General features: G+C 47.9%; 1 protein-coding gene across 2 annotated transcripts; it reads left to right on the forward strand.

The window, feature by feature from the left end:
• Positions 1–6,831: 6,831 nt before the first annotated feature.
• LOC143962147 (C-reactive protein-like) lies at positions 6,832–49,970 on the forward strand. Of its 2 annotated transcripts, none has more exons than XM_077471478.1 (4): positions 6,832–6,944; positions 17,385–17,455; positions 39,744–40,343; positions 49,045–49,970. In XM_077471478.1, the coding sequence occupies exons 1-4, from the start codon at positions 6,901–6,903 to the stop codon at positions 49,644–49,646; spliced, it is 1,317 nt and encodes a 438-aa protein (XP_077327604.1). In that variant the 5' UTR covers positions 6,832–6,900; the 3' UTR covers positions 49,647–49,970. The 2 variants fall into 2 exon arrangements, with proteins under 2 accessions (XP_077327604.1, XP_077327605.1); XM_077471479.1 differs by lacking the exon at positions 6,832–6,944 and adding an exon at positions 7,258–7,307.
• The last annotated feature ends 22,119 nt before the right edge of the window (positions 49,971–72,089 follow it).

The raw sequence follows: 72,089 nt of genomic DNA on the forward strand, positions 1-72,089 counted from the left end.
CCAGATTTCCAGGCCTGGTGTGGTGAGAGGACGGACGCCCAGAAGTTATTTAACGCACTTAAACACACTTAGACTCATACCACGGTGTTGCTGAAACCTGCAGTTCCGCAGAGGGGTCTCATTCAAACAGACCATTTTCAAGCAGGCCTCAAGCCTATACTTTCTTAAGAGCTGACACTGTGGCATTTCAGAGATAACTATACCGGAGGCAGTTATAAGTGCGTGTGCACCGTAGGAACTGTTCTTAACCATCAGCTTATGTTACTTCTTTGCTTGTTAAACCCTTGGATTACAAACACTGCAGTATAATAGCTAGCATAAGACAGAAGACCAGAGACTACAACTTTCACTGAGAGGCCTTGTGTTCAGTTACAGTAACAAAGGACCACATCATACCTCGGGGGGAGCTCTTGAGCGAATGTACTGTGTTGTGTTTGCTAACCTTGCATTAGTGTGCTTAGTGCAGCATGCTGGAAGTGGGAAGGTGCCCAGTGTCAAGGAATTGTCACTCTGAGCACTAGTCCCACTTGGAGACGCGCCTGCACGGGGTCATCCAAGAGGTCTTTACATATTAATAATTTGTGAATACTGATTGCATTGTGTTATATTCTTAAAGCGGAGGTCCACCCTAAAGTGGACCTTCCGCTCATTGGAATCCTCCCCCCCTCCGGCGCCACAATTGGCACCTTTCAGGGGGGAGGGGGGTGCAGATACCTGTACAGTACAGGTATCTGCACCCACTTCCGGGATGGCTCTCTGCGGAAAGGGGCGTAGATTACGCCCCTTTCTGAAAGTCCCCCGCTGCCTGCTGGGAAACACAAAGATCCCAGAGGCAGCGGGTCCATCCTTTTTGCGCAGCGCGACTCGCGCATGCGCAGTAGGGAACCGGGAAATGAAGCCAAAAGGCTCCACTTCCTGATTCCCACACCCAAGATGGCGGCGGCAGCACCCGAATGACGATCGAGAGATCTGCTTCGGGTGCCGACATCGCGGGCGCGCTGGACAGGTAAGTGTCACTATTTTAAAAGTCAGCAGCTGCAGTATTTGTAGCTGCTGGCTTTAAAAAAAAAAAAAAAAATGCGGACTCCCGGCGGACTCCCGCTTTATTATCTAAAATTTTATTTGGCTTTATTATAATTTATTCAGAGTATGAATTCCCTGTAATTAATTGTATGAATGGCAGACTTTGAGTTAATAACCTCCAGATGGTGAACTGGGTTCACAACTATCTAGAAACTGTCGGGATTTTGACGGATATTGTAAATCTTAAATATGTTTTTAAAGACATTTTTCTATGTAACTGATATTTTGTTTGAAAGAAGATCTAGTTGCTTCTCATTAATTTCCTGTCAGATGAATAGGCAGTCTATGTTTTAAGATAAACCAGATGTGGAAAGCTCAAGTATCCACTCCTTAGCCCCCACCCTTGTGGGGAGTAAAGGGGAGGTTCTGGTAAGAGGAAGAGAAGTGTGTGTATCTTTTGGCGCAATATTTAGGAAATTTTAGTTTATATACCGTATATTTCTCGTGTATAAGCCAACCCGAATATAAGCCGAGGCACCTAATTTTACCACAAAAAAACGGGAAAACGTATTGACTCGAGTATAAGCCTAGGGTGAGAAATACTCAGCTACTGTAAGCCCTTGTATACATGGTTGGACATTCTGATATCCAACGGATTTTGTCAGAAACTGTTGCATACACACTGTCGGACAAAATTGTCAGAAAATCCGATTGTACATAACGTGATGATGTTGTTTTGTTACGACGGGACTACGTTCAGGCTAGTAGCCAATAGCTTTGGTCTAGGAATTTGATCTGAGCATGCGTGGCACTTTGTCCGTCGGAGTAGGCTACACATAATCGGGGTATGTCCGATCGGAGCAGTTTGTCAGAAAATATTTCCAGTAAGTTGGAAAATTTGGTCCAATGGATATTCAGACGGAAACAGTCTGATGCAGACCACACACAGTCGGAATATCCGACAAAACGCTCCGATCAGACACATTCCGATGGAATCTCCGACCATGTGTACAAGGGCTATGTGGAAAAGAGGGTCAACAATGCCCATTTGCATGCCTCATTTTACCCATTTGCATGCCTCACTGTGCCCATTTGCAGCCAAAGGACCCCGAACTTCAAACTCTGTAGTTAAGGGTTCCTAGATGCTCCCTAGCTGCAGCCAAAATTTGGGGTCTCTCAACCCACAGGGTTCCCGAAATGACATTGCTGCAGATGGACACAAGTGACCGACTTTGGGGCCTGGTATATATCGGGACCACTTGGTGCTAGGAACCCACAATTTGGTGTGCAAACCCAGTGGAACCAGCACAACATATCCATACAACATATGACATTCTAAAAATGTCAAGCACTTTTCTGCAGCAGAGACTGCCTCAGGTGACCTGCACATGACAGCAGCGGCAATGCAAGTTGCCTCAAATAGCCCCCAAAGCTGCAAGTCGTTTTTCCTCAGTCCGAACCGGCTCTGATTGTCAATAACAGTAAGACACTCATCTTGTTTACACTATTGGAACAACTGTGATTGCCCTTATATATTTGGGCTATATAGAACTGACAGGCAGCACTGATGGGCACTTATAGACAGCACTGATAGGTACTAATAGATGGCACTGATAGACAGCACTGATTACTGAGTACTATTCATTCGCTATTGTCACAAAACTGGATGGGCTTCAGACACAATGTTCTGCTCCCCAAGACCACCCTTTTTTGAAGCCTATTAGAGCCTCTGGCTCTAATCATGTGCTTAAAAAAAACCCAAAAAAATGCAATCCATGCATCCGGCGCCCTGCATGTAGATTAGGGAGCCGGACGCATTGATAGGGGAGGTGGCGCCCATGTGCCCCTAATGAATGGGCCGCCACTGCTAGGATTAGTTTTCCTTTTAGGGAAAATCTGTTATAGAAAAAAAAAATACTCAATTTGGGAAAAATATTATTTAAACAAAAAACCAACCCCTGAAATTGGAAGCAATAATAGAACAGACCTGATTATGGATGTGGAAATACGGAGCAATTTTGGAAACAGTGATCACAGGTCAATTGGCTTCAGTATAAATCACACAAATAGGAAACATAAGGGGAATACAAAGACACTGAATTTCAAAAGAGCCAACTTCCCGAAACTGCGAACCTTGCTAGAAGATGATATTAATTGGGATAAAATCTTAGGAATAAAGAACGCAGAGGAGAGATGGGTTTGCTTTAAGAGTATATTAAATAAGGGCATTAGCCAGTGCATCACTTTGGGAAATAAATTTAAAATAGCGAATAAAAGTCCTGGATGGTTTAACTCCAATGAAAAAATACATATAAAAGCAAAGGAGAAGGCCTTCAAAAAATACAAGGCTGAGGGATCATCATCAGTATTCAAACTTTACAAAGAATGCAACAAAAAATGTAAGGGTAAAATTATGGCGGCTAAGATAGAACACGAAAGACACATAACGGAGGAGAGCAAAAATAAAATCCCAAGAGGGTAGTGATAAATGGGAAGTACTCAGAATGGCCAGGGATGGAAAGTGGGGTCCTTGTGACCAATCCTATTTCATTTGTTAATAAAGGACCTGGAGGATGGGGATGGGGTAAACAGTTCAATCTCTGTATTTGCGGACAATACTAAGCTAAGCATGACAATAACTTTTCCGCAGGATGTGGAAACCTTGCAAGTAGATCTGAACAAACGAATGGGGTGGGCAACAACATGGCAAATGAGGATTCATGTGGAAAAATGTAAAATAATGCATTTGGGTGGCAAAAATCTGAATGCAATCTATAGACTGGGGAGAGAACCTCTGGGGGGATCTAGGATGGAAAAGGACCTGGGGGTCCTAGTAGATGATGGGCTCAGCAATGCCAAGCTGCTGCTAACAAAGCAAACAGAATATTGCCATTAAAAAGGGGATCAACTCCAGAGATAAAATGATAATTCTCCCGCTCTACAAGACTCTGGTCCGGCCGCACCTGGAGTATACTGTCACCAGTTCTGGGCACCAGTCCTCAGGAAGGATGTACTGGAAATGGAGTGAGTATAAAGAAGGGCAACAAAGCTAATAAAGGGTCTGGAGGATATTAGTTATGAGGAAAGGTTGTGAGCTCTGAACTTATTCTCTGGAGAAGAGACGCTTGAGAGGGGATATGATTTCAATATACAAATACCGTACTGGTGACCCCACAATAGGGATAAAACTTTTTCACTGAAGGGAGTTTAATAAGACTTGTGGCCACTCATTAAAATTAGAAGAAAAGAGGTTAAACCTTAAACTACGTAGAGGGTTCTTTACTGTAAGAGTGGCAAGGATGTGGAATTCCCTTCCACAGGCGGTGGTCTCAGCGGGGGGGGGGGGGCATCAATAGTTTCAAAAAACTATTAGATAAGCACCTGAACGACCACAACATACAGAGATATACAATGTAATACTGACATGTAATCACACACATAGGTTGGACTTGATGGACTTGTGTCTTTTTTCAACCTCACCTACTATATAACATTAGGGATTGACAGTGGGTTGCGGAACAAGTCTCTTGCCCCAGGAGGACGTAAGGTATTTACGAAACATGTCGGGCTGTTTATTCTGATACCACCACGTTTAGAGTATCCCCCAGCACGGGTGTATATTTGTTCTTAATATAACCGTTTTTTTTATTTATTCATTTTTTCTTGTCTTACTTATAGTATTTGTTGTAATTTGGCCACAATGGTTCATACCTCTGGTCTGCTGTATTTTTAACTAAATAAATTTGCTGATTGTTTAACGGTACGTTCACGATCGGAGCCCGTCTTTTTTCCCCCTTTCCCTTTCGCTCGTGGCCGGGCAGCCCGAGCGCCTTATGTTTTACCACAGGTTTGCATATTGAGGAACCTCCGCACATGTCTGCCCATAGGAGAGCTCTCCAAACTCCGGAAATTAGTAGCCATTGGACGGCCATCCTGTCCATCTTCCTAGTGTAAACTGAGAGGGAGGAAGGCTAATCGGCTGGTTCCGGAAACCATCGGCCCGCGTCAGAAATCCTCGGAAGGTATACACGTGTTGACGCCCCCCGCGGTGTGTGAGAGCGGAGTGTGCACCTGGAATCCCTGCAGAGGGTTGGTTTCTGCCAGCGCTAACGACTCCCTCTGTTTGGAGTCCATCCATTGCGGCAAGAGTCCAACTTTTTTCCGTTCAAGAAGCGATATTGGCAACATTTGGAAGTTTCATCAAGCTTCTAAGAAAGACTGATTTCCTTGTTTTCTGCATTTTTTGGGGACTAGAATTACAACTATAGTCTCTTACTTGTGAGGACTTTGCCCTTGTACACACGGTCGGAGATTCCGACAACCAAAGCCGTCGGATTTTGTCCGACGGATTTTGTCCGAAACTGTTGCATACACACGGTTGGACGAAGTTGTCGGAAAATTCGATTGTTCAGAACGTGATGACGTTATTTAGTTACGATGGGACTACGTTCAGGCTAGTCCCCCCCGCCGGTGCTCCTGGCTTCTCCTCTCTTGCTGGTGCCACCAACAGGAAATTTCCATGCGGGCTTCCTCCCAAGCCCCGCTGCTGCGTCCATTGACACAGGCGATGGAGCTTGTCACAGCCCCCCCCCCGCGCGTGATCCCTCATCACCTGAGTTGATTGACAGGAGCGGAAGCTAATGGATCCTCTTCTCGAGTCTCCTGCCAATGCTCCTGGCTCCTCCTCTTTTGCTGGTGCCCCCCAGGAGGAGATTAATTCCCATGCGGGCACACATGTGGGCTTGCTCCTGAGCCCCCCTGCTGCATCCACTGACACAGACAGCGGGGCTGGGCTCCGCCCCACCAACCCCTCGTTACTGGAGTTGAGTGAGAGACAGAAGCCAATGGCTCCTCTTCTTTGGTCCCCCGCCAGAACTCCTGGCTCCTCCTCTCTTGCTGTGCCCCAATAGGAAACCGATTCCCATAGGGGCACTCAGGCAGGCTCACTCCCAAGCCCTGCTGCTGCATCGATTGACACAGACAGTGGGACTTGCTCCCTGACCCCCCTTCCCCAGCCTGCCTGCCTGCCCTATCCCTCCTGCCAGCACTCTCCCTCCCTGCCTCCCTCATCACTGGAGTTAATTGATTGGAGCCGGAGCCCATGGCTGCTATCAATCTTCTCAATGAGGAAGATGGACATGCTGGATAGAATAGGGATCAGGTAATAATAAGAGGGGGCTAGGGGTATCCTGCAGCAGAGAAGGTGCTTGAGGCTTTAGAAACACTTTAAGGCAGGGGTCTAAATCTGGCAGCGCTCCAGCTGTTGCAAAACTACAAGTCCCATCAGGCATTGCATGGTTGACAGTTACAAGCATGACTCCCACAGGCAGAGGGATGATAGATTCTCAACAGCTGGAGGGCCACCAGTTGGAGACCCCTGCTTTAAGGCATTTTGATATTTGCATAACTCAACTCAAGAGCCAACTCACTGCCTCCATCAGGGCTGAGGGCTCTTGAGAAGAGTACTGTGGCAGCTCTGTATAGCACCCTGCCGGCCCCTCCTGCCAGCATTGCATAGAGAAGCACAGAGAGCCCATACACTCCCAAATAAGCAACACGAAAATAATTTTGGTTTGCAAAAAAAAGCCATTGTTGAAAAAAACGGAATGTTCCACATCTGTTCTGGTAAGGAAGGCTTGGGTTTCACATTGACACGGGTCAATGCTTTCCTATATGACATTGCCTGTATTGGTCTTGGAGGCTCCTGATGTTTAGTGTCTTGTATTGTGCAATGGTGATCCCTGGGGGGGTGTAATGTGGGGGGTTCGGGGAGGAGGAGGTGTTGTTGACAAGGAACAGATGTTATAATACCCCCACCGTCTTCTCATCCCACCATTACTAGGAGGATCTGAGCGCTGAGAGGGGCTGAGGCTGGAAATGCAGAGAAAGATTCAACCAGACGGACAACTCAGAGATCGAAGGTAACGCACAAATGATGGAGGGGGGGGTTACACTGGATGTGTATGGGGTGATTGAAGAGGAGTGAGAATGCAGATCAGAGAAGTCAGAAATCAGGAGGGGTCAACATATACAGAAATATCTCTCTGTCCGGACCCCCTCCTAACTCCGTCTTGCCGTCCTGCTGCAGTTGTTGACCTTTCTTAATGGCCACGGCTGGATACACCTTAAAAAAATGATAAATTCACATATTTGTTGTGGGGAAAAAAATGTGCATTCATTATTTTTTAAGTATAATATTTTAAATTATTATTATTATTTTTTTTTTTTACATAGAACAGTTCCAGCAATAGGAAACATCAGAGTATATACAGTATCTCACAAAAGTGAGTACATCCCTCACATTGGTGTAAATATTTTCTTCTATCTTTTCATGTGAAAAGTGAGTGTACAGCTTGTATTACAGTGTAAATTTGCTGTCCCCTCAAAATAACTCAATACACAGCCATTAATGTCTAAACCGCTGGCAACAAAAGTGTCCAAATTGGGCCCAAAGTGTCAATATATTGTGTGGCCACCATTATTTTTCAGCACTGCCTGTACCTTCTTGGGCATGGAGGTCACCAGAGCTTCACAGGTCACCACTGTAGTCCTCTTCCACTCCTCCATGACGACATCACAGAGCTGGTGGGTATTAGAGACCTTGCGCTCCTCCACCTTCCGTTTGAGGATGTCCCACAGATGATCAATAGGGTTTAGGTCTGGAGACATGCTTGGCCAGTCCATCACCTTTACCCTCAGCTTCTCTAGCAAGGCAGTGGTCATCTTGCCGGTGTGTTTGGGGTCTATTGTTGAGGGGGGTGAATTTTGTTGTGGGCGGTTCATTGTTGCTATGGGGAACTATTGTCCAGGGGAGCTGGACAAGGAGTTTCCAGAGCTCTCTAAGGTAAGCTGGGTTCCACAAGCCCCGCGCCCAAGGGGGTCTATTGTTACTGACTGTTGGAGGGTCTTTTGTTGCTGGCTGCAGGGGATCAATTTTACTGCTTTCCTTGTTATCATTAACAAATTCCATATGAATTACTTAGCTCCAGGGCTTTTTTCTCAGAGATTAGGTGCAGCCAGGAATTGCCCCTTTCTGAGTCACCCCTGTTCTCCACCCCTACCAACTTCTGAGCACCGTTCCTTGGTCCCACCTTCTACCCACCTCCCAGTACCACCCTTTTAGAGAATAGTGATGGACGAACTTCCGACGGGACGTTTCGCGAACGCGAAACGCGAACGGACACAAACGTTCGCGAAAACGACCGTTCGCCGCGGGCTCCATTGACTTCAATGGGAGGCGAATTTCGCAAACCTTTAGGTCGAATTTGCGGCCACGGGGTAATTATTAGGGGGTAGCACGTAGTCCCACCACCTGGACAATAGCATAATACATGTATGAGGTGAATTTGGGATCGATAACTACAAGCATTTTTTTTTTATTTGGGAAATTGTTCTGACAATTCAGGACTATGGAGCTAATGAAGGCAATGGAGGAGAGGGAAGGTCAGGGACCAGGGTAGGCAAACAAGAGGGTGCAGGAGATACAGAGCACTGACAGCAGCACCGTAATACAGAGCACTGACATCAGCACCGTGACATACAGCGCTGACAGCAGCTCCGTGACATACAGCGCTGACAGCAGCTCCGTGACATACAGCGCTGACAGCAGCTCCGTGACATACAGCGCTGACAGCAGCTCCGTGACATACAGCGCTGACAGCAGCTCCGTGACATACAGCGCTGACAGCAGCACCGTGACATACAGCGCTGACAGCAGCTCCGTGACATACAGCGCTGACAGCAGCTCCGTGACATACAGCGCTGACAGCAGCTCCGTGACATACAGCACTGACAGCAGCTCCGTGACATACAGCGCTGACAGCAGCTCCGTGACATACAGCGCTGACAGCAGCACCGTGACATACAGCGCTGACAGCAGCTCCGTGACATACAGCGCTGACAGCAGCTCCGTGACATACAGCGCTGACAGCAGCTCCGTGACATACAGCGCTGACAGCAGCTCCGTGACATACAGCGCTGACAGCAGCTCCGTGACATACAGCGCTGACAGCAGCTCCGTGACATACAGCGCTGACAGCAGCTCCGTGACATACAGCGCTGACAGCAGCTCCGTGACATACAGCGCTGACAGCAGCTCCGTGACATACAGCGCTGACAGCAGCTCCGTGACATACAGCGCTGACAGCAGCACCGTAAGCAGCCCCAGGAGGAAGTCAGCACAGCACAGGGATGGTGTGATCCCCTCATAATAAGAACCCCCAGGAGGAAGTCAGCACAGCACAGGGATGGTGGGAGCCCCTCATAATAAGAACACCCAGGAGGAAGTCAGCACAGCACAGGGATGGTGGGAACCCCTCATAATAAGCAGCCCCAGTAGAAATATGACACCGCTCAACCTCTTCAAAGAGGAGGGTAGGGGCATATAGTACGGTGTGCTTTTTTGGGTCAGGGAAGTGAGCCAAATGAATTAAGAAGGTCTGTGTGCTTGATTCCAAAAATTGTTTATAGACATATACATGGTCTACTGATCACATGTGTTGAATTCCTCCGAGATCCATGCCTCATTCATTTTTAGAAATGTGAGGTAGTTAACACTGTGGTGAGCTAGGCGAGTACGCTTATCGGTCACAATCCCCCCTGCTGCGCTGAACGTCCTTTCGGACAGGACACTGGATGAGGGGCAAGCCAACAGTTCGATTGCAAATTGGGCAAGCTCTGGCCAGAGGTCAAGCCTGCCCACCCAGTAGTCTAGGGGTTCATCACTCCTCAGAGCGTCCACATCGGCCGTTAACCCAATGTAGTCGGACACCTGACGGTCTAGGCGTTCCCTGATGCTGGATCCGGATGACACCTGTCGATGGGTCGGCTGAAAGAATGACCTCATATCCGAAGTCACCAACACATCTTCAAACCGGCCTCTTCTTGCAGGCGCTGTTGGATTGGTACCCGCAAATCCTTCTCTGGGAGTGGGAATTGCTCCTCTGCCAGCGCACGCAAAAGCAGAATGCAGCATTTCTCGAAGCAAGGCCTGGAAGTGCTGCATTCTGACAGCCCTCTGCGACGGCGGTAACATTTCCGCCATTTTGTGTTTGTACCGGGGGTCTAAGTACGTTGCCACCCAGTACTGGTCCTTGACCCTCATGCTTTTTATACGGGGGTCCCTATTAAAACACTGGAGCATGAAGGCCCCCATTTGCACTAAAGTGGAAGCGGTGTGGTGGCCTGGCTCCTGCTCATCATCCAGGATAATGTCGTCCTCTTCATTCTCCTCTCCCCATCCTCGCACAACAGGGATCCCAGAAAGGTTTAAAGCATGCTCTTCTTGCTCCTGCTCATCCGCCCCGGCACCATCCTCCTCTGACTCCTCATCAGACTCCTGTTGTTGACTTGTCTCAGATAGAGTAGCCCCCCCTGGGAATTCATCCAGCATTGCGACTTCCTCATCTTCCCGCTCCTGCTCCTCCACAGCCTGATCAATGACACGACGCAATGCACGCTCCAGAAAGAAGGCATAAGGTACCATGTCACTGATGGCGCCATGGCTGCGACTGACCAGTTTGGTGATCTCCTCAAATGGCCGCAGAAGTCTGCATGTGTCGCGCATGAGCAGCCACTGGCGCGGTGAAAAAAAACCCAGCTCCCCAGAACCGTTTCTTTCGCAGAGTTCATACAGGTAGACGTTAACTGCACGTTTCTGCTGGAGCAGCCTATCAAGCATATAGAAGGTTGAGTTCCATCGCGTCGGGCAATCGCAAATAAGACGTCTGACCGGCAGATGGTGTCGCCGCTGAATGTCAGCAAGGCGAGCCATGGCCGTGTAAGATCTTCTGAAATGGGCCGAGATTTTCCTTGCCTGCCGCAAGATGTCCTGGACCCCAGGGTATTTGACAAGGAATCGCTGCACGACCAAGTTTAAGACGTGTGCCATGCACGGCACGTGCGTGATTTTGCCCTGTTTCAATGCGCTAAGCAGATTGGCACCGTTGTCACACACCACTTTACCAACTGTCAAATTGAGCGGTGTTAGCCACTCATCTGCCTGTGAACGCAAAGCTGAAAGGAGTGCCGGGCCAGTGTGGCTCTTTGCTTCCAGGCACAACAGACGCAGCACGGCATGGCAACGTCTCACCTGGCATGTGGAATAGGTTCTGGGGAGCTTGGGCGGTGCAGTGGAAGAGACGCTAGCAGCGGAAAAGGAGGAGGCAGCTGAGGAGGAGAGGGAGGAGGATGGAGTAGGAGGAGGAGAAGAAGAGTCAGGCCTGCATGCAATCCGTGGCGGTAAAACCAAATCTACACGGGTGCCACGGGTTACATGCTTGACGGCCGTCAGAAGGTTCACCCAGTGGGCAGTAAAACTGATATACCTTCCCTGCCCGTGTTTGCTAGACCACGTGTCTGTGGTCAGATGTATCTTGGCACCGACACTGTGTGCCAGAGATACATTCACTTGCCGCTGAACATGGCCATATAGCTCTGGGATGCCCTTCTCTGAGAAATACTTCCTTCCTGGGACCTTCCATTGTGGTGTTCCAATGGCCACAAATTTGCGAAAGGCCTCCGAGTCCACCAGTTTATATGGCAGTAGTTGGCGGGCTATGAGTTCTGACAAGCCAGCCGCCAACCGTTGGGCAAGAGGGTTATCCGGCGTCATCATTTTTTTACGCTCAAACATTAGGCCCACGGAAGCCTGCCTTTTTGCAGAAAAATGTGAGCTTGGCGTGATGGAAGGTGGAGTGGAGGACAATTGTGAGGAGAGAGGAGAAGGAGAAGTAGAAGACGAGGCTGGACGGTGAGAGCCTGCAGTGTGGCTTTGTGTGTTCCGTTGCTCCCACTGGGCTCGGTGATGGCTGCTCATGTGCCTTCTTAAGGCGGTCGTCCCTAGGTGAGTATTGGGCTTACCGCGACTAACGCGTTGACTGCAAAGATTGCAGATGGCAACGCTATTGTCAGCAGCGGACACGTTAAAAAAAGCCCACACTGCGGAGCCATGTGCCGGTGTCCTGGGAGCGCCAGATGTGACCGTACATGGTCGATGACTCGCTCCTGATACATTTGCAGTCTGCTTTGTCCCTGCTGTGCAATGTAAGTCATTGCTGCTTCTCCTCCCTATCTGCTGGTCCATATCTCCCTCTGAACTCCCCTCCTCTTCCTCTCTTGTGGGCACCCACGTGACATCACTAGACACGTCATCATCAACGTCACCTTCCCCACCGCTATAAGTAGAGTAGGCAGCAACACCGGGGACCAACCTCCTCCTTGGGCTGATCTGGGTACTGGCGTCAGACTGCTGAGTAGCGCTTGTTGCTACCTCCTCTTCCTGATCCAATACCAAGAGTGGCTGCGCATCAGAAATGTCCTCTTGATATGGATCGGAAAATAATTCCAGTGACTCAAGCGGAAGGTATGTGGTGGTGGTGGTGGTGGTCGTGTTGTTGGTGGTAGTGTCTTTGGGGGTGCACATAGCAGAGAGTGAAGAAGAGGGTGCAGATCGAGAGGATGAGGAGGGTGCAGAAGAGTAAGGCTGAGCGAGCCACTCAACCAAGTCTGGTGCATCCTTTAAAGTAATTGAACGCACCTTCTGCAACTTCCCACTTTGGCTCAAGCCTGTTGCTCCTGCCCTACCCCTACCACCCCTGCGGAAGGGCCTGCCTCTTCCTCTGCATGTCATTTTTTAAATGACCCTGTGACAAAACTCTTAGTCCCTATACCGCTGAAGGACTGCTGCAGTATAGGTGAGCGGTCAGCAGTGGTGCACGTCAACCCTATCTATTGTGGACCTATAGCGGTCCTTACAGAACAGCAGACTGTACCGCACTCAAGCCTATGTACCGTAGCACCCTATACCAAGTTACCAGTCCTTATAAGAACTTTTGTGGACCAAGCAGGTTGTGTATTAGTGTTTAGCAGACTGTACGTCAGTCCCTATACCGCTGAAGGACTGCTGCAGTATAGGGCAGCGGTCAGCAGTGGTGCACGTCAACCCTATCTATTGTGGACCGATAGCGGTCCTTACAGAACAGCAGACTGTACCGCACTCAAGCCTATGTACCGTAGCACCCTATACCAAGTTACCAGTCCTTATAAGAACTTTTGTGGACCAAGCAGGTTGTGTGTTAGTGTTTAGCAGACTGTGCGTCAGTCCCTATACCGCTGAAGGACTGCTGCAGTATAGGGCAGCGGTCAGCAGTAGTGCACGGCAACCCTATGTATTGTGGACCGATAGCGGTCCTTACAGAACAGCAGACTGTAACGCACTCAGGCCTATGTACCGTAGCACCCTATACCAAGTTACCAGTCCTTATAAGAACTTTTGTGGACCAAGCAGGTTGTGTGTTAGTGATTAGCAGACTGTACGTCAGTCCCTATACCAATGAAGGACTGCTGCAGTATAGGGCAGCGGTCAGCAGTAGTGCACGGCAACCCTATGTATTGTGGACCGATAGCGGTCCTTACAGAACAGCAGACTGTAACGCACTCAGGCCTATGTACCGTAGCACCCTATACCAAGTTACCAGTCCTTATAAAAACTTTTGTGGACCAAGCAGGTTGTGTGTTAGTGTTTAGCAGACTGTGCGTCAGTCCCTATACCGCTGAAGGACTGCTGCAGTATAGGGCAGCGGTCAGCAGTGGTGCACGTCAACCCTATCTATTGTGGACCGATAGCGGTCCTTACAGAACAGCAGACTGTACCGCACTCAAGCCTATGTACCGTAGCACCCTATACCAAGTTACCAGTCCTTATAAGAACTTTTGTGGACCAAGCAGGTTGTGTATTAGTGTTTAGCAGACTGTACGTCAGTCCCTATACCGCTGAAGGACTGCTGCAGTATAGGGCAGCGGTCAGCAGTGGTGCACGTCAACCCTATCTATTGTGGACCGATAGCGGTCCTTACAGAACAGCAGACTGTACCGCACTCAAGCCTATGTACCGTAGCACCCTATACCAAGTTACCAGTCCTTATAAGAACTTTTGTGGAACAAGCAGGTTGTGTGTTAGTGATTAGCAGACTGTACGTCAGTCCCTATACCAATGAAGGACTGCTGCAGTATAGGGCAGCGGTCAGCAGTAGTGCACGGCAACCCTATGTATTGTGGACCGATAGCGGTCCTTACAGAACAGCAGACTGTACTGCACTCAGGCCTATGTACCGTAGCACCCTATACCAAGTTACCAGTCCTTATAAGAACTTTTGTGGACCAAGCAGGTTGTGTGTTAGTGTTTAGCAGACTGTGCGTCAGTCCCTATACCGCTGAAGGACTGCTGCAGTATAGGGCAGCGGTCAGCAGTAGTGCACGGCAACCCTATGTATTGTGGACCGATAGCGGTCCTTACAGAACAGCAGACTGTAACGCACTCAGGCCTATGTACCGTAGCACCCTATACCAAGTTACCAGTCCTTATAAGAACTTTTGTGGACCAAGCAGGTTGTGTGTTAGTGATTAGCAGACTGTACGTCAGTCCCTATACCAATGAAGGACTGCTGCAGTATAGGGCAGCGGTCAGCAGTAGTGCACGGCAACCCTATGTATTGTGGACCGATAGCGGTCCTTACAGAACAGCAGACTGTAACGCACTCAGGCCTATGTACCGTAGCACCCTATACCAAGTTACCAGTCCTTATAAAAACTTTTGTGGACCAAGCAGGTTGTGTGTTAGTGTTTAGCAGACTGTGCGTCAGTCCCTATACCGCTGAAGGACTGCTGCAGTATAGGGCAGCGGTCAGCAGTGGTGCACGTCAACCCTATCTATTGTGGACCGATAGCGGTCCTTACAGAACAGCAGACTGTACCGCACTCAAGCCTATGTACCGTAGCACCCTATACCAAGTTACCAGTCCTTATAAAAACTTTTGTGGACCAAGCAGGTTGTGTGTTAGTGTTTAGCAGACTGTGCGTCAGTCCCTATACCGCTGAAGGACTGCTGCAGTATAGGGCAGCGGTCAGCAGTGGTGCACGTCAACCCTATCTATTGTGGACCGATAGCGGTCCTTACAGAACAGCAGACTGTACCGCACTCAAGCCTATGTACCGTAGCACCCTATACCAAGTTACCAGTCCTTATAAGAACTTTTGTGGACCAAGCAGGTTGTGTATTAGTGTTTAGCAGACTGTACGTCAGTCCCTATACCGCTGAAGGACTGCTGCAGTATAGGGCAGCGGTCAGCAGTGGTGCACGTCAACCCTATCTATTGTGGACCGATAGCGGTCCTTACAGAACAGCAGACTGTACCGCACTCAAGCCTATGTACCGTAGCACCCTATACCAAGTTACCAGTCCTTATAAGAACTTTTGTGGAACAAGCAGGTTGTGTGTTAGTGATTAGCAGACTGTACGTCAGTCCCTATACCAATGAAGGACTGCTGCAGTATAGGGCAGCGGTCAGCAGTAGTGCACGGCAACCCTATGTATTGTGGACCGATAGCGGTCCTTACAGAACAGCAGACTGTAACGCACTCAGGCCTATGTACCGTAGCACCCTATACCAAGTTACCAGTCCTTATAAGAACTTTTGTGGACCAAGCAGGTTGTGTGTTAGTGATTAGCAGACTGTACGTCAGTCCCTATACCAATGAAGGACTGCTGCAGTATAGGGCAGCGGTCAGCAGTAGTGCACGGCAACCCTATGTATTGTGGACCGATAGCGGTCCTTACAGAACAGCAGACTGTACTGCACTCAGGCCTATGTACCGTAGCACCCTATACCAAGTTACCAGTCCTTATAAAAACTTTTGTGGACCAAGCAGGTTGTGTGTTAGTGTTTAGCAGACTGTGCGTCAGTCCCTATACCGCTGAAGGACTGCTGCAGTATAGGGCAGCGGTCAGCAGTAGTGCACGGCAACCCTATGTATTGTGGACCGATAGCGGTCCTTACAGAACAGCAGACTGTAACGCACTCAGGCCTATGTACCGTAGCACCCTATACCAAGTTACCAGTCCTTATAAGAACTTTTGTGGACCAAGCAGGTTGTGTGTTAGTGATTAGCAGACTGTACGTCAGTCCCTATACCAATGAAGGACTGCTGCAGTATAGGGCAGCGGTCAGCAGTAGTGCACGGCAACCCTATGTATTGTGGACCGATAGCGGTCCTTACAGAACAGCAGACTGTACCGCACCCAAGCCTATGTACCGTAGCACCCTAGACAGACCAAGTTACCAGTCCTGATAAAGAGCTTTGTGGAACAAGTGAGTTGTGAATGATTAGCAGACTGCAGCAGAAGGGCAGCAGTCAAGTATAATATTCTTTCTATATTTGGAAGAAAGAATATTATACGTGTACAAGCCTATTACCGTACCACTGATACCAGTCCTGAAAAGAACCTTTGTGGAACTAATAGTAACAGCAAGTCTTTAAAATTATCCTCACTGCCTGACACACTGCTTCCTGCCTGTCCCTATACAAATTGGCAAAAAAGAGTAGGCTGGAACGATTAGCTGGAACAGCTCTTTTGTGGACCTGATAGTAACAGCTAATGATGATGATGATGATGATGATGAAGAAAGACTAATCTGGCTGAGCTGTCCCTAAAATAGCAGCATACAGCGCTCTGTCCCTTTATCTAAACTGACAAAAGAAACTCAGGCTGCTGACCTAACACCTATACCAGTCCTGAAAAGAACTTTTGTGTACCAAATAGCTAGCGTTTTCTCTGTCCCTACTCCACACAGGATCCTTTCCCTACAGTGACAGAAGAAAGAATGTAAAATGGCCACCGGATCGGGTGTATTTATAGGTTAGGGGGAATGTCCAAGTGTCCATGAGCTGTCATGTCTCAATTGGTTGTCCTGTAACACATGATAAACGTGTCACGAAAGGTTAAAGTTCTTGTATACATTAAACACGTAAGTCCGCCGGGGCGAACGACGGAAAAAGGCGTTCGAACCCGCGGACGGCGAAAGTCGGAAATTCGCCGCGAAACGACCGCCGGGCGAACCGTTCGGCCATCACTATTAGAGAATACAGAACTAAGTATCGTTTTGTGGTGCTAAGAAATTTGTATTGAATTTAACAACAAGCAGTACAATAGATCATCTTCAGTCAGCAACAATAGATCCCACTAGCAACAGTGGACTACCTGCAGCAAAATATCAACACCCCCCCACCCCACAATAGACTCCAAGCAGCAACAACAGATCTCCCCACAGCCAGCTTCATAGAACCCTCCAGCGGTCAGTAACAATAGACCCCCCTCTACATTATCATTGGGCAAGAGGGAAGCGATGGAACAAGACGTGTTCAGACGTGTTCCGTTTGGACTGAACATTCAGCTCATACCTAGTGGTGACTTGTTTGGCCGCTTATTGAAACCCAGATACCTTTGGCCATAAAATTTTTGTCTGTTTCTACTAACAAATGCTGACTATTGCTTAGCAGAGACTGATTTTTTATTTTATTTTTAGGCTATTCAGAGAGATGGAGCTGAGTGCGGTGGCGTTGTTGATGGTGGTCTCTGTGTCTCTTGCACAGGAAGGTAAGTGATAGAGCCTGCGTACACTTACTGCTAGAGGAAATAAGGGATGTATGATATTTCCATTCTTCTCCGCTTTTCTATTTCTCTTTACATAAAGAGGTTCCACAAGGAAGAGCTTGGCTCTTCCCCCTTCCCTATTGGAAGCTCTGCTTACTGAATTACAGCCATTAGATCATCACTGGGGAAGAGCCGAACACCCCCCTCGGTTTGGTTCGCACCAGAACATACCGAACAGGCAAAACATTTGGAAGGACGCACGAACACAGTTAAAGTCTATGGGACACGAACATGAAAAATCAAAAGTGCTCATTTTAAAGGCTAATATGCAAGTTATTGTCATAAAAAGTGTTTGGGGACCCGGGTCCTGCCCCAGGGGACATGGATCAATGTAAAAAAAAGGTTTTGAAAACGTTATTTTTTTCGGGAGCACTGGTTTTTTAATACTTAAAGTGATACAATATAAAAGAAATATTCCTTTAAATATCGTGCCTTGGGGAGTGTCTATATTATGCCTGTAAAGTGGCACGTGTTTCCCGTGTTTAGAACAATACCACAGCAAAATTATATTTCTAAAGGAAAAAATGTCATTTAAAACTGTTTGCGGCTATAATGAATTGTCGGGTCTCGGCAATATAGATAAAACTCATTGAAAAAAAAAGAGCATGAGTTCCCCATGTTTTTTTTTTACCATTTTTGACACTTTTTATTACCCTGTTACTAATTCACATGGGGGAGGAGGCTGGGATCTGGGGGTCCTGGGACAAGGTGCTTTGGGGTCAGACCCCAAAGCACCCTCCCCATATTGAGGGCAGGTGGCCTGGTACAGTTCAGGAGGGGGGGCGCTCTCTCGTCTCCCCCTCTTTTCCTGCGGCCTGCCAGGTTGCGTGCTCGGATAAGGGTCTGCTATGGATTTGGGGGGGACCTCTACACCATTTTTTTTTTATTTTGGCGCAGGGTTCCCCCTTTAATTTCCATATCAGACCTGAAGGGCCTGGTATGGATTTTAGGGGGACCCCCACACAACCTTTTTTTTTTTAAATTTTGGTTCGGGGTTCTTCTTAATATTCATACCAGACCCAAAGGTCCTGGTAACGGACTGGGGGGGAACCCATGCTATTTTTTTCCAATGAGTTTTATCTATATTGCCGAGACCCGACAATTCTTTATAGCCGCAATCAGTTTTAAATGACAATTTTTCCTTTAGAATTTTCATTTTGCTGTGGTATTGTTCTAAATACGGGAAACACACGCTACTTTACAGACATACTATAGACACCCCCCAGGAACGATATTTAAAGGAATATTTCATTTTTATTTTTTCACTTTAATCATTATTATAATCACTGCTCCCGAAAAAACGGACGTCTTTAAAACTTTTTTTTTTGCATTGATACATGTCCCCTGGGGCAGGACCCGGGTCCCCAAACACTTTATAGGACAATAACTTGCGTATAAGCCTTTAAAATTAGCACTTTTGATTTTTCATGTTGGTGTCCCACAGACTTTACGAACATTGGGATCAACCCTAATCACCACCCAGTGGCGGCCGGTGCTTAATATTTTCATGTCACACAACTGGGTGGGCTCAGGGTGCAGTGTCACCCTTTTTTGAAGTCAAAGTGAAGTCATGTGCTTAAAAAAAAAAAAAACATTGGAATCCATGCATCTGGCACCCTGCATGTAGATTAGGGGTCGGGCGCATGGATTGAGGAGGGGGGGCGGCCCCCCAGCGCCCTTAATGGATGGACCTTCACTGGGATAGCCATGGGCTATGTGATGTCTGAGTCATGACCTGAGTTCATCCACATGGAGACAGACAACTCTTCTAAGAAATGATCTGACATAGACACCTATTTGTGGCATGTAGTCTGACTGGAGTATTGGCCTGGTATTGGATGGGGTCTTGCGAATTGCAATTGAAGCACCACACCACTGGTAAAAGGACCAAATCAGATGCAACTTTATTCCACTGAAAGTTAGGGATATAATCTGAAAAATATCCAACACGTTTCTTGTCCAAGTGCCCCCCCCCCCCCCCCCCTTCATCAGGGTTTGACTGGCAACAATGTGAACAAACCAAAAGTGAACTATACCTACAATTGTATTTTTTTCTCAGTGTGAATTCAGCCGCTTGTCAGCTGGCAGACCTGAGCTCGGTCATCCAGTGCAGCAGTTCTCTGCATAGACCTTTTGGAACCACAAACAAGGGAAAGTCACAAAGTTAACCAACGTCAACTACTTGCCACCCACCAACAACATATTTACTGCTGGCAGGCAGCAGCCACAGGCCCCCTCGACGTACATTGCAGTGAACTTAACTTTCTGGTTTTCAGGTGCGTGCGCATGCGTGTACGCCCCTTGCTGATTTGTGCTGTGATTGGCCACAGCACAAGTTTGTCAGCAGGTTTCAGCCAATGATTTTGGCTGAATACGTGCTGATCGATCGTGGCCAATCACAGCACAGGGCTCTGTGTTTACAACTCTGTGTACACAGAACAGCGATCTGGCTCCTTCTTCTCCCTGAATTCATCTCTGAGTTGGGCGGTGGGGGGCATCTAACAAAGCAAAAAAATAATATAGTGTACAGTGGGAAAATAGTAATTTTAATGTAGCTTAAAAAAAACAAACAAGCTTTTAACCACTGCAGCTCCGGAAAGGTTTTACCCCCTTCCTGGCCAAGCAGGCAGCTCCCGGTTTACAGACTTGGAGCCAGTCTCCCCTGTCCCTTCACCCTTCAAGCTTCCATGCGTTTGTGTATTCAGACGTCCACCCCGAACATTGCAGAGATAAACACAGACTCTTTCAAGCCTTACTGTACATGGCGGGAGACATGTGTGGTTTGTCCCATGGTTGACATGTTTCGCCCACTGTGGGCTTCTTCAGAACCTCAAGGGGATGCAGCAATATATGTTGCAATCCCAGTATCATAACCACTTCACCTCCAAAAGGTTTACCCCCACTTAATGGCCAGGCCATTTATTTGCAATAAAACACTTAAATTGTTACTTTGACAAGTGCGTGGTCGTGCAAAACTGTACCCAAAAGGATGTTCTTTGTTCCTACAAATAGAGCTTTCTTTTGGTGGTATTTGATCACCTCTGAGGTTTTTATTTTTTTTATAAACAAAAGAAGACCGACAATTTTGAAAAAAAAAACTAATATTTTTTACTTTCTGCTATAAAACGTCTACAGCTACGCCATTCTTTTTTAATGTTGGTGCAGGGTTCCCCTTAATTTCAATATCAGACCTGAAATGCAATTTTTTTTAAAATTTTGGTTCGGGGGTTCCCCTTAATATTCATACCAGACCCAAAGGGCCTTTATTGCCGAGACCCGACAATTCATTAAAGCTGTGATCACTTTTAAATGACATTTTTTCCTTTAGAAATGTAATTTTGCTAGGGTGGTATTGTTCTAAACGTGGGAAAAATGTGCCACTTTACAGTCATTCTATAGATACCCCCCCCTCCCCCCCCCGGCACAATATTTAAAGGATTATTTAATTTTTATTGTTTCACTTTAAGCATTAAAAAAATCACATCTCCCGAAAAAACAACAGTTTAAAAAGAAATGCATTGATAGATGTCCCCTGGGGCAGGACCCGGGTCCCCAAACACTTTTTATGACAATAACTTGCATATGAGCACTTTTTATTTTTCATGTTCGTGCCATTTTTTTCAATGATTTTTATCTATATTGCCAGGATCTGGCAATTCATTACAGCCACGATCAGTTTTAAATTACTTTTTTTTCCTTTAGAAATTACCCGGGTCCCCAAACACTTTTTATAAAATAACTTGCATATGAGCACTTTTGATTTTTCATGTTTGTGTCCAATAGACTTTAACAGTTTTCGCTTGGTGCGAACTGAACTGGGGGGGGGGGGTGTTCGGCTCATCCTTAAAAATGAAATATTCCTTTAAATATCCTGCCTGGGGGGTGTCTATAGTATGCCTGTAAAGTGGCACAGTTTTCCCGTGTTTAGAACAATACCACAGCAAAATGAAATTTCTAAAGGAAAAAAAGTCATTTAAAACTACTTAAGGGTCTGGTATGGATTTGGGGGGGCCCTATGCCATTTTTTTTATTTGGTGCAGGGTTCCCCTTAATATGCATACCAGCCCTGAAGGGCCTGATATGGATTTTGGGGGGACCCCTGTGCAATAAATTTTTTTTTGGTTTGGGGTTCCCCTTAATATTCAAACCAGACCCAAAGGGCCTGGTAATGGACTGGGGGGAATCCATGCCATTTTTTTCAATGATTTTTATCTATAGTGCCAGGATCTGGCAATTCATTACAGCCACGATCAGTTTTAAATTACTTTTTTTCCTTTAGAAATGTAATTTTGTGGTGGTACTGTTCTAAACACGGGAAAACTGTGCCACTTTACAGGCATACTATAGACACCCCCCCCCCCCCAGGCATGATATTTAAAGGAATATTTCATTTTTATTGTTTCACTTTAAGCATTATTAAAATCACTGCTTTCGAAAAAGGGCAGTTTTTAAAACTTTTTTTGCATTGATACATGTCCCCTGGGGCAGGACCCGGGTCCCCAAACACTTTTTTACGACAATAACTTGCATATTAGCCTTTAAAATTAGCAATTTTGATTTTTCATGTTCGTGTCCCATAGACTTTAACAGTTTTCGCTTGGTGCAAACTGAACCGGGGGGTGTTCGGCTCATCCTTAACCACTTCCCACCTGGCCAATGCACATATACGGCCTGGTGGGAGCCGTCTACTTCTGATAGGACGTTCAGGAACGTCCACCAGAAGGAGCGGGATCGCACGCGCACGTGCCCACACAGCGGCGCGATCCCGATGCGCCCGTGTCACCCGGACATGGCGCATCTCAGATCGGCAGGAGGGCTCTGTGATTGGCCCTCCTGATCACATGACGGCCGTGTCCAATCACGGCCGTCATGTGATGTAAACAAACAGCCGGTTGCTAGGCAATCGGCTCCTCCTCTCCTCACACAGAAGTCATCGCTGAGGAGAGGAGAGCAGAACGCTGCAGCCGGCTGATGATCAGTGAGTATGAGCTGTTTTTTACAGCTTTTTACTCACTGATCACCAGTCTAGTGTAAACACAAATCACCACACAGTGTAAACACACCACACAGTATAAACACAATGTCCCCACACACGTCCCCAAAACATACATGTCCCCAAATAATAAAAACACATGTCCCTAATAAAAAAAACATGTCCCCCACATATGTCCCACTAAAATCACATGTCCCAATGATTATCTGCACACATATGTATGTGATCACCTGCACGCATATGTACATGATCATTTGCGTACATATGTCCCTGATCACACAAACCAATTATTATACACTTAACAGAATTTTTTTTACCAAAAACATGTAGCAGAATACATTTTGGCTTAAATTTATGACAAAATTTGATTTTATTGGATTTCTTTTAAAATAGAAAAAAGAAAATATAGTTTTTTTTCCAAATTTCCGCTTTTTTTGTGCTTATATCGCAAAAAATAAAAAACTGAGTCGTGAATAAATACCACCAAAATAAAGCTCTATTTGTGCGAACAAACTGATAAAAATTTCATTTGGGTACAGTGTAGCATGACTGCGCAATTGTCACTGAAAGCGCTAGAGCGATGAAAGCTGAAAATTGGGCTGGGAAGGAAGGGGGTGAAAGTGCCCTGTATTGAAGTGGTTAAAAATGAAATATTCCTTTAAATATCCTGCCTGGGGGGTGTCTATAGTATGCCTGTAAAGTGGCACAGTTTTCCCGTTTTTAGAACAATACCACAGCAAAATTACATTTCTAAAGGAAAAAAAGTAATTTTAAACTACTTAAGGATCTGGTATGGATTTTGGGGGGGACCCCTAAGCCATTTTTTTTACTTGGTGTAGGTTTCCCCTTAATATCTATACCAGCCCTGAAGGTCCTGGTATGGATTTTGGGGGGACCCCCGTGCAATTTTTTGGGGGTTTGGGGTTCCCCTTAACATTCAAACCAGACCCAAAGGGCCTGGTAATGGACTGGGGGGGGGGGAACCCATGCCGTTTTTTTTTTCAATGATTTTTATCTATATTGCCAGGATCTGGCAATTCATTACAGACACGATCAGTTTTAAATTACTTTTTTTCCTTTAGAAATGTAATTTTTTGGTGGTACTGTTCTAAACATTGAAAAACCAGTGTCACTTTGTAGGCATACTATAGACACCCTCCAGGCATGATATTTAAAGGAATATTTCATTTTTATTGTTTCACTTTAAGCATTATTAAAATCACTGCTCCTGAAAAATGGGCATTTTTAAAACTTTTTTTTTGCATTGATACATGTCCCCTGGGGCAGGACCCGGGTCCCCAAACACTTTTTATGACAATAACTTGCATATAAGCCTTTAGAATGAGCACGTTTTGGTTTTTCATGTTAATGTCCCATAGACTTTAACAGTGTTCCACGACTTTCAAATTTGTGCCGCATAATGTTCGCTGTTTGGTGAACAGGCGCACAACGGATGTTCAAGTTGAACTTACATTCGACTCAAACATTGAGCTCATCCCTATTACTAAGCCCCAGAGAGCTGGAGTCCAGAAGGTACTGCAGGAGCCACACATCCGCTGCATACTAGGTCTGGGGTTGTGTCCCGCTCCCAGTGATGATGAAGGATGATGAATTAAAATACAAGAACAAATGGGGCACTTGACTTGGATTTTCCAAGGGCCAATGGAATTGTTGCCAGACACACCAGCTCCATTTTAGCAGCCCTCCACAAAAAGGGACAGCCCTCGGGAAAAAGGCAGAGGACCCAGAGTTGAGAATCCACATACATACAATCCAGTAATGCCCCGTGCACATCATAGGATTTTCCGACAGAAAATGTTCAAAGTGAACTTGTTGTCGGAAATTCCAACTGTGTGTAGGCTCCATCGGACATTTTCCATCGGAAATTTCTGACACACAAAATTTGAGAGATGGATCTCAAATATTCTCACAACAAAATCCGTTCTCGTAAATTCCGATCGTGTGTACACAATTCCGACGCACAAAGTTCCACGCATGCTCGGAATCAAGCAGAGCTTTATTTTTTCTCGGCTCGACGTACGTGTTGTACGTCACCTCGTTCTTGACGTTCGGAATTTCCAACAAGATTTGTGTGACCGTGTGTGGGCAAGACAAGTTTGAGCCAATGTCCGTCGGAAAAAACAAAACAAAACATGGATTTTGTTGTCGGAATGTAAATCCAAGGTAAATTAATGATAAAACTGATTTGTAGAAGAATAGAGCTAATGAGTTTCGTGGACCAAACAACCCTCCCTCCCGTATCAGGGCTTTAGAATGCTGGCTGTGCTTAAATGGACTGCAGATAACAAATAAGACTGCACTGGCATTTATTGATTGGAAAGTTTCAGGAGGGCAGGTTACGCCAGTGTTAGTGAATGAAGCACAGGAACTCATGAAAATTTCCAAGCGGTAAATCCCAGTGCAGTCTGATTTGATATTTTCTCACCTAAGTCAGTTTAAGCACAGCCAGAAATCTTAAGCCCTGATCAAGGGGGAGTGTGTTGGGCCCCCCGAAAATGAATTGTCTCTATTCTGCTACAAACCATTTTTATCATTTAATTACCTTGGAATCTTGGACGTTTGTTTAGTGCTCTCATTGTATGTGAATGATGAAAAATGAGGATGAATGATGATGAATGGCTGAGCAGAAGAAGGAGATTGAGGGACAACATCAGAAATGATGTCTACATGCCCTTCCATGGCAGTGGAGAGACAGATTTATGACTCCTGCTGTACGTTCCACCACCAGATCAGCGGGGCCTACTAATAACTACTGTATGTAAGTAAAAATAACTTACAGATTAAACAAATCATAGCAAATGTTAATACACAATTTAATGTAAAAAAAAAAAGAAGCATTATGTCTGAAGTTGGGCTTTAACCACTTGCTTACTGGGCACTTAAACCCCCCTCCTGCCCAGACCAATTTTCAGCTTTCAGCGCTGATGCACTTTGAATGACAATTGCGCGGGCATACAACACTGTACCCAAATGAAATTTTTATCATTTTTTTCCCACAAATAGAGCTTTCTTTTGGTGGTATTTAATTACAGCTGGGAGTTTTATTTTTTGCTAAACAAACAAAAAAAGATGCAAAAAAAAATCATGTTTAATAGTTTGTTATAAAATTTTGCAAACAGGTAATTTTTCTCCTTCATTGAAGTGCGCTTATGAGGCGGCACTGATAGGCTGCACTGGTGGGCACTGATAGGCTGCATTGGTGGGCACTGATAGGCTGCATTGGTGGGCACTGATAGGCTGCACTGATAGGCATAGTTAAGGCGGCACGAATAGGCACAGATAAGGCGGCACCGATGGGCACAGATAAGGCGGTACTGATGGGCAAAGATGGGCACAGATAAGATGGCACGGATGGGTGGCATGGATGGGTGGCACTAAGGGGCACTGATAGGTACCACTGATAGCTGGGACTGATGGGCACTGATAGGTGGCACTGACAGGTGGCTCTGATAGGTTGTACTGCTGGGCACTGATGGGCGCCACTGATGGGCACTGATGGGCACAGATATGTGGCACTGGGGTGTAGCACCTTTGTTGAGGCAGATTGTGGGCACTGCTGGGTGACACTGTGGGCACTGCTGGGTGGCACTGACGGGGGGGCACTTATTTTTTAATGAGGTGGCACTGGCAGGGGGCAGGTGGGCACTGGCAGGGCTGGCCGTGATCGGGACTGATGTCCCGATCACGGCCGCCGATGATCGGCTCTTTTTTTTTCTCCTCGCTCTGTCAGCACGAGGAGGAATAATGGCCGATTACCGACTCCGTTGTATCACATGATCAGCTGTCATTGGCTGACAGCTGATCACGTGATAAGGGGTCGGGATCGACCCCTTGTTCGGATCGGTGATCAGGCAAGTCTCATAGACTCGCCGATCATAGAACGTGCTGCGCGCGCCCCTCAGGGGGCGCGCAGGCCGCTCGTGCACGGGACAACGTCAATAGACGTCGTCCCGGCAAAGGAGGTACGCGCTGTAGCCATCATTCTGCTATAGCGCGGGTCTCAAGTGGTTAATAAGCAAGGCAGCCAGTTTGTATACCTGGTAGTATTATGCCGCATACACACGATCGAATTGTCCGGCGTACTTAGTCCGGCAAACAATCCGGCGGATAGTCCGGCAGACTTTCTACCGAACGGACTTGGCCACACACGGACACACAGAAAGTCCGGCGTTTGCTAGCGCGATGACGTACAGCACGTACAACGGGACTAGAAAAAGGAAGTTCAATAGCCAGTAGCCAATAGCTTCCTTTTCGTACTTGCTTCTGAGCATGCGTCATTCTTAGTCCGCCGGACTAGCATACTGACGAACGTATTGTCCGCTGAAACCCAAGTCCGGCGGAAAGATTGGACTGCAAAAATACTTTCTAAGTCCGCCGGACTTTATGCTGAGAAAGTCCGCTGAAGCCCACACACGATCGGATTGTCCAGTGGAATGCATTTCGGCGGACTAAGTACGCCGGACAATTCGATCGTGTGTACACGACATTAGTACCCCTATACATTATGTAGCCAGGTGCCTGTGTCATTGTGGGACATTCTTTAAAGCAGAGTTCCGCCCAAAAGGGGAACTTCTGTTCATTTGTCTCCTCTCCCCCCTCCGGTGCCACAATTGGCTCCTTTCGGGGGGGGGGGGGTTGGTTCCTGTTCCCACTTCCAGGAGTCCGGGCTGCTCCCTCCTCCTTTCCCTGTCGCCGGGCCAGTAGGAGAGAGAAGTGGGGCACATGCACAGTAGAGTTCCCGGTGTGAGACGGCGGCAGCACCTGACAGCCGATGGAAACTTCCACTGCGGTGCCGACATTGCTGGACTCCAGGTCAGGTAAGTGTCCGATTGTTAAAAGCCAGCATCCGCAGGAAAGTGTGCCTGCTGGCTTTTATTTTATTTATTTTTTGGGTGGGACACCGCTTTAACAAAGGCTACAGTGAGTTTGTTTCCCTCTAGTGTTCAGCCTGGACATTGTGACACCTTTTCCTGAATGCAAAGAGAGCGAGAGGCCACTACTGAAATTAGGGGATCGTGGGATGTGTGGTCCGGAAAACCAGGATTTGTATTGGAGCCAGTGCTTCTGCAGACTACAAGTTCCAGCTGGCTGGGAGAGAGAGGGATGCTGGGTGAGGACATAAATGGTAGTGTGAGAGGTCGGGTGTGGAAAATTTACCATCTTTGACAGGGAATCCGTCAACGTGAAATATGATAGACAATGGTCGAGCCTAAGACTAGGGGCCTTGAGAGAGTGGAAAACGAAGAAAAGGTAGAAAGAAGAAGGAGGAGGAAGTGGGGAAAGTCCCCAGGTGTGACCCGACCATTGATGTAGATGTAGCGATAGGAAACACAATAGTTACGGTAGTTACCATGGCATAAGGACGGATTCTTCAAAGTTCGGTGGCAAGTGGTGTTTGATCCAGGGTTGAAGATTTTGTCGAACTTATGGTCAATACCTTCCAATTTTGTGTGTATGAGTGTGCGATTAACTCTGTGTTTCATTTGGACATTATCCAAAGATGGTTCTTTCCAAAACTTTGCAATAGTTTGCTTGAATATGACTTTAAATTGTTTTACGCATCAAGACATCAGGCTCCAGATTGAGGAGGGGAACAAAATGTAAGCTTGTAAGAGACCTGAATTTGACAGCGGTTCCCACCAAGCTGGTCCAGGTCCTGCCTCTTCTCCAGAAAGTATATGCTCATAACTATCTTTTTAAAGATACCACCATAAAATAATATTGTGTTAATCACTCTCCTGGCCTGAGGCCAGCTTCCTCACATATTCTTAGCCTGAGGCATGTTACCCTGAGTAAAGAATGTCCAGTCCAGATGCTTTCCAATCCTTTACTGCATCAGTATTGGCACATATAACAATATATGCTTCTCAAGACACACAGTATCAGTGCAGAACACCATAACACAGTACCATAGTTTCCATCCATATTCCCAGGTCTCTTTAGTGAGTCCCCCAAAGGTGGTTTCTCACATAAGGTGTCCCTCTGTGACAGTCAGGGCTCAGGCCCAGATACCAGTAGCTATAACAGTAGAGAGGTTCACATCGAGCACTAACTGGTCCACAGACCAGTCTTCATCAGAGCTCCTGACGGTGGAGATGAGTTTTGCTGCGGGTTAGTACCAGGCTGCAGTCCTTATGATCACCCCACCAGGAGGTGAGCAAGATATGTATATATTGTGGTAGTATGGTACCCCACCAGCGGAAGGATGCAGGGTTCTCAACCAGGCAGGTTGAGGGGCTCCAGGAAAGTTCTTTGTTTGTGAGGAAACTGGCTTTTCAGTTTCCTCATTGTTTTCAAGAATCCAGTTTGGGACCTGGAGCCCGGAGATTCCATAGTGTTATGGGTGGGACGGAATCTCCAATCCTGGGACCGGGTTTTGGGACCAGCCAGCAGTCTGGCTGGATGATTGCACAGGTGGGTCTTGGGCTTAAAACAAAGCCAACACCAGGGTTCTGGGCTCCACCCTCCCGAGGAGTCCAGGCGTGTAAGGGAGAAGAAGTGTGCATGTCTGCACAGGTCGGTCTGTCAGAGCAGACAGAGGGTCCAAGCTTGTGGGCTGAAAACAAGAAGCTAGTAAAGAGTGCTGAGGTACTGGGTGTACAGGAACTCTGTTAAAGAGCCAAGAGGGCTGCAGCTGAAGTCTGAGCAGCAGTGCTGCTAAAGAGAGCCAGGTGGCTTGGTATTTTTGGTTCTACGTACATTATTGCTGTGGAAAGCTGAAACCCCTGTGTGGGCAACTATTTTGTTATTGGACTTTTCTTTCTTTAATAAAAGTGGGCCTACAAGCCCTTAAAACGGCATATCTGGCGTGGACTCAGCTCACTGGTAAGCTCTACCTTTAAGCTAAAATAACCCCCAAATATTACAAGTGGTGTTCGAATGCGGGCATAAGACGGTGGAATCCGGGTCCTTGCTCTACAGTAAGTTCAAGTCAGGAACTATTGGCTGTGTGTGGAAGTGCAGCCAGGCAAAAGGCATTGCATGTTGCAGGTGGTGTACCTGTGAATAAAAAGTCAAATTTTTTTTTCCTCTTGCTATGAACTGTGTTTGTGTGCATGAGACAGCACAATCAGTGTGTGCAATGTGCAGGTGAGGAAAGCTTGCATGAAGAGAAAAGCAACTTGCTTTAAAAGAGACACTTTCATTTTCCTGGACTGTTTAAAGTTGTTCTGGAGTCTCTAAGTATGGGGCGGTCAAAGCTCTTAAAAGAAGCCAGGTTTGCTGAAATGAGAGACAGAGCTCTGTGGTTGGAGGGGATGTTACCGCCTGAACGAGCCCCATACATACCTGATCAGAGTTTATCAAGGAGAAAAAGGGCTGGGGTTGTCCCTAGCAACACTGGTGCAATGATTGCTGTTATGGAGAGTTCACCAGCATTTGAATCTGCAGTGGATTGGTGCAAGCGGCATTTAGCAGCACTGAACCAAGCTACAGAGGAAAGGAAGCCAACCCTCAGTGCAAGGGGAAAGCCACTGGATGTCCATAACTGGAAGAGGGCTGTTGTTGCCCCTGGCAAAGCTGCTGCAGTTAAAACAACAGCTATTGTGAAAGATGTGAATGTGTCACAGCATGAGATGGGATCCAGCAGAGAGAAGCCCATGCGATATGCAAGGAGAGAGGCTGATCAAAGGCTGAGGATGAGAGTGGTTGCCCATAGCAACGCAGAGGAAGCCAGTCGGGCTGTCTCTGTACCATGGGCTATGTCTAATAAGGATCCTGGAAAGCAGCTTAAGGAGGAGCCAATTTTTCATGTTGGAGGGAGCCAGCAAAGTTCTGCTGGGAGAGTGCGGTCTCCCATGGCAACCGGAGTGAAATTTATGCCTGAAAGGAGCTGCAGTAGAGGTTTGGTTCAGCGTCCCCACAAAGAGGCCTGTGCATTCCGGCCAGCTGGGAATCACCAGGAGAGAATCGCTTTGGGAAAAAATCGTCCAGTACCATGCCTGGAATGTGGCCAGCTGGGGCATGGCATGTTTTCTTGCCCTAGGTTGTGGAATACGGCTGGAGATAATGTTGCTGAGAAAGTTTTGTCTGTAGGCTCAGATTCCGGTGAAAATATGTTTGCAGTCACCCCTAGCAACAAGAAGTTTCCTGTTGTGCCTGCAGGGGGTGCTAAACGGTGGGAGATGCCTGCTGTAGTTTCATCCCATGGCCACCAGGAGGAGTTGGCCAGTAAAAGTGCAGCAGAGGACTGGTGCATAAGACGACGTACTCAAATGAAGATGGTGACCCCAACTACTGCGGTGGGTAAGACTGTCTTTAATGAAATGATGGCTGGAACTGCTGATTTCATGTGTAAAAGGACTGGTTACGAGACTGTCCATGATGATGTGAGAGTGACCCCAGTTAGTGGGGCCACTGAATGTGCACTTGAGAATGACTTTTCCCTATATAGTGGGAATGCAAGGGTTAAAATCCAAATAGAACCTGTGTTGATGACTAAAAGTGTTGTGTTTAATGACTATCAGGCTCAAGTTGACCATGGGCTAGGACAGCCTACTAATGCGAATAATGCTATAAGTGTTAATGTTAATGAAATGTTTGCTGCTGTTGGGAAAACTTTTGCTCTGAAAGAACCTGGGGTTATCAAAAATGGGCCGTTGCCTGTAGCAACTGGTGGTAAGACAGCACAGTTGTCCACAGGAATCTCCAGGGAACTTCATGTGTTGGAGTCAGAGGTTGCCCTGGACAACTGCGATGTCACTCTGGTGGGACAGACTGGAACTGTACTGTGTAATGGTAATGTGTTAGTGCAAGCTGCTAGTACTAAAAATGTGCAGGTATATGGTGTATTGCAACCTGTGCTACCACAGTCTGACATGATTTACAATGACTGGTGTTATGAGTCTGCAGCTGAGCCAGTCTGTTCTTATGTGTCTCCTTGGGCAGAAGGATCGGTGCTGAGGAGTACCGCAGAAGGGAGCTCACATACAACAGATTGGGATAGTTGGAGCAAAAATCTTATCTCCCTGATAGATGAGGCTTTTATGCACAAAAATAAGGTGGACATGGTTTCTGCTGGGCCAGCAGGAGGGGCTGCAGAACAGCCTGTACCTGAGGGCGCGGTGGCTGCGGCAGGAGTTAACCCTGGTGAGCAGGATGAACCAAATAAGGGCACAGCAGAGACATTGTCCGTGACCCACAAAACTGAGGTTGGCATGGAGTGTCAACGTGACGTCACTGGTAATGTTCTGGAGCAGTTCACTGATGCTGAGCCTGAGAAGTTGGGTATGAGTCCAGCAATTGGCAGCGCTCTGGCGGAGCACCAGGCTGTGTTTACCTCCAGCCGGGAGGAGGTTCCGTTAACCATTGCAACTTTTCAAGTCTCAGCAAGTGAGTCTCTCTGCATCCCCAGTGTCATGAAAATTCCCAGGAAGGACTTGGGTCTGGAGTCAAGGGCCTGGTTATTAACCAAAGCATTAAAAGAGATGCTTGAACTTTGGGATGTACAGCCAATCTATAATAGTGTGTCTCCTCCACAGTCTGATGGGCTGGTACTGCGCAGTACCACTAGGTGGAGCACTGTATGGCAGGCTGTACAGAGCACAGCAAAACAGGACAGGAATGGTTTATTCCTAAATTTGCTACTTTTGTTAAAAGTTGCTGCTACGTATGCTGCTGGACTACGTGCAGAAGAAATATTTGAGACAGACTTTGGAGAAGTTGAAAATAAGCCTAAATTGCCTGTGGTTACACCTCCTAACAGCCAGATGGGAAGCATTTCTGCTGCTATGGTCCAGTGTGGTACTGGTCAGTTGGTGAAGGGCGTGTATACTGTACCAGTAGAAAAACCACATGAGGTGGAAGGGCCATGTGTGGACCTGAAAGCAGCAGAGATCCTGACTAGGGCTCAAACAAAGGTGGTTAAAGAGACTGGGATCCCCAGTCCAATGGTTGGTTTAGGTGACAAACCTAATAAGGTCCCCGGGACAGGGGAATGGGCAAGGAGCGTGGATAAAAATACAGATGGCATCAGAACGGGTCAAGTGGTAGGACAGCTGCCTGCAGAGTGGGTGAACCCAGGGGAGGTGGCGTCCTGTGAGGTTCCTGTGGGTGATGGCGGCCCTCTGGTATGTGTGCCCTCTGTAGACTCTGCCCTAGCAAATTTTGAAAAAAAAGGCATTGGTGACATGTGCAACATTGAGAGGTCTAATGTTGGTTTGAATATGTCTGTCAATGATGAACCAAATAATGTGTTAATGGTACATGATAATGTGGTGCCCAAAGGTACAGGTAAACCTGGTAATCAATTAGTGACTGCTGAGTCAGGTACCAGAAATAAGAGGTGGGTTTCCGTTCTAAACAGTATAGAAATAGGCCCCCTACAGTCTCAGAACAGTACTGCTGAGAGAGTTTTGGGGAAACCTGGGAACCTGAAGCGTGGAGGCAGAAGGGTTGGTAGGAAGACCAACGGGAACCCATTAAGATTTCAGGAGAGGAAGTGCTTATGGAAATTCACTCGGAAGAAAAGTTGGGAAGGTCGCATCAAAGCTCATAGCAGAGTGACAGTAAGGCTTAGAGGGAGACACCAAAGGAGGCATTGGGTGGAGTTCCCCGTTAGGAGAAGCGAGGTTGGACAGGAGGGTACTTCTGTAAATGGTATCTGGCACAGAGGTACCAAAAGTAACTTGGGTGTTCCGCCCTCTGGGTCGAAACAAAGGGGGGGGGTATGTGGTAGTATGGTACCCCACCAGCGGAAGGATGCAGGGTTCTCAACCAGGCAGGTTGAGGGGCTCCAGGAAAGTTCTTTGTTTGTGAGGAAACTGGCTTTTCAGTTTCCTCATTGTTTTCAAGAATCCAGTTTGGGACCTGGAGCCCGGAGATTCCATAGTGTTATGGGTGGGACGGAATCTCCAATCCTGGGACCGGGTTTTGGGACCAGCCAGCAGTCTGGCTGGATGATTGCACAGGTGGGTCTTGGGCTTAAAACAAAGCCAACACCAGGGTTCTGGGCTCCACCCTCCCGAGGAGTCCAGGCGTGTAAGGGAGAAGAAGTGTGCATGTCTGCACAGGTCGGTCTGTCAGAGCAGACAGAGGGTCCAAGCTTGTGGGCTGAAAACAAGAAGCTAGTAAAGAGTGCTGAGGTACTGGGTGTACAGGAACTCTGTTAAAGAGCCAAGAGGGCTGCAGCTGAAGTCTGAGCAGCAGTGCTGCTAAAGAGAGCCGGGTGGCTTGGTATTTTTGGTTCTACGTACATTATTGCTGTGGAAAGCTGAAACCCCTGTGTGGGCAACTATTTTGTTATTGGACTTTTCTTTCTTTAATAAAAGTGGGCCTACAAGCCCTTAAAACGGCATATCTGGCGTGGACTCAGCTCACTGGTAAGCTCTACCTTTAAGCTAAAATAACCCCCAAATATTACAATATATAATATAATATATCCAGAAACAGATATAAGAGGAAGGGATCAAGCAGAAGTGTAGTCAGGTAAACAAGCCAAAGGTCAGTAACAAGTGGTTCCAGGTTGGGATCAGGTGAAAGCATAGTCAAGTAACAAATTGTAGCAAAGATAAGGAAAGCTGCAGGTATGCAAAAGAGCAAGGAGACAGCACAATATTCTGGGAAACAGAAAGTGCAGAGACATGGCTTTAATAGGAAGTCCATGAGAGGAGCAAAGAGTTCAAGGTTCATCAGGAACAATATACATGGCAATGTTGTCCTAGGGATCAGAGAGCTGTCTAGCATCTCAGGTGGAACAGCAAGAAGAGCTACAGCCAGAAATTGCAGAGCTGCCAGGTTCAGATGTGGACCCTGACTAGGGTTGCCACCTTTTCTTCAAGCCAAACCCGAACATTTTAGTGGTGCACGGCCCTGCGCTTGCTTAACTCAACCCATTCACCTGAATGGGGCTGCGCTATAACTGTGTGCAATGCACATGGCTACAGCACAGTGGCAGGGGGTTTTTAGGGGTTTTTAGGGGTTTTAGGGGGTTTTAGGGGGTTTTTAGGGATTTAAAACAGGTGATGAGGAGGCAACATAACTCTTCTTCACCACCTGTCAAATACCTTCAAAACACGATCCGCTATGGATCACTCTTCAGAGTGCTTTATGACTCCGTTTACACTTGTGGTTGGGGGTAAAATTTTGAGGTTGAGCTGTGTTTTAACTGCTACCAACCATTCCCCTTAAGCTGAAAAGGCAGCAGAGGGGGATGTATACCCGCCGGCTGCCACAGCCAAAATGTTTTGCATCAAAGCGCGGCAAAACATGTCTGCACTGTTGGGATCAGTGAGCAGTATTGCCTGCCAAATGAGGACCATTCAAGTGCATTGGTGACTTCCCGCTTCCGTGTGCAATGTATTAAATTGCGGGGCGATGCTGTGGGGTTTAAACAGGTGGCGAAGAGGTGATATAATGCCTCCTCCCTGCCTGCCAAATGCCATCTGAAGAACAATACAAATGTGGATTGCTCTTCAGAGGGCACCACATATGCAAATGAGCCATAAGGCTGTTCAGCCATTCCAGTATATTCTGTGGAATCCGCTGGCGGCCAGGGGAAGGAACAGGACTGTTTAACCCCTGGGCTTAAGCACTTACCTTCTATTTCTCTGCACTGTTCCATGTTTATCAACGGTCTAATGCTTGTGAAGCGGTTCAGACACCCCAAATCAAAGCCAACACACATGGGTGTATGATTTTATATATATATATATATATATATATATATATATATATATATATATATATATATATAAGCTAGCAGAGTGACAGGGTGGAGGGGGACAGGCAGAGCGACATGGAGGGGGCAGGCAGTGTGACATGGAGGGGGCAGTGAGGGGGACAGGGAGAGGGCAGGCAGAGTGACATGGAGAGGGCAGGCAGAGTGACATGGAGGGGACATGGAGGGGGGCAGGCAGAGTGACATGGAGGGGGGCAGGCAGAGTGACATGGAGGGAGGCAGGCAGAGTGACATGGAGGGGGCAGGCAAAGTGACATGGAGAGGGCAGGCAGAGTGACATGGAGGGGGCAGGGAGGGGACATGGAGGGGGGCAGGCAGAGTGACATGGAGGGGGGCAGGCAGAGTGACATGGAGGGGAGCAGGCAGAGCGACATGGAGGGGGGCAGGCAGAGCGACAGGGAGGGGGGCAGGCAGAGCGACAGGGAGGGGGACAGGCAGAGCGACAGGGAGGGGGACAGGCAGAGCGACAGGGAGGGGGACAGGCAGAGCGACAGGGAGGGGGACAGGCAGAGCAACAGGGAGGGGGCAGGCAGTGTGACATGGAGGGGGCAGTGAGGGGGACAGGGAGAGGGCAGGCAGAGTGACATGGAGGGGGCAGTGAGGGGGACAGGGAGAGGGCAGGCAGAGTGACATGGAGAGGGCAGGCAGAGTGACATGGAGGGGGCAGGGAGGGGACATGGAGGGGGGCAGGCAGAGTGACATGGAGGGGGGCAGGCAGAGTGACATGGAGGGGAGCAGGCAGAGTGACATGGAGGGGGGCAGGCAGAGCGACATGGAGGGGGGCAGGCAGAGCGACATGGAGGGGGGCAGGCAGAGCGACAGGGAGGGGGACAGGCAGAGCGACAGGGAGGGGGACAGGCAGAGCGACAGGGAGGGGGACAGGCAGTGTGACATGGAGGGGGCAGTGAGGGGGACAGGGAGAGGGCAGGCAGAGTGACATGGAGAGGGCAGGCAGAGTGACATGGAGGGGGCAGGGAGGGGACATGGAGGGGGGCAGGCAGAGTGACATGGAGGGGGGCAGGCAGAGTGACATGGAGGGGGCAGGCAAAGTGACATGGAGAGGGCAGGCAGAGTGACATGGAGGGGGCAGGGAGGGGACATGGAGGGGGGCAGGCAGAGTGACATGGAGGGGGGCAGGCAGAGTGACATGGAGGGGAGCAGGCAGAGTGACATGGAGGGGGGCAGGCAGAGCGACAGGGAGGGGGACAGGCAGAGCGACAGGGAGGGGGACAGGCAGAGCGACAGGGAGGGGGACAGGCAGAGCGACAGGGAGGGGGCAGGCAGTGTGACATGGAGGGGGCAGTGAGGGGGACAGGGAGAGGGCAGGCAGAGTGACATGGAGGGGGCAGGCAGAGTGACATGGAGAGGGCAGGCAGAGTGACATGGAGAGGGCAGGCAGAGTGACATGGAGAGGGCAGGGAGAGGGCAGGCAGAGTGACATGGAGGGGGCAGGGAGGGGACAGGGAGAGGGCAGGCAGAGTGACATGGAGGGGGGCAGGCAGAGTGACATGGAGGGGGGCAGGCAGAGTGACATGGAGGGGGGCAGGCAGAGCGACAGGGAGAGGGCAGGCAGTGTGACATGGAGGGGGCAGGGAGGGGGACATGGAGAGGGCAGGCAGAGTGACATGGAGAGGGCAGGCAGAGTGACATGGAGAGGGCAGGGAGGGGGACAGGGAGAGGGCAGGCAGAGTGACATGGAGGGGACATGGAGGGGGGCAGGCAGAGTGACATGGAGGGGGGCAGGCAGAGTGACATGGAGGGGGGCAGGCAGAGTGACATGGAGGGGGGCAGGCAGAGTGACATGGAGGGGGGCAGGCAGAGTGACAGGGAGGGGGGCAGGCAGAGTGACAGGGAGGGGGGCAGGCAGAGTGACAGGGAGGGGGGCAGGCAGAGTGACAGGGAGGGGGCAGGCAGAGTGACATGGAGAGGGCAGGCAGAGTGACATGGAGAGGGCAGGCAGAGTGACATGGAGAGGGCAGGCAGAGTGACATGGAGAGGGCAGGGAGGGGGACAGGGAGAGGGCAGGCAGAGTGACATGGAGGGGGCAGGGAGAGGGCAGGCAGAGTGACATGGAGAGGGCAGGCAAAGTGACATGGAGGGGGGCAGGCAGAGCGACATGGAGGGGGGCAGGCAGAGCGACATGGAGGGGGGCAGGCAGAGCGACATGGAGGGGGGCAGGCAGAGCGACATGGAGGGGGGCAGGCAGAGCGACATGGAGGGGGGCAGGCAGAGCGACAGGGAGAGGGCAGGGGGGGGACAGGGAGAGGGCAGGCAGAGTGACATGGGGGGGCAGGGAGAGGGCAGGCAGAGTGACATGGAGGGGTCAGGCAAAGTGACATGGAGGGGTCAGGCAGAGTGACATGGAGGGGTCAGGCAGAGTGACATGGAGAGGGCAGGGAGGGGGACAGGGAGAGGGCAGGCAGAGTGACATGGAGGGGGCAGGGAGGGGACATGGAGGGGGGCAGGCAGAGTGACATGGAGGGGGGCAGGCAGAGTGACATGGAGGGGGGCAGGCAGAGTGACATGGAGGGGGGCAGGCAGAGTGACATGGAGGGGGGCAGGCAGAGTGACATGGAGGGGGACAGGCAGAGCGACAGGGAGGGGGCAGGGAGGGGGACAGGGAGAGGGCAGGCAGAGTGACATGGAGAGGGACAGTGTTTGAGGGCACAGAGGGCAAAGATTTTGAGCCACTGAGCATTACAGACCTTCCCTGGGTAACGCGCCCCCCCTCCAGACCCTGTTAGCTCTAAAATCCTATCATACAGTGCTTACCTCCACCACCCACAGAGCAAGAAACCCCCCCCCCCCCTTACCTTTCAGGAGCTGCTGTAAAGATGTGTATGCGAAGTGGGGGCGGAGTCTATAACCATGCTCTCTCTCATCGCGTCCCAGGTTGCTAGGAGACCAGACAGTTCCCTGCACTGTCTATGACTGGCATCGGCGCTGGCCGGTGGGGTAGAGAGCGCAGGCACAGAGTCACAGACAGTGCAGTGTGTGACCCGGGCGGCTGTTGCAGGACATTGGCCACTGGAACGGGGAAGAAGGGGGCCGTGCGGGTGCCGTGCTGCTGGCTGTAGAAGACGAGAGAGAGGAGTTCTGCAGCTGCCCGAAATATACACTGCGGGGATTTATTCTTCTTCTGGAGAGGGGGGAGGGCGGGAGAGTCACTCTGCTGGCGGGAGAGGAAATCTGTTCATACACTGATACACGGGGGTGGTGATCTCACTGGAGCCTGGGACTGGTCTAGAGAGCGGAGCTACTGCATTTCTAATGTGTCCGGGTGTCGGGAGAGCACAAACCCGGGCACAGCTGTCAAAACCCGGACTGTCCGGGTCATTCCCGTACAGGTGGCAACCCTAACCCTGACACCAGGGCCATCTTTAAGGCAGGGCAAAATGGGCAGCTGCCCAGGGCACTGTCATTGTTGTGGGCCCAACATAGCTGCCTCATACTTGCCAACTATCCCAGTTTACATTCCCTTGTCCCTTGAAGTTTTAGTCCTGTGCTGCTACTAATGCTGCCCAGCTCTGCCCTATTGTTGTGTACAGATGACTCACCTGCAGACCCTGTGTTTACATGTAAATACTGGCATTCATATGTAAATAGCAGTCACATGCATATGGAAATAGCTGAGGCCAACAGCATTGCTATGTAAATAAAGGCAGCATTCATATGTATATCATGCCCCCCTGCAGTGAGGAGAAGATGTATCCTATCGCAACCAGTGAGCAGTATTACTGTACAGTAATCTCTAGCAGCCAATCAACAAGCAGAAATGTGCTGTAACCTCTAGCAACTAATCAGTGAGCCTTAAGGAGTGCTGTAACCTCTAGCAACCAGTCAGTGAGCAGTAATGATATGCTGTAACCTCTGGCAACTAATCGCAATCGCTGCCTGATCTGATACAGTAAACTGATTTTAGGTCTAGCTGCTATTTATTGTATGTCTCAGAGAAGGTGGAGAGTGAAATTGCATGGTGGGCGGGGGGGCCCCTAAGAAAATGTTTGTCCAGGGTCCAATCAATATTAAAGATGGCCCTGTCTGACACCCTCAGTCCCAGGCCCTGAAACCTATAATAACCAAGCTACAGACGTGTTAGGCAAAGGTCAGGGTTAGCAAGGTTCTTCCCCTTCACAATTGTGAGTCCATACCTACTCCTCCAGGCATTCCAGCCCTGCAGAGGGCTCTCTCCTCCACTCAGCTACACAGGCCACAGACCTACATGGTGTTGGTCAGGGGTGACCTGTTCCCATACCTGAACTACCAGATCCCACCCATAGTTGGTATTAAAAGGGCATTGACCCCACCCACTACATCACCAAAGGAGTGGCAACACATAAACACACGGTTCAGGAGCTGCAAACCACATATTTATACAAATTTAAAAAGGAAGATAATTACCTTTCTGAGATTTATCAATGGATCTATATTTTTATTTCATTTTGGATTCTAGCATTCGTAAATAAATTCAGACTTTTTTTGCTCTGGATCCAAAGCTTTGATAAGTATCAGTAATGAGTTTTGTCTCTTTTCTTCCCTAGACTTGGAGGGTAAAGTCTTCATCTTCCCCAAAGAAACCAACACGGATCATGTCATACTAAGGCCTACAATTACAGAGCCATTGCAGAAAGCCACCGTCTGTCTACGTTCCTACAGTGACCTTCGACGCCCCTATTCTTTGTTCTCTATGGCTACTCGAAAATACGCTAATGCCTTTCACATCTGCTTACAGCCTCCGTACACCTATATTGTATATATAAATAATGCAGTGTATGCTTTTTCACCAAACTGGAAGCCCTATTATGGAAGGCACATCTGTGTGACCTGGGACTCAACCAATGCAGATGTCTATTTATGGCTCAATGGAAAGCGCTCCTCGGAAAGGAGGCAATATAATCACCTATTAATTGATGCTGAAAGCAGTATTGTTCTGGGACAGTACCAGAGTTCTTTTGGTGGAGGGTTTGATGCTTCTCAGTCATTGGTTGGTGAGATAAGTGACGTCCACATGTGGGATTATGTCCTGACTCAAGAAGACATCCAGAAGGTCCTCTCTGGTGATCTCCATGGAAATGTCATTAATTGGAAGTCTTTACGTTATGAAATTAAAGGGGAAGTTCTCATCAAGCCCGAACCTCAACGTAAGTCTATCCTCTTACTATATACACCTTGTTAATTAACAAGATCCTCCACCTTTCACTACAGAATTACATTCAAAATTTTGGAATGTCCTGGTTGTGAGATGATGTCCCACTGGAGCGCAGAAGTAATCTAAATGTTTCTCTATGGTGTTTCTATGTCAATCCATTCTTTCTTTTGTCATTTCTGTCCTGTTTCACCAGTAGAAAATTCTTACTTGCAGTTGTTGTACTGAATGAGGTACACAAGTTATAACAAGGCATGGCATAGAGAAGTGATGGCGAACCTTGGCACCTCGGATGTTTTGGAACTACATTTCCCATGATGCTTAACTACACTGCAGAGTGCATGAGCATCATAGGAAATGTAGTTCCAAAACATCTGGGGTGCCAAGGTTCACCATCACTGGCATAGAGCAAAACACCCATTCAAACATGACATTGCTGATTTCACATAACACAAGTCTCCCCTCCCTTTTGCACAAATGCGACAGTTGGTATTCTGATTTAATACCTAGCAAAAAATTGAACAGGTTTACTGGTACCAAGGATTACAACAAGATTTTAATGAAACCAAAATGATATATAAACTGTCCATAACATTAAAACATCCAGAGATTTATCCACAATATATGGTTACAACTCTTGAACATGACATTTTACATCATATTGTATATTCCCAAAATACAATAGGCCAGAGAGGTCAGCACGTTTTGCACAAGGGCTTCCCCAGGAGGTGAGCACGTTTCGCACAAGGGCTTCCCCAGGAGGTCCGCACGTTTCTCACAAGGGCTTCCCCAGGACCTTCACTCAGAATAAAAAGACTATGAATAAATAAATAAAAAATATATATATATATGTTGGACTGGATTTGCTGGGTCCCCCCAGCAGCCTGGGTAGAAATCTACAGGTTTTCCCCAGGGATTGACTGATAGGGAAGAGAGTCACTGCCTAGCAGTATTGTGAGAGCCCTGGTCCATCCCAAGCTGAGAGCTTGATGGGGCAGGCACCACATAAATACTGCAGTGCTGTGGCTTGCCAGAGGGAGGAAGTCGTGTGAAGCGATGGAGATGAAGTGTTGGAGTGCTCTGGCTGAATGTGTGGTTATGGTGGCCACCGCTGACTGTTCCTGCACCACAGTCAGGACTGGCTGCTGGCATTCCTTAGGCTGGTGAAGAGCAGGTACCCCAGCAAGCTATACTGAGAGTAACCAGTGCCTTAGAAACAAGGATCAGTGAAAGTGGGGCATCTGTTTGTTTCTATCCCCTCTTCTGGTTATAGGGGTTCAAAGCAGCCAGGCACAGGGCTCATCTAGTTTCCAGAGGTCCCGGGAGGGATCACGCCCCTTGCTATAGGAGGACTGTGATATTCTGTATGTAGAGACTGTGGGGTGAGAGGAGCAGTGGAAATACAATTGATGCAATTAATGTGGCGTTTTGCTGTTAAAGAGACTGCACCACGTAAGAGAAACTTCTCTTGGGCAGTCTGAAGATCACTTAAAGAGACAGGGTCCTCAATGTATGAAGTTAATGGATTAACCACTTAAGGACTGGAAGAATTTGCCACCTTAATGACCTGAGCACTTTTTTCAATTTGGCACTGCGCTGCTTTAACTGGTAATTGCGTGGACCTGCAATGTTGTACACAAACAAAATTTGCGTCCTTTTTTTAACCACAAATAGAGCTTTCTTTTATTGGTATTTGATCACCTCTGGGATTGAACTTTTTTGCAATATACAGTAAATAAAATTAAAAAAAAAAAGATATTTTCTAATTTTTGTTATAAAAAAATCCAATAAATTCAATTTTAGTTATACATTTAGGCCAAAATGTATTCAGTCACGTCTTGGGTAAAACAAATTTCAAGGGAAAATAAATCCCACATTTATTCTACAAAGAGGCATCAAAGCAGCCCCAGGGGTCCCATGCCCGTTCAAAGACAGTAAAGCCCCGTACACAGGGTCGGAAATTATGCCAGCAAAAGTCCGATGTGAGCTTTTGGTTGGAAATTCCGACCGTGTATATGCTCCATCGGACTTTTACTGTCCGAATTCCCTCCAGTAAAAGATTGAGAGCAGGTTCTCAATTTTTCGGTCGGAAAAAGTTCCGATCGGAATTTCTGATCGTCTGCAAAATTCCTACGCATGCTCGGAAACAATTCAATGCATACTCGGAAGCATTGAACTTCATTTTCTCGGCTCATCGTAGTGTTGTACGTCACCGCGTTCTTGACGGTCGAAAGTTCAGAAAACCTTTGTGTGACCGCCGTGTGTATGCAAGCCAAGCTTGAGGGGAATTCCGTCGTTAAAACCATTCAAGTTTTTTCCGACGGAAAATCCGCTCGTGTGTTCAGGGGCATAAGGGCTAGCTTACACTTGCTTCAAAACAAGGCTTCGGACACGCTTTGTTAAAGCTCTCTAAACGCCGGTCAAAGCTCCTGTCGCTAAATAAAATGGTAAGTAAAAAGTGACCCCTGCTCTCTCTCATTCTTCTCTGATACCCCTTTCCCTTCTTTCCCCTTCCCATCCTCCTGCCTACACACCAAGATGCCACTGCCACGTTTTCTTCCCTTACTACTCTCCCCAGTTGCTCCTATTTGTTGACAACAACTTATCTGGTTATGATATAAAGTCCATGAAGGTACAACTTCTTAGGAGAAACAGTTGTGACCTCCTTAACTATACCAATACCAACTTTTGAATCCATAAGCAATAGCCACCTTTCTGCGTACCACATCCTACTATAGAACATTTAACACCCAGAAAAAAAATTATCATTGACTACCTGTGGTGACCCATAAATATAAAAACAACAATCCCATGGGCTATTTTCTGACTGAGAGTGTCTGTTACAAATGCTGGTTGGTTGGCTGCCAGGCCGGAATGCCTCCCTCCCGGCAGCACACACAAGGGGAACCTTTTTAAATCCAGCGGCCCTCAAAGGTAATAGCGCTACACATAGTTATATAGTTAGTCTGGTTGAAAAAAGACCATGTAGTTCAACCAATAAAAAGATAAAAATAAAAAAATAAATAAAAAAATAAAATACAATCCCATATACACAATCCTATACTCAAAGTAGATCCAGGGGAAGGCAAAAATATCCCAGCATAGCATGATCCAATTTGCTACAGCAGGGGAAAAAAACGTCCTTTCTGATCCCCCGAGAGGAGGTATATTGTATTAAAATACAAACAAAACATAAAAAGCTTGAAGTATAAAAATATACAAAGTTACAGTAAAAAGTCTGATGCACAGACACATGTCAATTCAAGAAGACCCATGAAGGCGACAGCAGGCTAGGGGGCCAGTATATTTCAATAAAAGAACAGGGAATTCATGCCACCATCTACAAGACCTCGGCAGCCAGATCCAAATGGTTATACCATAATAACTACTCCTATTAAAGGAGGACGGGCAAAAAGGGAAAAAATATATATATTAAAAAACAATAAACCTCTGAAAAGTGACATTCCCAAAAAAGAGAATGTTATACATACTTATGGTAACACTCATGCCGCGTACACACGATCGAATTGTCCGGTGTACTTAGTCTGGCAAACAATCCGGTGGATAGTCCGGCGGGCTTTCTACCGAACAGACTTGGCCACACATGGACACACAGAAAGTCCGGCGTTTGCTAGCGTGATGACGTACAGCGCGTACGACAGGACTAGAAAAAGGAAGTTCAATAGCCAATAACTAATAGCTTCCTTTTCGTACTTGCTTCTGAGCATGTGTCATTCTTAGGCCGACGGACTAGCATACTCAGGAACGTATTGTCTGCTGAAACCCAAAGATTGGACTGCAAAAATACTTTCTAAGTCCACTGGACTTTACGCTGAGAAAGTTCGCTGAAGCCCACGCACAATCGAATTGTCCGGTGAAATGCGTTTCGGCGGTCTAAGTCGCCGGACAATCTGATCGTGTGTACGCGGCATTACAAGCAGCGTCCTTCTTTTAGGTAGGCTTATGCTTATTGGATTTCTGAAAAACCTGGTCCTCCAATCCCTCCAGGATGGAGCCTGCACCAGTGCCAACAAGCAAGAGACGGGCAGAAGAACTCTCAGGGACATGGAGCCTATGAGGTATTGGAGTTGAGCAGCTGTATAATAAATCCAAGGATTTGGGAGGGCAAGGCCTCCGCCATTCTTATGCCGCGTACACACGAGAGGGATTAAGTCTGACAGACCTCCAAAGGAGTTCCGCCGGAGTTCCGCCGTAGTTCCGCCGGAGTTCTGGCGGACTTTTCGACCGAACGGACTTGGCCACACACAATCACTCCAAACTCCGACGGAGTCGAACGTGATGATGTACGAGCGGACTAGAATAAGGAAGTTCATAGCCAATAGCTGCCCTAGCGTCAGTTTTTAGTCCGTCGGACTAGCACACACACGAGCGAATTATTCGAAGGGACCGGGTCTGGCGGAGTTCCGTCGGGAAAATTTGAAGCATGCTTCATTTCTAAAGTCTGTCAGACTTTAGCTTTGCTAAAGTCCGTTGCAGCCCACACACGATCGAATAGTCCGACGGAGTCAGTCCGTCAGACTTTGGATGTCGGAAAGTCCGCTCGTGTGTACGGGGCTTTAGAAAATTGCAGCTGTTCCTGTCTGACTCTGGAGGGGGTGGGGGGGAGGCGGCCACCCCAAAGTAGCAACTGGAAAAGGGAATTAATCACCCAAAAAGGTTTTTTAAGGGACCACCACGGGGGGGAATTATGAAGGACATATAGAAATTGAGGAATAAGTATAATTTTAATTAAATTTGTTTTTCCTGCCAGAGACATTTTGAGGTTGTCCCAACTATTTGTTTTATCTCTAAACCGGGCCAGCAGAGGTTGCACATTAAGGCGGCAATATTCTGTGATAACAGGGGAGATTTGGATACCCAGGTATCTGAAAGAAGTCACTAAGGGGGTGGAGCAGGGGATAGACGCTGCCTGTCCAGGTGTGTTGTCTAACAGCATTAGTGCCGACTTATGCCTCATACACACGATCGGAAATGCCGCCAGCAAAAGACCAATGTGAGCTTTTGGTCGGAAAATGCGACTGTGTGTACGCTCCATCGGACTTTTCTTTCTGCCAGCAAAAGATTGAGAGCAGGCTCTAAATTTTTCGGTCGGAAAAAGTTCAGATTGGAAATTCCGACTGTCTGTACCAACTCCGATGTGCAAAATTCCTACGCATGCTCGGAAACAATTTGACGCATGCTCGGAAGCACTGAACTTAATTTTCTCGGCTCGTCGTAATGTTGTACGTCACTGCGTTCTCGACAGTCGAAAGTACTGAGAACTTTTGTGTGACCGTGTGTATGCAAGCCAAGCTTGAGCAGAATTCCATTGGAAAAACCATCCGAGATTTTTGTGATGGAAATTCCGCTTGTGTGTACGGGGCATTAGCCCAATTAATAGTAAGACCCGAGAAACGCCCAAACGCCAAAATTATGGTTATAACACTGGTCAATGATAAGGAAGTGTCTCCTAGAAAAAGCAACATATCACCAGAGTATAGCATGATCTTTTCATGCAATTCACCATACTGAAACCCAGTGATATGTGGGCTATTACGCACTAAAATGGCCAGGGACTCAATTAATATGGCAACAGTATAAAATTAGCCCTAGACATTGAAACAGTCTACCTCAACTGAGGAGTTGAAAACCTCCAGCAGCCTGAGCAGGATTGTCTCCTTATAGGGGGTATAGACCTCCACAGCAATACCATCATCCCCAGGGGCTTTGCATATGGGGAAGGAACAATCCACCTTCTGAAACGAATCAAGAGTAAGCGGGGCATCAATTTCTAGATGGGCCTCAGAAGATAAGGTGGGCATAAGAAAATCAAAAGGTAGTTTGTCAGCAACTCAGAGGAATAGTTATCTTGGGAACCATATAGGTCTGAGTAAAATGATGAACGTTTCCATGACAATTTGAAACGGGTCACTCACTACCCGTCCAGTGGAGGAGCGGATGGCTCCAATATCTGGGGAGGACTGCTGTGACCTGGCAATTTTTACCAACAGGCGGGCCTGTTTTCTCCCCCTCATTATAAAACACCATTTTCTTGAAAAAATATTTTCATTCGACAGCGGAGGATCTCAAATGGTCCAGAGAATCCTGGGCCAATATCCATTGCCTCCCTCGTGGAATCAAATGGGTCCAACACATATGACAGCTCCAACTGTCGAACCTGGCCTTCCACCTGCTAAATGAGAATGGATGAGTTATGTTTAACAGCATTAATTTAGGCTATGAAGGTGCCTCTAAGCCCTTGTACACACAGTCGGAGATTCCGACGGAATGTGTCCGATCGGACCGTTTTGTCGGATATTCCGACTGTGTGTGGTCTACATTGGACTGTTTCCGTCAGAGTATCCGACGGACCAAGTTTCCCAACTTGTTGGTAAAATTTTCCGACAAAATGCTCCCATCGGACATACTCCGATCATGTGTAGAGAATTCCGATTGGACAAAGTGCCACGCATGCTCAGATCAAATTCCTACACCAAAGCTATTGGCTACTAGCGTGAACGTAGTCCCGTCGTAACAAAATAACGTCATAACGTAAGATTTTCCAACAACTTTGTCCGACCGTGTGTATGCAACAGTTTCGGACAAAATCCGACGGACAGAATCCGACGGATTTGGTTGTCGGAATCTCCGGCCGTGTGTACAAGGGCTAAGACATGCCTTAAAAGTTCCCCACCTTAAAGGGATATCAACACACTGTGCCTGTGTATTGAAAAATTAGTCAATTTGCTGGGTTATGTGTTCATGGAGTGGAAGCAGCTGAAGCCAGAAGGTGTTCAGTTTCCATGGAGACCTGCACATAGTGGATGGGGGCCTGGTGTTCAACCATAATGTTAAGGGAGAGTGATCTGATACCCCCCAGGGGAAGTACACCGCATTACTCATATAGTTGGGTATGTGGGTCATGCCCAAGCAGAGGTCTACGCGTGAGAGCAATACGTGCACCTTAGAAAAGCAGGAGAACTGTTTAGTATTAGGGTTTCAAAGACGACAGATGTCCAGCCATCCAACCTCTGCCAGGAGACAACTAAGGGTGGTGCCCCTTCCCTGAAAAACTATAGAAATTGGAGGATGCCTATCTAGTTGGGGATCAAGACGACAACTAAAGTCTCCCATAATCAGAACAGGTAGATCAGGTTTGTTGACCAGATACGCTAGTAATATTTGCAAGATTTCCCTGGAGAATGGAGGAGGAATATAAACAAGCCAAAATTAGCGTTAAGGTGTACAGTTTACAATATAAAAAAGCAAAGCGGCATAGAGAGTCCACCTTTGAGTCCAGTTCCTCGTATGCCAGGGCTTTGTGCACCAAAACACTCACCCGTGAGAATAAGCAGAGTAAGTGGAGTGGTACACCTTACCAACCCAGGGGTAGTGTACACAGTTGGCAGCGTCTCATGTCAGGTGTGTCGCCTGGAGACCTATAATAGCAGGGTAAAACTTCCAGATGGCTGGTGCATTTCAGTGAGTCATTGACTCCCCTAACGGTCCAGGAGACCAGAGGAGTAGCTATTACATTGCCCATTGTAGAAAGTCAGTAGAGATGTGACCCACTGTGCAAACCAGACCACAGTGGACTAACCCCATTGGGTATAGGTGGTCAGTAGAAGGTAGCAAATTGCAACATTGCAGGAAAAGCGAGTCAGACGATGTGGAGTGGTACACCTTACCAACCCAGGGGTAGTATACACAGTTGGCAGCATCTCATGTCAGGTGTGTCGCCTGGAGACCTATAATAGCAGGGTAAAACTTCCAGATGCCTGGTGCATTTCAGTGAGTCATTGACTCCCCTAACGTTCCAGGAGACCAGAAGAGTAGCTATTACATTGCCCATTGTAGACAGTCAGTAGAGATGTGACCCACTGTGCCTAAACTGAGAAAAAAAATTGGTTAAAAAAATTTGGATATTTATTATAGCAAAAAGTAAAAAATATTGCGTTTTTTCAAACTTGTCCCTCTTCTTTTGTTTATAGTGCAAGGAATAAAAACCGCAGAGGTGATCAAATACCCCCCAAAAAAGCTCTATTCGTGGGGAAAAAATAATAAAAAATCTATTTGGGTACATTGTTGCGTGACCGTGCAATTGTTATTCAAAATGCGACAGCGGTGAAAGCTGAAAAATGGCTTGGTCAGGAAGGGGGTGTTCGTGCCTGGTAGGCAAGTGGTTAAAGTGACTTCAGACCAGACTTAGAACAGATGATTTAACCTTACTAGTGATTTTGCGACACAGTCCACATGAACAGTTCAATGCCACATCCCCTGTCTATCTCTGCTAGGCTACCCAGGCATACCTCAACAAGGTGATAGCCAAAAGCTAGTGTTTTACAAAGTTTGGTTGTTCTTTGGGTTTCTCGTTGACTTCCGATGGACTTCAGTACACAGCAGTCCACCTTGGGAGCTCCACGGCAGTCAAAGCATCTTCTTGACCAGGCCAAAGCTATGGAACTCGGCCTTCCCCCATATATCAATCACAGGGCAGGGAGACTGGGTCCAAAATAAATTGGAAACACAGGCACAAATTATTAACCCCTTCCCCAGCTTGGACCAGCCAACTGCCTAACTAACACATTGTAGGCAACCTGCCCACAGGCATCTATAAATAATTTATAACATTTTTTGTTTAGGATCTAAAGCTTTGATATGTATCAGTAATGATCTTCATCTGTTTTCTTCCCTAGACTTGGAGAGTAAAGTCTTCGTCTTCCCCAAAGAAACTGACACAGATCATGTCATTCTAAGACCTACAATTATAAGACCATTGCAGGAAGTCAGCGTCTGTCTACGTTATTTTACCGACCTTTCCAGCCCCTATACTCTCTTCTCTCTCGCTACTCTTGAGAAGGACAACGCCTTTGTGATCTACCTACAGCCTCCAAACACTTGTTCTGTATATATCAACCAAGAACTCGCTAGTTTTAAGACAGACTCTGAGTCTTTGGACTGGAGACACATCTGTGTGACCTGGGACTCCAACACTGGACTGGTCCAACTTTGGGTCAACGGGAAACTCTACCCCAGAAGAGTCTCCATGAAAGGGTCTTCTATCGCAGCTGAGACCAGCATCGTTCTGGGACAGGAACAAGACTCTTTTGGTGGAAAGTTTGATGATAAGCAGTCACTGGTTGGTGAAATAAATGACGTCCACATGTGGGATTATGCCCTGACTCCAGAAGACATCCAGAAAGTCATCTCTGGCCAACACAATGGGAATGTCATTAATTGGCTATCTCTATACTTAGAGATCAAAGGGGAAGTTCTTGTCCAGCCCAAATTTCAGTGAAAGTGAATGAGCTCATCGTATACACTTTGTTGTTAGGATGCCCCAACTGCTGGTTCTGAATTATAGTGTTAATGATGATTTAATTGTCATCCCCATTAATCATAAAGGTTGACAATGACAATTATTAGTGAGGATCAAATAATCAAAGAGTCAAGGTCCTCATAACTTAACTAAAACACATTAATATTGTAAACAGGATTCTAAATCATTTGATTTTTTTTTCTAAATGGTAACATATCAGTCCAGGTCATTTTATAATCTTATATAACAATAGATAGTAACATAAACCATCTGAAATAAAATATCTATAGAAGCAATATACAATCTGCGATCTTTCTGTGTTTTTTCTTTGTTCTAAAAACCTGAAATCTGATTGGTTACCTTTATTCACCTTTCAACCCTCCCTTCTACTTTAAGTATTTGTAGGAGGTAATAAGGGTTAGAACCAAAGATGAGATCCATCAAACACTCCCAGCCTAGCACAGGGGGGGCAATATGTGTGGTAGCTGTGATCTGGTAAGTAAAAGAACAATCACCGCACTGCAAATTTCTGGCATCCATTGATAATATTCACCATAGTTATAATTGGCAATCAGCCAAAATGTACCCAGTTTCGATTTGGGGTACTTCACCAGAATTTGGATGTCAAATCTGAACCCCATTGAAATCTATGAGAATGTAGCCCTACTAAACAGGGGCTACTATCTAAATGTATTTTTTTTTTTTAGCTGGGCTGTAGTCAGCTGGCAATAGAATGAGATTTCCCAAACAGAACTGCGTTATGAATGAATATGTATATTTCCTTTAGCCAGTCCAGTAATAGGTTCAGGCAACTGGTGCATGCTAGTGGAGGATATAAATATTTCGGACAGGCCACGTGCTCTCTCTCTTCCCCTGGGCTGAGGTCTGGGGAGGTGCTGCTGGACAGCTCTGTTGTTAGGCCCCATAGCCTGTTTTGGGGCCTAATGTGTACTGAGGTGATCCTGTCTGGTGTGGAGGAAGCTGTGCCAAGGAGAAGACCCAGAGGAGGCCCATTCACAGAGAAAGACAGAAAGAAGGTTGGTTTCTCGCAGGGCTGGGTGACTCATTTGAAGGACTTACTGAATTTGGGAATGTGCTTACCTTCTGACACTGTCACACTGGACATGGATCTGGAGAGTCTGTAAGGGCGGCACAGTGGTGTAGTGGGTAGCACTCTCACCTAGCAGTAAGAAGGGTCGCTGGTTCAAATCCCAACCACGACACTACCTGCCTGGAGTTTGCATGTTCTCCCTGTGTCTGCATGGGTTTCCCCCAGTTTCCTCCCACACTCCAAAGACATGCAGGTAGATTAATTGGCTTTTGTCCAAAATTGTCCCTAGTATATGAATGGGGACCTTGGATTGTGGGCCCCTTGAGGGTAGGGACCAATGAGAGTGTGCAATGTACTGTACAGGGATAGGGACAATTGTAGACACTCACTCAGGTTGAACTTGATGGACTGGTGTCTTTATTCAACCTTACTAACTATGAAACTATGTAAGTGATCTGCATGGCCTATGGGACCCCTAACTGAATTTGGGAATGTGCTTACCTTCTGACACTGTCACACTGGATAGTCTGTAAGTGATCAGCATGGTATATGGGATCCCTCACCTCCATCACCGTCACAAAACAGTGCAGTAAGTTGCATCACCCCAAAGTCACATCTACATTATCCCACATCTAAACATAATATAACACTTGATGTAGGTTCCCAGGATCATGTAATATACTGTATGTAGGTGCAGCACTGCCCCCTAGGGGGTTGCTTGTAATGGCATGTTCTTCTGTGAACATTCCAGCCCTCCTGACACTCTAGGTTCAGACATGCTGTGTATACCTTTTAATAACACACAGACATTATGCAAGTAGTTTTAGCTCTCTCAGATTTATTTGATCCTCAGTTGTCGGGTGCTGTCGCCACCATTGAGGGTAGGGGAACCTGGCAGTGCAGTACTATGGCTTCATGCCGGGAACCCTACTGCGCATGCGCGAGGCTCCACTTCTCTCTCCTATTGGCCTGGCGGCGGAGGGAAAGAGGAGGGAGCCGAGCGGTAGCGTCAAGGGCTGTAGCGCAGGCTCCCGGAAGTGGGGACAGGATACCTGTTTAAGGCATGTTTTCCTCTCCTGCCTCCCCCCCCTCCCCCCCCCAAAAAGGCACCAGAGGGGGGAGAGGAATCGGATAAGCATAAGTTCCACTTTTGGGTGGAACTCCGCTTTAAAGGGGTATTAGTCAGCCAAGTCCTGGATAAACAGTCAAGACTAGGTTGACATTGTTTTTAAAGCAGTTAAATGACAGTTAGCAATTACAAGTACACAATAACAAAGAGTAGTAAATGGATTCCTCAAGAAGGCTATTGGTTTCTATAAAGAATACTTCTGCTAACGGGGAACCCCAGGGGAATGCATTAAACCTAATGAGAGATAAAGTAATATAGATATCAGTAACATGTCCCCCTTAAGAGCAATAAAATAGCAGTGCTCAGAGTGCAAGGCCTTGCGATTATCTTTACCGGAAGTTGGAGCTCAAAGAAAGAGTCCCTTTGTGTGACACAGTGATGGCAATCAAGGCAAAGCAGCTGGTTCTGATAGCAATCCTTAGGCAATCCAGATAAAAGGTGTCTGTGCACAGTGTTCAGAGTGTGATATTAATGGCTGGTAAGGATGAGCCGAACACCCCCCTGTTCAGATCGCACCAGAACCTGCAAACAGACCTAAACTTCGTGTGAACTTTAGAACCCTATTAAAGTCTATGGGACTCGAACGTTCACAATCTAAAGTGCTAATTTTAAAGGCTAATATGCAAGTTACTGTCCTAAAAAGTGTTTGGGGACCCGGGTCCTGCCCGGGGGGACATGGATCAATGCAAAAAAAAGTTTTAAAAACGGCCGTTTTTTCAGGAGCAGTGATCTTAATAATGATTAAAGTGAAACAATAAAAGTGTAATATTCCTTTAAATTTCGTACCTGGGGGGTGTCTATAGTATGCCTGTGAAGGGGCACATGTTTCCCGTGCTTAGAACTGTCCCTGCACAATGTGTCATTTCTGCAGGAAAAAAAAAGTCTTTTAAAATCACTCGCGGATATAATGAACTGTCGGCTCACGTAATATAGAGAACACTGATGAGTTTACTTCCTCTTTCATTCCCTGTAAAGGTAAAGCATAATGGACTACTATGCATCGCATCGCATCGCATAGTAGTCCATTATGTGTCACTTACCTGACACAGGAGCCAGCGAAGTCACCGCTGTCCCCTGTAGTTCCGAGCGTCCATCTTCTTGGTGGGTCTCCATGGGTCTCGCTGCTCCGGTGCTGTGATTCGCCGGAGCAGCGATGACGTCACTCCCGCGCATGCGCACGGGAGCCGAGACTCGCGGCATTGCCGTCATCGACGATGCCCTGCTCAGTGCGTCTGCGCGCCGCTGTCTACAGCGCATGCGCTGTAGATAGTGGTGCCCGTCTTCGGGCAAATATCTCCTAAATCGTATAGGTTTGGGATATATTTCTTGGACCTATAGGTAAGCCTTAATCTAGGCTTACCTGTAGGTCAAAGTGGTTTGTAAGGGTTTACAACCACTTTAACTGTGTGCCCAACAAGTGTAATGTGAGTAATGTGTGCTGTTTTTACTTACAGATATGGCTGCTTTTTCTCCCTGAACTCAGAGATGAATTCAGGGAGAAGAAGGAGCCAGATCGCTGTTCTGTGTACACAGAGTTGTAAACGGAGAGCCCTGTGCTGTGATTGGCCACGGCCGATCAGCATGTATTCAGCCAAAATCATTGGCTGAAACCTGCTGATAAACTTGTGCTGTGGCCAATTGGAGCACAGATCAGCAAGGGGCGTGCACGCGCCTGAAAACCAGAAAGTTAAGTTCACTGCAATGTACATCGGGGTGCATGTGGCTGCTGCCTGCCAGCAGTAAATGTGTTGTTGGTTGGTGGCAAGTAGTTGGTTAACCTTATGACTTTCCGTTGTTTCTGGTTCCAAAAGATCTTTGCAGAGAACTGCTGCACTGGATGACCGACCCCAGGTCTGTCACACTGAGAAAAAAATACAATTGTAAGTTTAGTTCACTTTTGGTTTGTTCACATTGTTGCCAGTCAAACCCTGATGAATGGGGGGGGGGGGGCACTTGGACCAGAAACGTGTTGGATATTTTTCAGATTATATCCCTGACTTTCAATGGAATAAAGTTGTATCTGATTTGGTCCTCTTACCGGTGGTGCAGTGCTTCAAATGCAAATCGCAAGACCCCATCCAATACCAGGCCAATACTCCAGTCAGACTATATGCCACAAATAGGTGTCTATGTCAGATCATTTCTTAGAAAAGTTGTCTTTCTCCATGTGGATGAACTCAAGTCATGACTCAGACATCACGCAGCTATCACAGTGAAGGTCCATCAATTAAGGGTGCAGGGGGGCCACCCCCCCTCCCCTAATATACATGCAGGGTACCGGATGCATGGATTACAATGTTTTTTTTTTTAAGCACATGACTTCACTTTGACTTCAAAAAATGGTGGCACTGCGCCCTGAGCCCACCCAGTTGTGTGACATGAAAATATTAAGCACCGGCCCCCACTGGGTGGTGATTAGGGATGAGCCCGATGTTCGACTCGAACTTGAGTTCGACTCGAACATCGGGTGTTCACCGAGCCAGCGAACATTATGTGGTGTTCACGGCAAATTCGAAAGCTGCCGAAACACCGTTAAAGTCTGTGGGACACCAACATGAAAAATCAAAAGTGCTAATTTTAAAGGCTTATAAGCAAGTTATTGTCATATAAAGTGTTTGGGGACCCGGGTCCTGCCCCAGGGGACATGTATCAATGCAAAAAAAAAAAGTTTTAAAGACCTCAGTTTTTTTGGGAGCAGTGATTTTAATAATGCTTAATGCTAAAGTGAAACAATAAAAAATTAGATATTCATTTAAATATCGTTCCTGTGGGGTGTCTATAGTATGCCTGTAAAGTGGCGCGTGTTCCCCGTGTTTAGAACAATACCACAGCAAAATGACATTTCTAAAGGAAAAATTGTAATTTAAAACTGATCACGGCTGTAATGAATTGTCGGGTCTCAGCAATATAGATAAAACTCATTGAAAAAATAGCATAGGTTCCCCCCCAGTCCATTACCAGGCCCTTTGGGTCTGGTATGAATATTAAGAAGAACCCCAAAACAAAATAAAAAAAAGGTTGGGTGGGGGTCCCCCTAAAATATACCAAGCCCTTCAGGTCTGATATGGAAATTAAGGGGAACCCTGTGCCAAAATTAAAAGAAAATGGTGTAGAGGTCCCCCCCAAATCCATAGCAGACCCTTTATCCGAGCACGCAACCTGGCAGGCCGCAGGAAAAGAGGGGGGACGAGAGAGCGGCCCCCCTCCCTCCTGAACCGTACCAGGCCACATGCCTTCAACATGGGGAGGGTGCTTTGGGGTCTGACCCCAAAGCACCTTGTCCCAGGACCCCCAGATCCCAGCCCCCCCCATGTGAATTGGTAGCGCGGTAATAAAAAGTGTCAAAAATGGTAAACTGGTCCAAGTCCCAAATCCTCCCATTAGACCCGGACGCACCGCCTGATGCCCAGGCGGCGCTTCCCTTGGTTAGAGCGAGTCAGAAAAAATACCTAGGTGTGCAATGCTCAAGATCATTAGCAGACTATGCTGCTCTCAATATAGAACCCTTATTCATTCTCCTTAAAGCTAAAACCCAGGTGTGGTCTTGCCTTCCCCTCGGGGTGATGGGCCGCGTAAACTTGGTCAAGATGATCCTTCTCCCCAAGCTGCTCTATTTGTTCTGGCAGGCCCCCTTACGTATTCCCCTTAGGATCTTTAAGTCCATAGAAGCCCTCCTCAATGCGTTTGTGTGGGGCGCGTCCCACCATAAACTCTCATGGAGTACCTTAAAATGCCCCATCCACCTAGACGGCACTGCCCTACCGGACCTTTCCTTCTATTACGCAGTCTCCCAATTGTCACACTTTTACTATTACAATCAAGCGGACAGAGACCACTACACCACTTTGGTGTGCTCCCCACACATCGACCAGGTCGCTCACCCATTTCGCATACTCATGCGGGGCACTCAGGGATCCCTCGCCCACAGGAGCACCATGCTGTTCCATCATTGCTCAGTCTGACAACGAGCTATGTCCATCACCAAGGCCCCTGATAGGGATGAGCCAAACACCCCCCGGTTCGGATCGCACCAGAACTTGCGAACGGACCCCACGTTCGTTACGAACGTTAGAACCCCTTTGAAGTCTATGGGACTCGAACGTTCGAAATGGAAAGTGCTAATTTTAACAGCTAATATGCAAGATACTGTCCTAAAAAGGGTTTGGGGACCTGACTCCTGCCCCAGGGGACATGGGTCAATGCAAAAAAAAGTTTCAAAAACGGCCGTTTTGGCGGGAGCACTGATTTTAATGACGATTAAAGTGAAAAAAAAAGTGAAATATTCCTTTAAATATGGTGCCTGGGGGTGTCTGTAGTATGCCTGTGAAGTGCCACGTGTTTCCCGTGTTTAGAACAGTCCCTGCACAAAATGACATTAAACGGAAATAACATCATTTAAAACTGCTTGCGGTTTTAATGTTATATCTGGTTCCTGCAATATGGTTGAAAATCATTCAGAAAAATGGCATGGGTAGCCCTCCCTGCCCATTACCAGCCTATTTGGGTCTTGTACGCATATTAAGGGGAACCCCGTACCCATATTACAAAAAGGAAATGCGTGTGGCCCCCAGGCCCTATATACTCAGAACAGCAGTATACAGGCGGTGCAAACAAGACAGGGACTGTGTAGGTTTGTTGTGTTAAGTTGAATCTGTTTGTAATTTTCAACTGGTACATTTTTAAGGTGTAGCTCCAGTCAAAAAAACTACGGTATTTTAAAGCTTTTTGGAAAACATAGGGAAGGGTTATCACCCCTGTATAATTTGTTTTGTCGTCTATCTTTTTTCATCTCACTTGCTGCTGTCTCCTTGCGTTTGCAAGTAGGAGATGTTTGTAAGTTGGATGTTTGAAAGTAGGGGCCTGCCCTATATTATAGCGGTATGTACTGGGTACAGAGCACGCAGACAGCACGCATCTCCTAACACTACTGACTGCAAGCTCTATTATTAACCACTTGACCACTGGGCACTTAAACACCCTTAATAACCAGACCAATTTTCAGCTTTCGGTGCTCTCACATTTTGAATGACAATTACTCAGTCATGCAACACTGGACCTATATGAAATGTTTGTCCTTTTTTTCACACAAATAGAGCTTTCTTTTGGTGGTATTTAATCACCTCTCAGTTTTTTATTTTTTGTGCTATAAAAGAAAAAAGACCGAAAATTCTGCGAAAAAATGAATTTTTCTTTGTTTCTGTTATAAAATTTAGCAGATTAGTCATTTTTTCTTCATAAATTTTGGCCAAAATTTATACTACTACATATCTTTGGTAAAAATAAGTACAAATTGGTGGATATTATTTGGTCTTTGTGAAAGTTATAGAGTCCACAAGCTATGGTGCCAATATCTGAAAATTGATCACACCTGAAGGAAAGCCCGGAGCGAAAAGAAATAAAATGAAGAAATAGCGTAGGGCTGGGCATGACTAGGTTAACAGGGTGCCAGAAGTGCGAGGGCTCACATGATTGGAGGAGACTGGGGAGGAGGGGATAGGAGAGTAAAAAAGGAGCTGGCTCCTCCCCCAGGCATCAGTCAGCGTGCAGGAGAAAGCTTGGAGGAGCGTGCTGGAGAAAGCTTGGAGGAGCCTTGTTCGGTCAGGATCGGCGGCACGGAGGGCTGGATGGCGGCGGAACGGTAAGCGGCATGTGCAGGAGTCCCCGCGTGCTGGCAGACCAGTGCCGCTGGAGCCCCTCTCACAGGACTTTTCCCAGGGACAGCGACGGGCCGGAAGGGTGCTGCCCGCAGTGCACATGGGTGGGGGATCCTAACCCCCCACCCCCCCCCCGACGGCACTCGGCGATGGGGGGGCCTCCGGGGACGGTGGGGTGAGCAGCGGTGGCGGCACCCGGTCCCGATCTTCCGGGAGCACGTGTGGTCCGCCGCTGGCAGGGTGGCGGCGGGGGCAGAGCTTGGTGGAGACCATGGCCGGCGGCCGTTCGCTCTCCGGAGGCCGCCTCAGGTGCACAGCCCCCCCCACACCGACCAGTGGTAGGCGGGCGATCGGGGGACCTGGGCAGTTTTGCGCCCCCCCCCCACACTGCGGCGGCGAGAGGAACGCACGGGCTCCCTCAACCCCCCCCCTGGCAGTGAGTCGGCAGGGGAGGCGGAGCTCGGCGCCGACAAACTTACTGGACTGATGACTACTGCAGCGGACATCGGGCCTGCGCTGCCCGGCCGGTGGCTTGCAACGCACTGATCAGTGGTTGCGACTGATGGGGACAGGTCGGGGGACAGAGGTGCCCCCCCACTCAGCCATGCCCAGGCCCAGCGATGGAGTTACGGCGCGAGGAGGCGGAGGCAACGGCCGCGCGGATGCTTGGCATCCTGGGAGGCTTCCCCAGGAGGGCTGCGGATTGCTGGGGGACGGACAGTTGGAGCAACTTTCGAGGGAGATGCATGGTCGGTGTCAGAAGCGGAGGAAGAGCCCCGGAGACGATCGGCGGGATCTTCGGCTGGTGGGACTCGCACCAGGCTGCTGGGTGATGCCTTTCACACTTTTCTAATTTTTGGCAGACTGTGTTAGCTGAGGGGATCGGTATGGGGGGCCCAGGCCGCGGCATAAGGGGCAGGTCACGTGGTCGGGTTTGCGTGGGGGTTTTCCCCGGGTGCTTTTGGCCTACATGCACGCATAAGCCAGGGTGGATACGGGAGCATGGGGGTTTCCGGATAGGGGGCTGGGGGGCCCATCGGTAGCCTGGTTATGTGGGGGGTGCACGGGGCTGGAGGCGGCTAGTGCTCAGGTGGCTGGGGGTTTATCTGCCTCTGACCTACGAGGCAGGGTGGGTGCTGGTGAGGGCCCCACGAAGCGTGCCTTATTTGGGGTTCTAGGGTCACCTGTGGAAGGTGGGGGCTGGGGCACGGTGTGCCTGGAGGCTTTGGACGTGGGGCATAGATAGCTGGGGTACGGCGAACGGGGAACACAATGTGGGCATGCGGCGGTACGGTGGGAGCTTGCAGGTTTTTTCCCTCTTCGGTGCTGGCTTTAGCGTTTAGGTGGGAGTTTTACACCGGGGCGGGGGTCCACATGGGAAGGGCTGGAGGGCCGGACCCCTCGGGGGTATGGAGGTCTCGCCATGCCTGGGGGACAGTGAGCATCTAGACGGGGTGAGGCATCTGAGGCGGGGTAGCCCGATCCTATTGGTACAAATGGGGTCCTTTCCTATCTGGGAAATGCCACGGTGGGTTAGGTGCTTCCGAGTTGGGGGGGCCCTTCCTAACTGGGGAAAGTAGTGGGTGTGGCTGATTTTAGGTGGGGGGATTTCCGTTCCAACGGTCATACACCGGTGGCTTGGGGGCCAGTCTGAGGTGTGGGGGCCCCTTCCTGCTTGGTACAGGATGGGGGGTTGGGGCCCATTGGTGGCATGGATTTGATCTTTCATTATTACGTTGGGTACTTAGGGGGGGGCCCGGCGGGGTATGGGTGCCCCTCCTGAGTTTAGGAAGGGGGTAGGTTGGACACATCGGAGGTACGTGGGTCCCTTCTGCACTGGGTCGGTCCTATTTGGGGATGGGGGTCCTTTCCTACCGGTGGTCGTTTGTGGGTCGAGGCCCTTTGGGGGTATGGGTGTACCTTAGTAGCGGTGGATGTCGGGGGGGCTGGGCCCCTCGGAGGTATGATTGTCCCTTCCAGACGGTGGGGTAGCGGTTGGAGCCCATCGGAGGGATGGGTCCCTTTCTGCCGTGCACAACTGTTGGTGGGGGCCCATCGGTGGGCGGGTGTCCCTTCCTCACTGGGGAACTGTTGGTGGGGCCCATTGGAGGTATGGGTGTCCCTTCAAATAACAAAAAAAAAAAAAAAAAAATTCTTGGATGGGGCCCATCGAAGTCGTGGGCGGCCTTTCCTAATGGTGGAGAAATGTGGTTGGGGCCCATCGGAATTATGGGTGGCCCCTCCTACGCTGGAATTCTGTGGGTGGGGGCCCATCGAAGGTATGGGTGTCCCTTGCTCGGTGTTGGATATGTTGGTTGGGCCCATCGGAGGATGGGGGTCCTTTCCTGACATTATGGTGGTAACCTTGGGGTATCAAGTGTCCGGTGAGTACGTGACTGGTTAATTTTACTATTGCGTTGGTAGCATGGTGGTGTACGGTAAGTATTTGGTAAGTATGTAAGTGGTGAATTTTACGGTCGCAAGGGTGACAGCGGGGCATCGGTGAGTATTTGGTGAGTGGTTGTGTGTTACAAGCACAAATATGGAGCACTGCATAGATATTAGGGCATTAGGCGAGGTGGTTTCAGTGGTTAGGTGTGGTCGGTTCTTGGGTAGGGGTGAGGCCGGCCATGCAAGTATGGGTGTGCTACCGGGGGGACAGGCGGTTAGGCTTTCTCCTTGGGCCAGTGGACGGGGGGTTCCATCCGCATTCGGGAGTACGCCGGTGGGATACATAACACATATCAACGGTATGGTTTCCAGTGGTGCTGGCTCTGGAGGATGGGGTGAGTATGTTGGGGTTCTGTCGGGTGCTTCAATGGAGACGCCACATGGGTGGTGTGGGTTACCAGATGTTTGCAGTCTACTTTCGGCTGGGGGTCGGGCTGTTCTGTCCTTTAGGATTGCGAGATTTGTAGTCCTCAGTTAGGGGTGCTGCCCACATCTCGGGGGTGGGAGTGTCATGGCTTAAGCTTTGTTTTGCTGGCGTCATGTGGGAGCTCGGCAATGGGGTTATGGCGACTTTACAACCAAGCGTTTTTTCTGTGTCCCGTCCGCCAGGGTGGGGATCCCTGGAGGTTGGGTCAGGCGGGCCATACAGGCTATAAGGCAAGGACCTTTGTTTCATCCTTGCGGGGTCTTGGGCAGGCATGTCTGTTGTTGTTGCTTCGTGCAGCGTAGGCACGGTGGGGCCCAAAGGGGGGGTCGCTGGTTTTGCGCTGGGGGTTGCGGATCATGAGGCGGTGGTTTTGTGTGTTTTTTCTACAAATTCGTTGGACTGCTGGGACCTCATTACCAGATCAGCGGTGAATGGGTATCTATCCTCTTGTTGCGCCTGTACGCGGCCCACTCTGTGTAGTTTTAGAGTTTCCGGAATGCATTTATGTATTTGTTTATTAAAATTTAGCTCATTGGGTTTGGTGGGTTTTATCAGTATAGAAGTTTCCTTGTTCCCGAGGGTAGGTTTCCCACTGGAGTTTCTGTTCGGGCACTCGGGGTCGGCGCTTGGGTTAGCCCTCCTGAGAGGTTCAGGAGGGGGCAACGCCAAGTTGGGGCGCAAATGTGAATGGTGAGCCCGCAGGCGTGGGGGGGGTCTCTATTGCCACGTCGGGATGGTTGCGCCAGGTCCAGATTTCAAGGCAGTTTTGGCTATTGAATTACGGGTGTCAGGTGGCAAGCCAAAAAAAAAAACACCAAAAAAAAAAAAAAACATTAATTAACATACTGGTATGTTTTTGTGGTGTTGGGTTGTCAATAAGTGGGTTGCTTGGTGACTGAAGGGGGGGCCGCTGGGTGCTGTGTGTCGCGGGGCGGCAGCAACCAGGGGCGCTTGCAGTCCATTTGGAACAGGACGAGGGTTATGAAGGTGGTTTCGGGCACGTCCGCAGGGCTGTCTTGGGGGGCCACTGGCAGCGGGCCCATCATCGCCGGCCCATCTATTTGGTGATGGACTGGTCGGTGGAGGGTGTGAGCATAGCGTCATAGAGGTTTCATGGGGGTGCACTGCGGTCAGTTGGTCGTCTCCGAGCCAGTATGTCGGCGAGAGGCCTATTATCTGATTTAAAAGGTACCGCAGTGCATTACTATTATTAAACAGATGGTATGAGAAGTGCATGCAAAGACCAATGCAAATATCAGATGTTGATGGTTATGTTCATTTACATTTATGGTTTAATAAAGGGGCTGCTACGGCCTAAGTTTACTCCAACCTGGTGTGGTCTCTATTAATGGGGAAAATGGTGAAGGGGCTGTAGCAAACAATGGTCAGGCAGTATGGAAGCACAGCACATCTGTTATACAACAGTCAAGTACTGACGGCTTATTTCAATTCTTGAGACCCTAACATGCCAGAAAAGTACAAATACCCCCCAAATGACCCCTTTTTGGAAAGAAGACATTCCAATGTATTTAGTAAGAGGCATGATGAGTTTTTTGAAGTTGTCATTTTTTCCCACAATTCTTTGCAAAATCAAGATTTTTTTACCTTTTTTTTTTTTCCACAAAATTGTCATATTATCAGGTTATTTCACACACACAGCATATGCATACCACAAATTACACCCCAAAAACACATTCTGCTATTACTCCCGAGTACGGCGATACCACATGTGTGAGACCTTTACACAGCGTGGCCACATACAGAGGACCAACATGCAGGGAGCGCCATCAGGTGTTCTGGAGCACCCAGGACAATTCTGACATTTCTCTCCTACATGTAAAAATCATCATTTATTTGCTAGAAAATTACAGAGAACCCCAAAACATTATAGATGTTTTTTTTAGCAAAGACCCTGGAGAATACAATGGTGGTCGTTGCAAATTTTTATCTCACACGGTATTTGCGCAGCAATTTTTCAAACGCGTTTTTTTGGGGGAAAAAATAGTTTTGTGCTTAAAAAACAAACAAAAAAACAGTAAAGTTAGCCCAATTTTTGCATAATGTGAAAGATGAAGTTATGCTGAGTAAATAGATATCAAACATGTCACTCTTCAAAATTGCACACACTCGTGGAATGGCGCCAAACGTCGCTACTTAAAAAATCCCCACGCTTTAAATTTTTTTTTACTGGTTACATGTTTTGAGTTGCAGAGGAGGTCTACGACTAGAATTATTGCTCTCGCTCTAACGTTCTCGGCGATACCTCACATGTGTGGTTTGAACACCGTTTTCATATGTGGGCGGGGCTTACGCATGCGTTCGCTTCTGCATGCGAGCACATGGGGACATGGGCGCTTTAAATTTTTTTTTTTTTTATTGTTCATTTTACTTTATTTATTTTAGTTTGACATTTTTTTCCCCAAAAATATATTTTTGATCACTTTTATTCCTATTACAAGGAATGTAAACATCCCTTGTAATAGGAATATGGGGTGACAGGTCCTCTTTACAGTGAAATCTGGGGGTCAATATGACCCCACATCTCACCTCTAGGCTGGGAAGCCTGAAATAAAAAAAAGATTCTGGCTTTGATCGTACTGGCAAGTTGGTAGAAGCACCGGAGGGCGGTGAGGGGTGGGGGGCGTCTATGGCTGGGTATTTCAGGGTATCACCGAGTATGGCTGGGTATCTCCGAGTATGGCTGGGTATGGCAATTTATGGCAGGCAGGGCAGGACTTACCATTGGGCTTGACTGGGCTCAAGCCCATGGGCCCCGCCCAATAGGGGGCCCCGCAGGCCCCGCCCAGATACATAGCCAAATGTACTCGGCTCCACTCACAGTCCCGCCCTATAATGGACATAACACAGGGACTGGGCGTGACTGTGAGCCGAGCCAAGTACTCTCGGCTACTCTTGGCTCCGCTCGGGACTGCGAGAGGACCTGAGAGCCGCCGAGAGCCCCTAAAAGCCATTTTTAAACTTCAAGACTGCAATGACAAGGCTGCAGATGACACTGGACAAGGCCGCAGAAGGATGGGCAAGGCTGCAGATGGACACTGATAAGGCTGCATTGATGGGCATTTAAATGTAAGGTTTTTTCCCTTCTAAAATTTTTTGTTCCTTAAAATTCCCTCCTAAACTTGGGGTGCGTGTTATACTCCAGCGCGTGTTATACGCTGATAAATACGGTAATGTATAGACAGTAGGGCCCAAAAGTGACTCAAGCCCAGGGGCCCCCATCACCCTAAGTCCTGCCCTGATGGCAGGGTATTGCAGAGTATTGGCGGGGTATTGGCGGGGTACTGCAGAGTAATGGCAGGGTACTGCAGAGTATTGGGGGGTACTGCAGAGTAATAGCAGGGTACTGCAGAGTATTGGGGGGGTACTCCAGAGTATTATGGGGTACTGCAGAGTAATGGCACGGTACTGCAGAGTAATAGCAGGGTACTGCACTGCAGATTAATGGCGGGGTACTGCAGAGTAATGGCGGGGTACTGCAGAGTAATGGCGGGGTACTGCAGAGTAATGGCAGGGTACTACAGAGTAATGGCAGGGTACTGCAGACTATTGGGGGGTACTGCAGACTATTGGGGGGTACTGCAGAGTAATGGCAGGGTACTGCAGAGTATTGGGGGGTACTACAGAGTAATGGCAGGGTACTGCAGAGTAATGGCAGGGTACTGCACTGCAGAGTAATGGCAGGGTACTGCAGAGTAATGGGGGGTACTGCAGAGTAATGGCAGGGTACTGCAGAGTATGCACTGGTATTGCAGAGTATTGGCAGGGAATTCAGGGGTTAAATTCGGTGAGCAGCGATGTGGGCACTGCAGATGCAGCCCACATCGCTGCTGACACCGATCTCTTTCCCCTCCGCTGTACCGATCGGTACAGAGAGGGGAGGGAGGAACCGGCGTCATAACCTGACGCCGGTTTGTTTACAAGTGATCACTCCGTCATTTGATGGAGCGATCACGTGGTAAACGGCCACGACGAGCGGCCGTTTACCGTGATGCACAGGACCCGGCGGTCACGGATGCTCTCGAGTGCGCGCCCCAGGGGGCACGCGAGAGCAGAATTCTGGGAGGCCGTTAATTAACGGCCTCTCAGAGTTAAACAACCGCCCTGAAGCCGTTAATCGGCAATGGGCGGTTGTTAAGTGGTTAAAGATAGATCACTAGCTATATAGGTGAGGTGAATATAGTGGTGTATACTGCGGTCAGGGCACAGACAATATCCACTACACAACAGCAAGATAGGAAATCAGCCAAAAACGATCGGTGTGTACTGTGTTGAAGGTACACAGAACACCCACTGCTTCAGATGCCAACACACTACACGAGGCCGCCTCAAAGGCGGCCTTATATAGTGTGGGGCGTGCACTACACAGCCTGAGCTATGATTGGCCACAGGCAGGATGCCTGTGGCCAATTATGGCTCTCCTCGCTGCTGGCGCTGCGATTGGCCAAGCATGCGGGGTCACAGTGCATGCTTGGCCAATCATGAGCCAGCAATGCACTGCGCCATCACAGTGCATTGTGGGCCGTGCGCGCCACACGAATTTTGACGCGAACGGACCAAGAGTTCGGATTTCGCCGAACGGACGAACAGCCAATGTTCGAGTCGAACGTACGTTCGACTCGAACACGAAGCTCATCCCTAGCCCCTGAGCTCCACTCTCATACTTCCCTTTGGGATAACCCCCTGCTCCCTGAACTATATACCATCCCGGACTGCTCCCAATGGATAGCTAAAGGAAACCTTTTCCTTTCCCAAGTCATCAATAACGGAACAATTAGACCGTTCCAAGCTCTGAAAGATGGATTTGACCTCCCCAACCGAATGCTTTTTCGCTATCTCCAGCTCCGCCACGCTCTCAGCTCCCAGTTCGGAGTCTCCGTCCCAAGACTTGGGTCTCTGCCGCTCGTGAGTGTGGTCCACGGCCAGGACCCCAAAAGGATGATCTCCTTCTTCTACAATCACTTACTAACACCTGCGGACACCTCGCGTACATACCGGCTCAAGTCCAGATGGGAGGCGGATGTTGGGGCGGTGGAGGACGGGGATTGGGAAATCGCGCTGGCTGTCCCCAGGACGGTTTCCCCTAAATTGTCGGATAGGCTCACTCATCTTTATATGCTCCATAGATCCTACCTAACCCCCATTCACCTGTCCAGATTCAGACCCAACTATAATCCATCATGCCCCAACTGCGGTGACCCCCAGGCCACGTTTTACCACCTGCTATGGTCATGCCCCAAGCTGCAGGACTATTGGCTTCAGGATGTCAAATTCATCCATGACCAAATGGGCTCCCCACTGTCACTGTGCCCCCGCCAATGCTTACTTGGCATCCTCCCTGTATCTGAAGAGGCAAGGAACCTAACCATCTTCCTACAGGAAACTTGCAAATCGCCCACACCTGGATCAGCTCGACACCCCCCACCATCCAGAAATGGAAGGTGGCGGTCAACGCCACCCTTCCCTACAAAAGGGTGTTATACAAACACAGAGGCTGCCCGAATAAGTTTGACAAGATATGGGATAGGTGGGTGAGGGATTCCAACACCTGCACAGAATAGGTACAACCCAGGACTACCCCGTCACGATCTTTTTAGAGCCTGCGTGGCAACATCCCCTAGCTCTCGCATGTGGCCTGGGGGTCGCCGGCCACAATGGGCAGATCTCTCCCTGTGCCCTCGAGGCGGTCCTATACAGAATATATTAACCGATCACCTGTGGTCCCCATTCTTTGGGCTCCTTGTTTCATCAAGCACAGTGAAGTATTGTCTATGCACTATTCATAACACAATGTTATCAGCTGTTATATCCTTGTATTTGGTGCATGTTGCACCCTGCACTTGATTATGTTGTCCTTTTTATTATGCTCAATAAACATTTTTTTTTTTTATAAAAAAAAAAAACATATATAGGATTTACAATATCCGTCAAAATACTGACAGTTTCTAGATAGTTGTGAACCCAGTTCAAAAGTCACCATCTGGAGGTTATTAACTCAAAGTCTGCCATTCATACAATTAATTACAGGGAATTCATACTCTGAATAAAGTGTAATAAAGCCAAATTAAATTTTAGATATTAAGAATATAACACAATTCAATGAGTATTCACAAATTATTAATATGTAAAGACCTCTTGAGTGACCCCCTGCAGGAGTGTCTCCAAGTGGGACTAGTGCTCAGAGTGACAATGCCTTGACACTGAGCACCTTCCCACTTCCAGCATGCTGCACTAAGCACACTAATGCAAGGTTAGCAAAGACAACACAGTACAGTTCACTCAAGAGCTCCCCCCGAGGTATGATGTGGTCCTTTGTTACTGTAACTGAACACAAGGCCTCTCAGTGAAAGATGTAATCTCTGGTCTTCTGTCTTCTGCTAGCTATTATACTGCAGTGTTTGTAATCCAAGGGTTTAACAAGCAAAGAATTAACATAAGCTGATGGTTAAGAACAGTTCCTGCGGTGCACACGCACTTATAACTGCCTCTGGTATAGTTATCTCTGAACTGCCACAGTGTCAGCTCTTAATAAAGTACAGGCTTGAGGTCTGTTTGAATGAGACCCCTCTGTGGAACTACAGGTCTCAGCAACACCGTGGTATGAGTCTAAGTGTGTTTAAGTGCGTTAAATAACTTCTGGGGTCCGCCCTCTCACCACACCAGGCCTGGAAAGCTGGGAACCTCCGCTCCGGTTGTCTCAGTCCTGCTTCCAGCCAGCACTGTCTCGCTGCTCCGCTCTGCAAGAAGACCGGGATCCTCACTTGGCTCCATCAGGGGTTCTGGATCCTCTGACCCGATCACACCGCTTATCCAGCACACTAGGGTAAGGCAGAGTCTGTGGTTGCTGTTCCGCTCCGCAAGGTGTAGGCCACACTCTCTGGAACAATCCTGCACAGATCCTCGCAGGAAGGCCACGCATCCAGAAGAGAGAGAAGATGGCCACGCTGGGCCTTTTATTACCTACCCAGGATACAGTTCAGCCACTCAGTGTTCATGGGTAGGTGAGTGGGCATTGTGGGTAGGTGAGTCCTCACAAAGTAAATAAATGAATCACTTCCTGCTTAACTAACAGGTGAAAACTAAACAAGTCTATTTACAAGTATACCACTGGAGGGAGCCAAATACCAATTAATAGCATTGTCCATTACTTAACATCATATGGCAAAAATACCAGCGCTACATAAATAATCTATTGGCTGCTCACTGTAGGATGTAGTTAAAGAATATCTAAAGCCAAAACATTTTTTTAGAGTACTGAAAGGTAACAACCATTTTTAGGTTTTTTTTGCTTTCTGGATATTCACACTGTCTATTTGTGTTGGCCAATGTCAGCGTGGCTGAAAGTAAGGGTCAATTCAATCTGCTTCAATCTTCTTTCAAGAAAGTGCTAGAAAGAGAGGAGGAGAGCCCACCCAGTTGTGTGGCAATAGTGAATTAATATTTGCTATTGACTTCCTGATTCTTCTCCTAGCCCAATCAGGAAGGGGGTCCTGAGACCCAATAGGCCAGGAAGTCTCAGGACTCACTTCCTATTTGGCCGGGAGGAGAAGCAATGGTCCCGGCTCTTCCCTGGAACAAGGAGCAGCATCAGTAAGGTAAGTCCACTGATCGCTGCCGTCCATCTCCCACAGGGATGGGACAGGACTGATCGCCACCAGCCTTCTACCATGTGGGGGGGGTAAATGATTGCCGCTGTCTGCCTCCCGCGTGGGGGGGGGTGCAGGTTTTATCCCCCCCAAAAAATATTAAGTACCAGCCGCCACTGGTTTTAACGCTATTTTGTTTTAATTAAATGTATTTGGTATAGTGGCAGCTAGCGATATTTTGAGGTGTGATATTACCATATGTAAATACATGTTGTGGATCGATCTTCTGTGTATTGTCACTGAGTAGAGTTCAACAATTATTGGGAAAAAAAATTTAAGAATGACAAAAATGAACACCTCCCAAGTAAACCTGAATTATTGCCAACGTCCCAAAAATTCTGGACAAAAAAAAAATAAGGTACTCCCCAATACACAAAGGGACAAGGGAAACTCAAATATGTAAAGTATATATTCAATTATAAAGTTTTATTAATAATCTACATTGCTAAAACAAGTGCATACATCACCATGAAACAGCATATCCAATACACATTAAAATAGGTAAGGCTGGATATAGTATGGATGTTCTTCTGGTACTATTCCCGACACGTTTCAGGAATAGTGAAGAATCCTTTCTTCAGGGGCATTCCATGAAGAAAATCATGAATTAACAATACTCTATAATAGAACATAAAACACATTTAGGACCATGAAACAGATATGAAATGGGAAAATTAAATGGCTTTGTATCATGCGACCAGCGAGACGCCTTTATGGGTTAGCCTTGAAACAGTAGATGCTCACCCATTGATAATATCCAATCTATTGTGGCTGCCTTCCCTCGCGAGGAAATCGATTAGTAACCCCCTCACTCAATTCTCCCTAGGGATATGGGATAAGCTAACAGCCACTTATAAATTACAGTCTCCCCATTCTCCCTTACTCTCATTCTTTGGCCACCCAGATTTCACTCCAGCTTATACAGACCCCTCCTTATTTGATGCCTGGTCCCAAAGAGGTCTCAACAGAGTATGTGACTTGATATCGGGTAAGGCAATTTTAAGGTTTCCAGTTCTGCAAGCCCAAACTAAGCTCCCCCATAAAGAGTGTTTCCGTTGCCTCCAAATAATTCACTTTATCCAATCGATCTCCAAATCCTGTACAGATCTGGGCCAGGTATCCCTATTTGAGAGTATATGCAAATCATACCCACACTCTCCTGGCACTATTTCCCGTCTCTACACCTATCTTTCCTCCACCTCAAACTCCCTCCTGTCATATGCCAGTTCATGGTCTAATGATCTGGCCCTGAATCTTGATTTTGAAGCTTGGGGCAGAGTTTGGCTTAATTCCAAAAATTCCACCCAGAAAATTATTGCCCCCGAGGCCAATTATAAAGTTCTAATGCGCTGGTACCTGGTTCCGGCCAGGATATCCAAGTTTGTGCCAAACTATCCTCCAAATTGTTTTCGGGGTTGTAATGAATCGGGCACACATGTCCACATGTGGTGGACTTGCCCGGTGGTGAAAGATTTGTGGGTAGCAATTTTCCATATTTTATCAAAGCTTTTGCGAAACACCCTAACGCCAGATCCAGCAGTAGCCTTGCTAAATTTAGTACCTCACAAGCTTACCCAATCCCAATCACGGCTCCTTCTGCAGGTTACAACAGCAGCTAAGCAGACAATCGCAAAAGCCTGGAAGTCTCCGGCTTTGCAAGTCACCGAGGTTAAAAACCGGGTTACCCAGGCTATGATCCACAGTAAAATTGAAGCTACAATTCTGGATAAACTCCCCCCACATAGAAAGGTATGGCAGCCCTGGGTAGAACATTTTTTACCTCCAAATTTTGATTGTCAACTCCTGGAACCCTAGTCTAATTCGTGATTTAATCTATGGTTGCGATTTATTCCCCCCGAATCTTCCTGGGATGCCGGGCCACCCGCCGCCCCATTCTTGCCCTCTTTCCCTCCCTTTTGCCCTATGTCTCCTCTTCTTCCTCCACTTCCTCCTCTTATCTCTGCTCTTTGCTTCTCTTACCCTTTTCTTTTATTGCTGTTTGATTTTAAATCTCTTTCTGTGTTTGTACTTGAAACCACAATATAGTTGAGTACATTCTCTTAAGGTTGTTCTTAAATCTTAGCTCTTGGGATAGTTAACTCTGCTATGGGGTCTCCTATTTTTTTTTTTTTTTTAATTCTTTATTTTAAAGATGTGACACAGATACCAGCAATAAGACAACTTCACATTACATATAAACACTGCACATAGGCTATGGTAAGCTTCTCCAGTAAATCAACTATACAAAATAAGAGCAGGTAAACGAATGAGGCCACGTAGACTGGCCCATATCACTAGTTGAAGTCTAATACAGGGTGGATAGCAGCTTCTGTGCCCATCACTTTTTGTGTTTTCATTGAAAAAAGGAGAGATGGAGACGAAAGAGAAAGATAAGAAAGAAAGAGAGAGAGGGAAAAAAGAGAAAAGAAAAAAAAAAAAGAGGTGGGGGGGGGGAGGGAGACAGACAAGTTGGGGGGGTCACCCCTGGGGAGTCAAGATCAATAGTACTGGGCAGGCAGTGGGGATTCTAGGTAACGGGTCCCAGAGCGTATTGGCGGAACTCGTCAGAGAAGCGAAAGAGATCCCAGTGGAACCATCTGGACTTATGTTCCTCTGACTTATCCCGCAAGGCAGAGGTCATGTCTTCCATTCGCTCAATATCCTTCACTCTCGCGAACCATTGGGCCAACGTTGGCGCAGACTGTTGTTTCCATAGGGGCGGGATGCTTGCCCGTGCAGCAGGGTCTCCTATGTTTAAGGATTCCCTCCTTGTTTATAGCAGATCCAATATTCAGAGCCTAACTAAATCACTTTGATGGAGCTACTGGATCCTGTAAATTATAATTTGTACCACACTGAACTCTGCTGTATTACCGTACTTGTACCGCCTGCTGTATATTGTTGATTTGACAGTGTTTCGATTGTTTGTATTATTTTGCCTTTTTATCTCAATAAAAATATTTGAAAAGAAATGGGAAAATTAACAGTAGTACACAACATACCAGTCAAATAGCCCACACCTCACTTGTTATGAATAAAATTGGAAATACTGATGTAGCATACTGATGTTTAGGTAAGGTTGCCAGGCGATAGTTGCCTTGGCCAATTGTTTAGAGATCAATTGATTTCCCCCTAATTCTGTAATTGATGCACTTCTCTCTTCTGTCACTAGGTGGCATTATAGCTGGTGACATTGGATAAGACAAGGGCAAAGCAAGGACATATTATGAATAAATGGGGTGTCTCCACCAATGGTTAGGGACTTTCTTTGGTCCCTTGGCCTCCTGGGAGTGCCTATTTATTGGAGTGGAATCAGGTGATCAGGGTTCTGTGCACCTGGACGGCTGTCTGCGTGGACGTGTGTTATATTGGCCCAGGCTGCTAGTCCAGAGACCTAAGGCCTTCTCCTGGGGACATCTGGCTGTTAGGCTGTCTGAGGACCTATCCAGAAGCAGGAAAATCAGTGTAGGGTTGGGAATGCGGGCTTGTAGTCCAACCAGTAGTAACGGTTCCATCGGCCAGGGAACCAGTGGTGGCCGGAGGTAGAGGGGAAGCTGTCGCCACTAAGGGACCACCCACCTTGCTACCAGAGACCACCGTGAGTAAGTTGAGGCCAGTACCAGAGCAGTCTTCTCGCCAGCCGGGGACGGTGAAGAAGTGCGAAAACGTGAGCAAGTGCCAAGTCAGGGACCCAGTGGGACAGCAGAGGTGACGCTTGCGGAGCATCAGTGAGTGGCAATGCAGGGACCTAACGTGTCAGGGGGGGCAGCTTGAGGAGTATCTGTGAGTGCCAAGCCAGGGACCCAGCAGGGAAGTGGGGGTGATGCTTGCGGAGCATCAGTGAGTGCCAATCCAGGTACCTAACGTGTCAGCGCGCGTGGGGGGGGGAGTGGGGGGCGCTTGAGTAGTATCTGTGAGTGCCAAGCCAGGGACCCAGCAGGGAAGTGGGGGTGATGCTTGCGGAGCATCAGTGAGTGGCAATGCAGGGACCTAACGTGTCAGGGGGGGCGCTTGAGTAGTATCTGTGAGTGCCAAGCCAGGGACCC

The sequence above is a fragment of the Lithobates pipiens genome, unplaced genomic scaffold (genome assembly GCF_037356315.1).
Source record: "Lithobates pipiens isolate NorthernLeopardFrog02 unplaced genomic scaffold, aLitPip1_a1.2 Scaffold_8, whole genome shotgun sequence".
Taxonomy (NCBI): domain Eukaryota; kingdom Metazoa; phylum Chordata; class Amphibia; order Anura; family Ranidae; genus Lithobates; species Lithobates pipiens.

What these genes read in the sequence shown, in the direction of transcription:
- LOC143962147 (XM_077471478.1), top strand. Translation starts at nt 6,901, where the DNA reads ATGCAGAGAAAGATTCAACCAGACGGACAACTCAGAGATCGAAG. An exon ending in GGACAACTCAGAGATCGAAG is followed by an intron (nt 6,945 to 17,384) that starts GTAACGCACAAA and finishes TTTTATTTTTAG; the next exon opens with GCTATTCAGAGAGATGGAGC. An exon ending in CATCAAGCCCGAACCTCAAC is followed by an intron (nt 40,344 to 49,044) that starts GTAAGTCTATCC and finishes TTTCTTCCCTAG; the next exon opens with ACTTGGAGAGTAAAGTCTTC.